Consider the following 60,948-nt stretch of genomic DNA (forward strand, 5'->3'; position numbering starts at 1 on the left):
ATGTTCACATTATATGGAATCAATAAGAGAGACGTACATGTTTATATCTAAAAAAAAGTATATGTTAAATCAATGGGATGGATACTCCCTTGTCATTTATTTGTGAATAACTATAGTGGAAGAAAGTTGCTTTTGTTATAAATATTACAATGTCATATCTCACCCCTTTTTCCTTCGTCTATATCATATATCTTGAATATATCAATTATTACTAGTTATGTAATCCACTACATGCTTACTAAATTGTTTACAAATTGTGACATTTTGTAGGTTTTTGTAAGACATAAGTATTGGTGAAATTTTCAAATAAATTGAAAAAAGTGTAGTTTATTTTATCTTAATTTATTATTTAGTTTAATATTATATTTTCTCAATTTTCGATCGAGTTTTTGTTGTGTTTTGTTTTTACAATAACTTTTCTTTTCATTATTACATTTTAATGATAACGATATGGATAATAGTACCAAGTTGATCCTATATTGTAAAAGAACTTCAACTAATATATATATATAGAGAGAGCGCGCGCTAGTGATTTGGTTTAATTTGGTGAGACTTAAGAGTATTGAATTGTAATTGATCTTATCGATTATATGTAAGAAATAAATAAAAATCGAAACATAATTACTCGAACCAATTTTCGTTTTAGTCCAAGCAAACTTTGAAATCAATTGACAGAATTCGTTTTCGTCGTTTTAAAATGGAAAAATCGAACGGACAAACATTTGGTTATTTGAGCCTTTCTAACCCTTTTTGTTTTCGTTTGCACCATAATATATATACGATATTTGTTAAGGGACTTTATATAGTATCATATGTGTACGTATTTCTTTCATTCAACATTTGACAATTCATTAAATGATACTTAATAACAAACAACGAATAAAATCATAGTGTTAAAAAAAGTTTTTTTTTTTTTTAAATTTAGTTTTATCAAACATTCGACATGTTATTAAATAATATATTGTTTTTATTTATAAAGCTCTATCGTATCTTTAAATTTTCCTTTCAACACAAATAATGAACGAAGAATTCTTCTAAATACAACACACTCAGTTTTGTTCTTTCAATTATTCGTGTGATCAAAAGCATCGATAATATCAATACCTATAGTTCAATTGGCATAAATCTTTTAAAAAAGAAAAAATGCTATAAACCTAACCTAAAAATAGCATTCTAAGCGTGAAGGATTAATCTACTTCTCCCTTTTCTAACTTATCCATTTTTTCCTTTTGGTGTCCACAACTTTTTAGGGTCTTTTTGCTAAGCAATGTGGTTTTACTTTAATTTGTAACAATAATAACGATTGATAACGTATTTGAGTAAAACTTTCGAGATTTTAGATGAACAAGTTGTAAAGTTAGGTTCTAGTTTTATTTTAAAATGGTTTGATGTGATTACAGGGTTTAGGGTTATAAATAACTAATATTTTGTATTTTTTTTTTTTTTTGTGATTTTTGATTTATTGGAAGCATTACATTTAAGAGATAAATTATTCTATAAACAATACATATCTCAAGAAGAAAAAGCTTGAGCTAAAAAGTTTAGAAAGAGATACATAAATGAATAAATATAACATAAATGGTTCATTGGATCTGTAGCAAAGAAACATGACAAGATGAAAAAAGACCCGAATAAAATGTGGTCGAATCTGAAGTGTTTTTTTTATTGTTAAACAAACTCGTCCAATCACAATTGGTCAACTGACTTACAATCTTTTTCATAAACATTCTTGAGTCTAGAAGTGTAAATGGGTTGGGTTGGTAACCCGAATTAACGTTATTTTACATATAAATAAATATATATATATATATAATATGTTGAGTTGACCCACATTTTTCAAGCCTCCAACACGAGACCCAACCCTACATGAAACAAATCAAAACCTTTGACTCAACCCAATCCATATTATGTTCGAGTTATTTAGGTCGGGTCGGGTTATTCTTACACTCCTACTTGAATATATATATATATATATATATTTGGTATATACCAATTTTAGTTTATGGCCCGCATGCAAACATACTGATCTACAACAAAGATATTCACTCTAAACTTCAATTAAAGTTTGCGAATTTAATTAAAATATGTTATATGGATGGTCTAAACATAAAGTTTAGAATGTACGAATCTATTATAATTTATATCTTTAATTATATTGTAAATATAATGATATATTATAAATGTAGATATCTATAACCTACATAGATTACAATTTTCATATAACTCTCATTCAATTCAACATTGTAACATTCATCCCATTAAATTTCATAATGTAATTTATACCATGATATGTTCTATAAATAAAGGAGTGTGGTGCATTTGTAAGACACACCACAATTGAGTTCAATTATCTTCTTTGTTGAAGTGTAGTTTGTAAAAAAGAATATCTTTTAAATTAAAAGAGAAGATATATTTGAGAGAAGATAATCAATGAATATTTGATTCTCCAAGAATATAATAAAGTTCCTATTATTTAGGGATCTCATTAAAGATACAAGGCATATACATAGCTGGAGATATATGTATATATAGGCGTCTTAAAGATCGGTTGACATATGCAGAAAAATAGAGAGAAAGGTTTTTGTTGCTGATACGAAGAAGTAACTTCCGATTTATCATTGAAGCGCCCTCTACAAAAGGTAGTTTGACCTTATGACTTCGGAAGCAACATGATTATCTAAAGTAGAGGTTTGCAGATGAGTAATATACAGAATGAGACTATGGTTAGTCTGATTAATGATTGAATCACGCATACATTCAGGGGGAGCCTGACCATCAGACTCTGACAACGGGAGTCTTCTTTATTCCAGGGGAAGCTTGGAGTCTGATGTTAATTCACAAGTCATATAGTTTTAGTATTGAGATGTATACATAAGCTATATAGATGTTTTGATGTTTATGGTGACTATTAATAAAATTACTCATCTGAGTTGTGCGCAGCTCCCCAGACGTAGGCGATATTGGTCGAACTGGGTTACCAAAGTCTCATATGTTATTCTCTTCTGCTGTCTCACTAGTTATTACTTATATTATTAGCTGCAGTCGTAACTGAAGGGTCCTTGATTATCTTTTACTGTTTTTCATTCTTTTCTCTATTCTTCTTTTGCGTTCTTACATTGTTCTTATTTAGTTTTTGGTTCTTTATTTTATAACACGTTATCAGTACGACACTCTACAATTTTATCACTTGCAAAAGAGTTATGGACATTTCTCATATTTTGGCTGACTCAAAGATGAATAATGAAGACTTATGTTTGGCAGATAGTGAAACTACGCACACAATACTTAAAAGTAAAAAATATTTTTCTACATTGACAATGCTTGAAGCAAATGTCAATACGATATCAGGTTCTACAAACTTGATTGAAGGTTTTGGTAGAGAAAACCTTATTTTGCCTAGAAGAACAAAATTCACAATTAGTAATGCTTTGTTCTTTAGTAAGTCAAAAAGAAATTTATTGAGTTTCAAAGATATACGTCAAAATGGTTATCATGTCGAAACTAACAATAAAAATAATATAGAATATCTTTATATTACATTTATTGTTTACATGAGAATCGTATATTGAAAACACTACCTGCCTTTTCTTCTGGATTATATTATACTCATATACGAGTAATTGAAACATATACAACTATGAACCCGAAATTCATGAATTTAAATATGTTTACTGTTTGGCATGATTGATTGGGTCATCTTGGGTCAATAATGATGAGAAGAATTATTGAAAATTCTCATGGACATCCACTAAAGAACCACAAGATTCTTCAATCCAATGAATTATCATGTATTGCTTGCTCTCAAGGAAAATTAATTATTAGGTCATCACCAGCCAAAGTGAGAGTTGAGTCACCTACATTTTCGGAACGCATTCATGGTGACATATGTGGACCCATCAATCTACCAAGTGGACTATTTAGATATTTCATGGTTTTAATTGACGCATCAAGTAGATGGTCACATATGTGTTTATTATCAAATCAAAACTTTGTATTTGCAAGATTACTTGCTCAAATAATCAAATTAAAAGCACAATTTTTTTATTATACAATAAAAACACATTCGACTTGATAATGTGAGTGAATTTACATCCCAAACATTTAATAATTATTGCATGTCAATTGAGATGAATATTGAACATCCTGTAGCTCATGTTCATACACAAAATGGTTTGGCAAAATCAGCACTGCTCCAAAAGCGTAGTAGACCGATGGGTTCAAAGGTTAAAAATCCTCGAAATAGAAAAGTGATCAATAGTTGAAATGACTTAATTGACAATAGAAACATTCAAGAAAAAGTCCTAGACACGACTAATAGTAAAATTGTTGAAGAGACTCAAGTATATGAAGATAACAATGAGATCTCGATAAATTATATAATGACAGGAAAAAGATGGAATAGAACTAATGTAGTTGTGGACAACATTTTTGCGTATAATATTGCACATAATATCATTCATGAAAATGAGGATTATGAACCTAAATCTGTTGACGAATGTCGTAATACAAAGGATTGGCCCAAGTGGAAAGAAGTCATCCAAGCATAATTAAACTCACTCACGAAACGTGAAGTTTTTGGACCTATAGTTCATACACCTAAAGGTGTAAAACCTATGGAATTTAAATGGATATTTGTACGTAAACGAAATGAAAATGATGAGGTCACTAGATATAAAGCACAACTTGTTGTACAAGAATTTTCTCAAAGATCAGACATTGATTATGAGGAAACATATTCTTTTATGGTGGATGCTATTACATTAAGATATTTAATTAGTCTGACTATATGTGAAAATCTTGATATGCATCTTATGGATGTAGTTACAGCATACTTGTATGGATCTTTAGAAAATGAAATCTATATGAAAATCCTTGAAAGATTTAAGATACATGAATCATATAGTTCAAACTCTAGAGAATTATGTTAAATCAAATTACAAAGATCATTACGAGATTGAAACAATCAAGACGAATGTGGTACAATCGCTTAAGTGAATATTTATTGAAAGAAGGTTATCAAAATAATCCAATTTGTCCATGTGTTTTTATTAAGAAATCATAGTGATTTACGATTATAGCTGTATATATTGATGATTTAAATATAATTGGAACTCCTGAAGAGCTTTCAAAGGCAATAGAATATCTAAAAAAGAAATTTGAAATGAAAGATCTTGGTAAGACAAAATTTTGCCTTGGCTTGCAAATCGAGCATTTAGCCGATGAAATTTGTATTCATCAATCGACATATACAGAAAAGATTTTAAAAAGATTCTACATGGACAAAGCACACCCATTGAACATTCCAATGGTGGTTCGATCACTAGATGTAAAAAAGTATATTTTTCGACCTCGAGAAGATAATGAAAAATTACTTGGTCCTGAAGTACCATACCTTAATACAATAGGTGCACTAATGTATCTTACTAATAACACAAGACTAAATATAGCATTTTCAATAAATTTATTAGTAAGATATAGTTATTCTCCAACAAAAAGACATTGGAATAGAGTTAAGCATGTACTTCGTTATCTTTGAAGGACAATTGATATGAGTTTGTTTTATTCAAATAAATCAAACTTTAATCTAGTTGGTTATGCGGATGATGAATATTTATCTGACCCACACAAAGTAAGATCTCAAATAGGTTATATGTTTACATGTAGAGGAATTGTTATATCTTGGCGGTCTGTAAAGCAAACCATTACGGGCACTTCATCGAATCATGCAGAAATTCTTGCAATTCATGAAGCTAGTAGAGAATGTGTATGGTTGAGGTCAATAATTCATCATATTCAAGAAACATGTGGTTTGTATTTGAGTAAAAATTTACCAACAATATTATTTAAATATAATATTGCATGTATAGCACAAACCAAAAAAGGTATATAAAAGGAGATAGAACAAAGCATATCTCATCAAAACTCTTCTATACACTTGACCTTTAAGAAAATAGCGACATCAGTGTTCAACAAATTTCTTCAAAATACAACTTGGCAGATTTATTCCCAAAAGCATTACCTACATTAACATTTGAAAAGTTGGTGCACAACATTGAGATACGACGACTTAGAGAACTCAAGTGATGTATCCATAAGGAGAATAGAAATATTGCCCTTAAGGAATAGAAATACTGCGCTCTTTTTCCCTTAACTATGATTTTCTCATTGAGTTTTCCTAGCAAGGTTTTTCATGAGGCAGTTATTAATGTATAAAAATGATGTATTCCTTTTCCTTCACTAGAATTTCCTATCGGGTTTTTTTCTAGTAAGGTTTTAACGAGACATTTATTTTTATATAATATGGATATCTAACGGGAAGTATTGTAAATATAATGATATATTATAAATGTAGATATCCATAACCTACATAGGTTACAATTTTCATATAACTCTCATTCAATTCAATTCTATAATATAACATATACCATGATATATTCTATAAATAAAAGAGTGTGGTGCCTTTGTAAGACACACCACAATTGAGTTCAATTGTCTTCTCTTCTTCCTCTCTTTTCTATTCTTGTCTTGTGTTCTTAGTATTATTCTTATTTAGTTTTTGCTTCTTTGAATTAAACCTTTTATAAAGTTCTAAATATCTAAAAGAAATTTAAATAATTTAAGTTCAAAATAATTTAGAGACCGCCGAAACGGAAGAAAAAGAAATATTGTATTGGGCCGTCATCGTATTTTGTTGGGCGAAAGTTTGGGCCTTCATCGTCCGGCACTGACAAGGGAGATTCCGACCACCGTACTTCACCGCTTGCCGGCCGATCATTTGGCTAATCAATAAGCTTCCGGGGTTGAGGTTTAGTTCTGCTTCCATCTAGCTCGGAGTCGGAAGTCTGTCCCGTGTTCCCTAACCCTACCTAGAATTGGGTTTTAGGCAAAGGGTCAAAAACCCTAACTTCACTCTCATTCCTCCACTGAGTTCTTCAGCCATGTATGGTGGTGGTGAGTATCCCGAATTTCCTGACTTCTAATATACGCATGGTCCCGCGTTTGTCCATGAATTAATTCTGCTTTAATTCTCATAAATTGTTTGTTCTTCTACAGACGAGGTATCTGCTATAGTTATTGACCTGGGTTCTCACACTTGCAAAGCTGGTTATGCTGGAGAGGATGCTCCCAAGGCTGTTTTCCCCTCTGTAAGTATTTCTTGCATTTGACATGTTCTGTGTATATTAACTAATGCTTATGGCGGTCTACATTCTGGTGGTCTCGATTTTGTCAACTATTTGAGTGCTCATTGTCGTATTAGGGCGAGATATAGTTGTTGAACTGCTCAGAACGATTAAGTTTTTGAGCTTTTGGATGTTTTTTTAGGATTTGTTGGCTGCATTGATTTGCCGCGCCCAGTTTATGTGTCAGAGTGAAAATGTGAAGTGCTTGCTACTTTCGAGTTCCAATATCATTTTTGTGGTCATTCCTGAAGTCTTGTAGGTTCTGTAAATAAATGTTGAAAGTTCTAGAAACCAGTCCTTCATCTCCAATTTTGTTAACTAAGAGTTTGATTAAGCAATTTGAAATTTGGTTTCTTATGAGTTGAAAATTCCATCTTTTTTTTAGAGTCTTGTGTTGGGATATTTCTTTGTTTGGGATAAGACCTGATAGCTATGCAATCCAATTCTTGGTGTAACAATGATAAGTTATTATTAGGAGGATCTGAGATATGTGTCTGGTATAATTGTGATTTCTGTTCTTGGTTGTGGTAGTAGAGTTCATGATTTTTGTTTTTCTACTTTTAATTGACATAAACTGAACTGAACTTGAGAGGGAGTGTTGTAGAATGATTCCATGGGAAAGAAAATGAGATATGACAAATGGTTCTTGCCCATATAAGGACCATGTAGGAGATGGTGTGCACAACAGCCATATTTCTACGTACATTTCAATATATGATTAGTTTATGATGCCTGTGGTAGCTGATAGGTCTGTTATTGCTTCTGTAATGATATAAGGCATATAGCTGTATCTGTCTCAACCCTTTACCTTTGTTTGATAAGGTTGTTGGATGTACTGATGAAATGGATGTTGATGACACTACAAGTACCGAAAAGAACTCTGGATCTGCTGGAGAAGCTAAGAGTAATGCTAAGACTCTTGACTCTGATAAAGGCAAGGGAAAACGCAAACTATATGTTGGTTCTCAAGCTTTAGGGTTCCGCCGTGATAATATGGAGGTACGTATGTTTTCTGTCATTGATAGTTATTTGGAATTTAGTGGTTGTATTCTATATTCTAAGAAAATGTTATATCAATCGTGCTATTCATTAGGTACTTTCGCCTATTAAGGATGGAGTTGTTGTTGATTGGGATATGGTCGATAGCATATGGGACCATGCTTTCAGGTAATTATTAGAATCATTGTAATGGAAGTTCTGTTATCTTGGTCATGTTTTTTTTGTTTCTTTTTCCTTCCTATATTTGAGTTTGTCGATGTGCTTATTTGATCAAGGCAATAACATGGATTAACTGGGGCATACTCTATTGTGTTTTATCTTCTTTTATTTATTTATTTTTTTAATATATAAAAGATACCAATAATTTGTTAATGGATAGCATCAATTTTATTACATCATGTCTCACTGACTTGATTTCTTTTGGAATTCTTGTCATGCTCCTCTTTGTCCATTTCAATTTTTTTTCTTCATGGTTGGAAGAGTTTTCGTCATATGTTATGTTTACGGATATCAGTCACATTGTCTCAAGAGTTTTGGAATAATTTCATTTTGTGGCCACCCATGAAATATAGATACTACAAATTGTGCATAGAATTGATATTAGATACACATGAGACTAATACGTCCAGATATGTGATTTTTTGCATCAGGTTTTTTTTAAAAAAAAAATTCTGAAACCAACAGAAAAGTTAGTACGCCCAATCTTACACATAGATCACTGGAAGGGAATCTCACTCGTTCTTCACTGCTTTTAGAAAAACTATTTAGAGATGATAGAAGTAGACTGAGAATAAGGAGGTCTTAGATGGTGAAAGAGAGAAGCAAACAGAGAAAATTGCTCATTGAGACACTTTTGCTTATGATTAATCCTTTGTATTATTTCTTGTTACAAATACGTGGAGAAAATTTGGGACATTTTCTAGATCTAGTGCAAGCAGTTAGAAACTACTTACTTCAACGGTTTTTCTTATTTATTCTACAACTTTTAGAATTTACTTGGATTTCATAATAACTTTTATGATTTTTTTGTATCCTTTCAGGGAATGTCTACTTATTGATCCCCAAGAACATCCCATGCTACTTGCCGAACCATCTTCTAACTCACAACAACAGAGAGAAAGGTCATCAGTCACTGATAAGCTCCTTTTTCTGTTCCTTATGGGATTTACACTGAGTTGAATTATTTAATAAGACTTTTTCTGACAGGACGGCTGAGATTATGTTTGAGAAGTACAAAGTTCCTGCATTGTTTTTGGCAAAAAATGCTGTATGTTTTCCCTATTTACTCCGTTTTCAGATGCTTCCCCTCAAATCATTTTTTTTCTATTGCTTTTTTGATGTCCTCATTGATTGATCATGCTCTGTTCTTTTAAACTCATTCAATGAAATTTGGATTCTAGGTTCTCACGTCTTTTGCATCAGGTCGTGCTACATCACTCGTTGTTGACAGGTATCAGCTGATCCTATACTAGATATACTTATTGTGTGGCCATTGCATATTGTCTCTTTGAAGCTTGGTGGACCAAGGCTTTAAGAATATCATTTTATTGCTTAATAATGAATTCATTGATCTGATTTCATCAGAATTTATTGTTATTATCTTAATATTACCGAATAGATAGTGTTTTTGAGTCGCGTCTTATCAGTTTCTAGTTATTTTATTCTTAGTAGTTCTTGAATATCTTTTCTTGACTCAGTTATTTGCTGATCATTTTGATAGTTCACCCCTCAAATCTTGAAAAAAATTGGTTCATTGTATGGTCAAGTTATATGTCAAAATCTGGATTCTGGAATTTTTCTTAGTTTTTAAAACAAATAGTTAAAGACAGACAACCTTCATGAGTTGACCTAGTGGTAAAATAGAGACAGAGTCTTAATAACTAACTAAGAGGTCGTAGGTTCAATCCATATTGGCCACCTAGGTATCTAGGAGTTATTTTCCTATGAGTTTCCTGGACACCCAAATGTTGTAGGGTCAGGCGGGTTGTCTCGTTAAATTAGTCGAGGTGCGCAGAAGTTAGCTCAGACACTCACATGTATAAAAAAAAATGTTAAAGAGACACTTTAGGGTTTATTATTATTATATTGATTCAGTTGTCGAGGTTTGGAGACTAATGGCATGTTTATAACTTCTTAGTAGAAGTTAAGTTGAATTGTAATTGTACATCCAAACATCCATTCCATGGAGAATGAGTTATTCTATACGATAATGTTAGTGTGCGAATGTTTTCTGGCTGTAAGCAACTTTTGTAAGCAATTGGGTTTTAAATGATTGATACATGCAGTGGTGGTGGATCAACAACTGTCGCTCCAGTACATGATGGCTATGTTCTACAAAAGGTATTTTGAAGTGGATATAATGACTTGTGTAATCTTGGCTACATTTTATTTTTCTACTTATCTGCCTTATGCTCTAGTTATGTAAATATGGAATAATCAAAGAATTAATGTTCAGGCTGTTGTATCTTCTCCTGTTGGTGGAGAATTTCTTACTGATTGTTTGTTAAAAAGTTTGGAGAGCAAAGGTATCAAGGTACTATTGACAATAACTCTTATTCTTTATCTCTAACTTTTTGTACATGGTCATCCTTTTTGTAATTCATTTTCAATGTAAATTCATCAATGAAATTATCAAGTTCTCTCACGAAAAAATATGTTCCTATTTTATTGTGTAAGTGTGCAACTGCTGAAACATACCTTTTGATTATGCTTGCAGATAATGCCAAGATACTCCTTCAAGAGAAAGGAAATACGACCCGGAGAATTTCAGGCATCTTTTGAACTATTAATTTTGTAAAATAATAGAAAAATCTTTGGATTGTGGTACTTGTAGTTGTAGTATATCACAAATTCAAAGTAGTATACTCCTTCAAGTTATCATTAACTGTTAATTGTGGTTGGTCATTAGCTCTTTGACATTTCATTTATCTCTGTTGTAGATAGTGGAACTTGATTTCCCAAACACAACTGAAAGTTACAAACTGTACTCACAGGTATTTTGTTGATCATAAATAATTCCAGTTATCATTCTTGCTAGCTCAATTTTTGAGTAAAATACTCTATGTCGACAGAGGGTAATTGCCAGTGATATAAAAGAATGTGTATGCCGAGCACCAGATACTCCTTATGATGGTTTGCCCTTCCTTACTTTCTTTAGTTGCTAGAATTCATTGAGTTAGTTCATTAATTTATCTTTGACGTGAAGAATGAGCGTGGCATGTCTTTTTATTGTTCTGCATCTCATACATAGGCTTTCATACGTTGTTAGTTTTCTTTCACTTTAAAAGAATATTCTAAATGCTTCTGAGCATGAGAGGATATGTTATATTAAGTTTCACCTTTGACCCTACGATTCTTGCATCCTATTTATTTCATAGGATCCTGCATGTTGCATGCTAATTAGTGTGGTATTATATTTCTATCTATGCAGAAAGTGCATATTCAAATATCCCAATGACGCCATATGAACTTCCTGATGGCCAGTAAGTCGTTCAAAAGAGTTTTGGATGATTACATTTTCAAGCATGGATTGATACTTTTTGTCTCAACCTATGTTTTCCCCTTTTCCTGTATTGCAAACTTTTGGTTATTAGCCATGCAACTTCTCCTAGTCTCAGTACCTTTTTTTTTCCTCCTCTTTTTCTTCTTTAAATCATCTTTTTTACTTTTGTTCTCCTTCATGCTTGGAACAGGACTATTGAGATTGGGGCCGATAGATTCAAGATTCCTGATGTTCTATTTAACCCGTCCCTAGTGCAGGTGAGTGACTTAATTTCCATATCTTGAATTGAGAAATATTGATTGAGTGGTGTGCATAATGACTTAGCTAATTAATGATGATCCTATTGCGCTGCTTCCGTCTTTCACTTCAAGTTCAAATAAAACAACGGCTGTATTAGTTTCTATCATATTTGGATGAATAGAAAATGATTCTCTTTTTATCTTTGCATTTTTATTTCATCTTTTTCTTTATTCTTTCACTACTTAATTTGATAAATCTCGTCTCATAATTGCCTATGCATGTAGAATTGACATATAGCTTATAAACTATCCTATTTACGTTATTTGTACCAAGGCCTTCGTTGAGTCATCAGTCATCTCGATCCTTATATTAATGAGTAGCTATTTGATATTGTTGCTTCTCTTGCTCTCTCACCCTCTCTTATGTTATTATTACTAGACTATACCTGGGATGGAGAGTTTCACTGAAACAGCTCGCTCGGTTCAGGGATTGCCGCATATGGTATGTTGTGCTTTTATTACCATAATCTCATTTTTGATAACCACCTTTATATTTTGCTCCTCTGTTTCAGTTTCTAAAACATCGATTTTGTCCTACCACAAGAACAAATTGAGTTGAGTCTTAGAGGTATATTTGCGTAGGTTGGTTTAATTTTAATATATACGGAGTTGTGGACTAGGTATCACTGAAAACCAGTTTAATTCAATCAACCGGTTTGGTTCTCCCAATTCTGGGTTCATTGGGTTAGTTTTCCATTGCCTATTTTGAGTTTAAATTTCTAATAAGCATCCAAGTTTTAAGGGATTTTGAACCAAATAAATGGTTATTTTCTTTTCTTTTTCAACAAGATGTTCGGGTTTTTTTTTTCTTTAAGCAACCTAAATCTTAACCACATAGAATTTCCAACATTTTGAACAAAATACTTCCGCTATTGAGGCCATTTGTAAAAAATTAAAAAAAAATCAATGTTATTGGTATGATTCATTATAAGCCGTAAACCATACTAGATCTTCATTTCTTAATTCTTGCAGTCTTTACTTTTGGAAATTGAAGAATCATATGGTACAAAAGTTGGATCAAACCAGTTTCATTGGTTTGGTTCTTCAGTTTTCTTGATTTTAGGCACACCTGTGTGTACTTCCATAATCTCACCCAATTTGATAAATGTTTCCACCTGATCCTTTTAATTTTTTGGTTCTGTTCATAATTCTGTTGAGCATTTTTATAATTAAATAAAATCATGTATTTTTAGTTGAAAAGACAACATTAACTATGCTTTTTATTTGTGCAGGTAATCGAGAGTATAAATAAATGTGATGTGGATATTCGCAGGGAACTATTTAGCAGTATACTGGTATAGTTCAGTGCTCGAGTATTATTTCTCTTATTTTACATTTATTTTTTAAAAAACAATAATTTCTTGTGATATATGGTTGGTGAAAATGCTACAATTTTTTAGTGTCTCTCTCTGTTTGTTTTCCAATTTAGATGCTAGGAATAAGTATAAAATGAGATCGTCTCCGGTCCAGCATATGGCTCATTAAACATGCCAATGCGGCAAACAAGGCTGTTCATTTTCGGCTGCCTTCCTCTGATGTTTCAACTTATGTTTGTTTTCTTTTTGGCATATTTGTCATCATAATCAGTGTGTTTATTGGAAACACTCGTGAACTTGATCTCTTTTTCTACCTCTTCCAGCTTGCTGGTGGAACAGCTTCAATGCAACAGCTCAAAGAACGTCTTGAGAAAGATTTGTTAGAGGTATATCTACTAATAATTAGAAATCTGTGCACTTGAATGGAAGGGAAGAGGATAGATCTAAGACAAAATCACTAAGTTTGTCCTGAACTTGTAGGAGTCTCCTCAAGCTGCTAGGGTAAAAGTATTGGCGAGCGGTAATGCAACAGAACGAAGATTCAGGTATGAGCACGCTCTTCTCATTTCTTATATATTCTATGTACCACGTTTACTGTTTACCTGTCTATTGAGGCAGCTACATGGGAAAATAATCTAATTCTATGCTTGATGTTTTCTATGCCCTCTGTCGGGTACATTTGAAACTACTCTATGCTTTTCTTCATGTGCGGTTGGCACCACGATATTGTGTCCCATAATATTTATGCGTATTTTACTTTCCTCCTATGTTATTTGTCTAAGTTCTGGTGAAAAAATTTAATGCAGTGTCTGGATCGGAGGGAGTATATTGGCCTCTCTTGGTTCATTTCAGCAAATGTGGTTCTCCAAATCCGAGTAAGGCTCAAGTATTTGCCTCAGCAAATATTGAGGTTTCACTTCGAAGTAGTTAAGAATCATATTAAATTTGTCCTTGTTACCATAACAGTCACTCCATTTGTTTGCATCTAACAGGTACGAAGAACATGGGGCTTCCTATATTCAAAGAAAATGCCCGTAGACAGTAGACATCTTTCTTTGAAATGATAAACTACAAAAGGTTTATTTCCTGTTCCATGGAATAATGATAGTTTCTTTCTTCTTTTTTACTTCAAAGTTTCAAACTTGGGTTTCATTTTATCCAATAACCTGATGTTTCTTTATGCTTCCAGGTTTTTGGATGCTCGATCTAGATGTAAGCTTTGTCCTCAGGACAACAGGTTGTTAACTTTTAGTTTCCGTAGGCAACTCCAGAAATTCTGTTTAGCTTCTCTTAGCATCTGCGAAGCTAGAATACCATCAATTCCCTGATATACTAGTAGAGAAAGGTTTAAATTAACTTCCATCATTTTCATTATATGTGAATGTATTGCCCCCATTAATTTGCTGTTTTATTTGTATATTTTAATTTATGGCCTTGAAGGCAGCCACTAGTACTACATGGTAGTGCTACAACATTGCCTTCGACTATGGGACACAAGGCATTCTCCCTAGGAAATGGTAAAAATGATGTGAATGAGAATGTTAGTGGTAAAAATTATTTGATATTATGTTGCTTGGTGAGTTAAGAAGTTCACTTCCATTTCGTATTTCTCTCAACTGAGAATGTTTGCTCTAAAAAACGTAAACTTGAGTAATATCGATATGGAATGACTAAGGGGTTATGTTATTTCCTTCATCAGTACAACTTCAATGGAGTGTGTGAGAGCTCTTTAAAAGTTGCTTAAAAACCGATTTGCAGTACTACAACGTTGGTTAAAGGTCATTTTTTAGCATGTCGTATGGCTTTTTGTACAGAATAATACTGTATTTTATAGCTTAAATACGTTAAGCTTATGACCTTGATCACGAGATCTGAAATATGAATCTTTTGATTGAATAGTACGAAACACAATTGAAATAAAAAAAAAAAAAAAAGAACAATAAATCTTCAAATTTTGTTGCTTCATTTTTATAATTGACTTTAAAACTATTTCACCAAGATAAAGTAAACGGTATATTAAGTTTAGTACTTGCAAATAGATAATTCATTGGTCTTGTTGCAATTTGTTGCATCTAATCGTTACTAGTTTTAAGCCATCACGTTTTTAGTTAAACGAAAGTTGAACTAAAAAATGTTTAAGTGAAGTTGATTATGCACAATGATAAGTTTATAGAACTATTAAAAATGTTTTAGTAAAAATATACCTGAATATGGAGACATATTTATGTTTATATGCAGGTAATGCATAGCGACAACATGATGTATGATATATCTTTGAAGAGATTATTTATTTAGTATTTTTTTCAAGTAATACTTTGGGTGCATTATAAGATGTACTTACTCGTGTATCTCTTGTCATTACTCACATAAGAAAATAGTAAAATATTTCGCAAGATTAAAAAAAGAGAAAGACAAGTTAAATGCTCCCCTAATACACCTATGTGTATATACTAGTTTGAAACACGTGTAATGCACACAAGTCTTATCGTGTTAGAAAATGAGAAAATAAAAATAATTTTTATAGACATTTTTGTTTGTTAACGTTACTAAATAACCAAATTAATTATAGGAAGTCTAAAAAAAACGCAATAAAAATGTATAGTCCAATCAAATCAAATAATTTTTTTTTAGTATAATAGTTTAAAAGCTTGTGGATCAAACTCACTCATTTGAAAAAAGGGCGTACGTAATGAAAAAAATTGCATGATATGAAATAGTGATTTTAACCTCGAAAATTTTCATAAGTTTGTATAAAAAATCCTATTAGCATTTAAGAACATATTGAATTTAATAAATAAGAGTTCATCAAAATAACGAAATTGTTACCAAAGTAACAACGTAAAAGTTTACATTGAAAAGAACAAAATTGACATAAAATATTTCTCCAAATCGAATCTTTTATATATACTATAGATAGTGAGAGTTAAGAAAGTGTTATAAAAACTTTTGAACTTTCAAATCTTTAAATTTGTATTGTTAATTAGAATTAATGTAAAATATTTAATTTTTAATTAATTTCTAAAATATAAATAAGAAATCATTTAACTTCAACTTTTCACTTCTTGTATACTTTAGTTACTTTAATTCAACTAAATTAAGTATAAAAAAAAAAAAACCATTTACTTTCCAATTTTGTACGTATTACATATTTTAGTTACTTTAATTCCACTAAACTTAAATATAATAATTAGTTCAAAAAATAGTGGAAGAGAGTCTGTAATAAATTAAAAGTAAATTTGAGAATTAGAAAACAAAACTAAGAATCATTTTTTTTAATAATGCATTTTAAAAAAGTAATGTCAAAAATAGGGTAGGAGGCAAACTATTGACAAAAATAGAGTGATTTTGTGGAAGTCGTGTACGGTACACGACTTTGCTACGAAATCGTAGACGGGGTCCACGATTTCAATGCGTGGACCCCACTCCTTTCTTTTTTAATTCAAAGATATTCAATATATATATTTATTTATTTAGTATTTAATACGTGGGTCCCACACATATTAAATATATATATTTATATATTTATCTATTTATTATTTAATATGTGGGCCCCACAAGTTATTTATTTTTAAATTTAAATATATTATATATTTATGTAACATTTAATATATATATATATATATATATATATATGTATTATTTTGGATTTTTAATAAATGCATTAATTTTCTTAAAACGAAATTAAACAAACTCAATCTTTTGGATTTCTATTCTACCAAATTTCGTTATTCGGACTAAGCTAAGTAGATAAAAGATGAAAATTAAGTAAAAACGAGCTTAAAAAAATTAAGACAATAGTATTCTATATATACATCAAATTTATATCAATAAAATCCAACAAAATTTAGGAATATTTTTTTTAATAATACATCTATTTTTGTCAATAGTTTGCCTCGTACCCTATTTTTGATATTATTTTTTTAAAATGCATTATTAAAAAAAATATTTCCAAATTTTTTTACATATTTTTCATCTTTTATCTGTTTAGCTTAGTCCGAATAACGAAATTTGGTAGAATAGAAATCCAAAAGATTGAGTTTGTTTAATTTTGTTTTAAGAAGTTTAATGCATTCATTAAAAACCCAAAATATAATATATATATTAAATGTTACAATAAATATATAAATATATAATATATTTAAATTTAAAAATAAATAACTTGTGGGGCCCACGTATTAAATAATAAATAGATAAATATATAAATATATATTTAATATTTGTGGGACCCACGTATTAAATACTAAATAAATAAATATATATATTGAATATCTTTGAATTAAAAAAAGGAGGGAGTGGGGTCCACGCATGGAAGTCGTGGACCCCGTCTACGATTTCGTAGCAAACTCGTGTACATGGTACACGACTTCCACAAAATCACTCTATTTTTGTCAATAGTTTGCCTCCCACCCTATTTTTGACATTACTTTTTTAAAATGCATTATTGAAAAAAAAGATCCCAAAACTAAAAGCAAAGGCATAAGGATGATAAAAAAGTTCCTTTCGCTTTTAGGCTTTTATATATACTATAGATATACATGTACATATATACATATTTACACACATACATATATATACATAACACATACATACATATATATTTTGGAGCGTTATTGTCATTTTTTTAGACTAATTGCAAAAACAAGTGCTACAAACAACTATAAGAAAGAGTTATCCATCCAAATATTGGGTCGTTGAGGCTGTGGCGCGCAACCATGGCCACTACCTTCCTCAGCTGCGGTCCGTTTTTGCGCCAACACTCTCATTTCTCCAAATTCTTCTTTTCCAGCTCCAAAGATGCCGCCGATGCTTCTTCCACATCGTCATTACCAAAATCAACTACTACCTCTTACACCCGTCGATGGTACAACCCCTCCAGCCGAAGACAATTGAACGAAGAAGGTGTTCAAATTCTACGCCACTGGATTGAGGCGGATCAACCTTCCGCTTCTGAAGGTATAGCTATTCAACTCTTCAAATTCTTTAAACGGGATTCTGTTTCGTATTACGATCGCGAGTTATTCGCAGGGCGGGATTGATACTAGTGAAGTTACGACCAGCATCACCGTTATGCTAATCGCTGCTGTTAACTCAAAAATCATTGAAAATACAAACGTAGATTTTCCGGGACTCTGTTATAAGTACAAGATGTTCCTAAAACTTGGGTTGTATCCGTATTTATCCAATTTACTGCTATTAGAGCTGTTATTTTCTAGAGTAAAAATAAATATTGCAATGGAAAATTGAAGACAAATTCATTTCAATTACATTCAAAGAAAAATACAGTATTTAAAGTCTTAAAAATAACTACCCACTAACATCATGACCCTAAACTTTCTCCACTAACATCATGACCCTAAACTTTCTCCACTAATCAACATGACCCTAGACTTTCTCCATGATTACAAATCATGAATGACTAATTCCTAAGAAATAGGAACAAACTTGGACTAAATTAACTTAACAAAGATAAACACACATGAGCATGTTTCAATCATAAAGCACTTTCTTAACACTCCTCCTTGCTTTAGGAGTTGCAAACACCAAGTTTTGACCTTAGAAACTCGAACTTGCAAGTAGGCAACGGTTTAGTTAATATGTCTGCAACTTGATCTTCTGTTTTGCAGTAGACAAGAATCACCTCTCCACTTTTCTGCACTTCCCTTAAAAAAAATAACTTGATGTTAAAATGTTTAGTCTTCTTATAAAACACAGGATTATGAGAAATAGCAATAGCCGCTTTGTTATCAACAAGAATCTCCGTGCTTTTCTTCTGCTCCAGATCAAGGTCAAGTAAAATTTTCCTCAGCCATAAAGCTTGATTGGCAGTAGCTGTTGCAGCAATAAATTCTGCTTCAGCAGTGGATTGGGCTACAATCTCTTGCTTTTTCGAGCTCCAAGAGAAAACACCAGAGCTAAGAGTAAAACAGTAACCTAAAGTGCTTCTCATATCATCAATGGAACCTCCCCAATCACTATCAGAAAAACCAATCAGTTTGAACTCCTTGCCCCTAGTGAACTTAACACCAAAATCACTTGTGCCTTTGACATATCGTATCACTCTTTTTGCTGCCTTAAGATGTAATTCACTTGCACAATGCATGAAACGAGACAAAATACTCACAGCATTCAAAATATCAGGTCTTGTTGCTGTGAGATACATCAAGCAACCAATTAAACTCCTAAAATATCCTTCATCAACTTTGTCAGCACCATCTTCTTTGCACAACTTCTCTTTTTGATTCATTGGAGTGCTTACAGCCTTACACTCATCCATCTTAAACTTCTTTAGTATTTCCTTTGCATATTTTTTCTGGCAAATGAAAACTTCACCTTGCCCTTGCTTGATCTCTATGCCAAGGAAGTAGGACATGAGCCCGAGATCTGTCATTTCAAACATCTTCATCATCTCCCATTTGAAATTTTGAATATGATCTGCATTGTTTCCTGTAACCAGTAGGTCATCAACATACAGTGAAACAATAAGAATGTTAGTACCATTGTGCTTAACATATAAGGTTGATTCTGATAGACTTTTCAAAAATCCCAAGCTCAGTAAATGTTCATCAATTTTGCTATACCAAGCTCTTGGAGCTTGTTTTAAACCATAAAGAGCCTTCTTGAGAAGATAGACTTTATTTCTTTCACCTTGCTTCTCACATCCTTCGGGCTGCTCAACATAAATTTCTTCTTGTAAGACACCATTCAAAAAAGCTGATTTGACATCCAACTGATACAATTTCCACCCCTTTTGTGCAGCTATTGCAAATAGTAACCTGATTGTGTCCATTCTAGCAACAGGAGCAAAAGTATCAGAGTAATCAACACCAAAGATTTGAGCATACCCTTTAACCACAAGCCTGGCTTTGTGCTTGTTAATCGAGCCATCAGCATTAAGCTTGGTTCTAAACACCCATTTAACTCCAATTACCTTCCTATCTTGAGGTCTGTCAACAAGGATCCAAGTTTTGTTCTTCTCTATCATTGACAACTCCTCCTCCATTGCAGCTATCCACCTTTGATCTTTCTTTGCTTCTGCATAGTTTGCAGGTTCACACACAGCAACATTGCACCTTTCATAAATATCAGAAAGCAACCTTGTTCCTCTCACGGAAGCATCATCTACTATTTCATTCTGCCTGTCATCTTCCTCTTCAATGCTTGAATCAAAAAACTTGAATTTCATCTTTTCCAAGGTCTGACCTTTCTTCTCTGCATCATCAAAGTTCCACTCTTCATCTTCCTCGAAGTGAACATCCCTGCTCACGACAATCTTTCCAGTTTGTGGTTGGAAAATTTTATAGGCTTTGCTGATAGAACTATAGCCTATAAAGACACCCGGTGAAGCTCTCCTATCAAGTTTGTCACGCTTGCTCTGTGGAACATGAGTGAAACACAAACAACCAAATACTTTGAGAAGTTTCAATGATGGTTTGTACCCATACCATGCCTCAAATGGTGTCTTTTCCTTCAATGCTTTTGTGGGAAGCCTATTTTGAAGAAATACAGCTGTATTTGCTGCCTCTGCCCAAAACTTCTTTGGCAAACTCTTTTCATGCAGCATGCATCTTGTCATCTCCATGATGTATCTATTTCTCCTCTCACTAACTCCATTTTGTTGAGGAGTGTAAGGAGCTGTAAGTTGATGTTTTATGCCTGAATCTTCACAAAACTTGTCAAATTCTGCCGAAACATACTCCTTCCCATTGTCAGACCTTACCATTTGAATTTTGCAACCACTTTCATTTTCAACTCTTGCCTTGAACTTCCAAAAGACATGAGCAACCTCTGATTTAAACTTCAAGAAAAAAATCCAGCACATTCTGGTGAAGTCATCAATAAAAGCAATATAATAGAGACTACCTTTTAAAGAAGGTGTTCTCTGAGGACCTGCAACATCTGTGTGAATGAGCTGCAATTTTTTAGTGGCTCTCCAAGATGACTTGGGAAATGACTTCCTATTTTGCTTTCCAAAATGACACGCTTTGCAGCTTGAGATTTCTTCACTAAGCTTGGGAAAATCAAGTGCCAACTCCGTTAGTTGTAGCAGCCCTTGATGATGATAGTGACCGACTCTTTTGTGCCAAAGCTGTGTTTCATCTTCTTTGAGAGCAAAAACAGATTGCTTCTCCTCTAAAGGATTAAGTGAAAAACTTTTTCCTTTCATTTTTACTTTGAAAATATCTTGATTTGCTGCATCCTTAATCAAGCAATATTCATTTTCAAAAGTAACTTTAAAACCTTTTTCAATAAGTTGACCCACACTCAACAAATTTTGGTTAATGTCAGGTACAAAAAGAACATCTTGTATATGCTTTGTACCTTTACAACTGGCAATCGCAATAGTCCCCTTTCCTTTGACTGAGATGTAGTCTCCATTGCCAATTCTGACTTTGGTGATATTTGTTGGCTTCAGATCTTTAAACAACTCCTTGTCATGAGTCATATGGTTGGTACATCCACTGTCAATCAGCCAGCTTTCATTTGACTCACCACCCACGAAGCATGTTGCCACAAACAATTGATCCTCCTCCTCCTCCTCCTGATAAGCAATTTTGGCCTCTACACCTTGTTGTTGATTATTGTTCCTGCAAATTACAGCTTCATGCCCCATTTGGTTACATTTGGTGCACTTGGCGTTTGGTCTCCTCCAGCATTTAAAAGGAGGATGACCCTGTTTATTGCAATGTGAACAGGGAGGATAGGATCCCTTCTTGACTCCTGCTTTGTTGTAAGTTGAAGATTCTCTAGTAGAAATTTGATTCTTCTTGAAAAACTTCTTCTTCTTATTGTTCCTAACGTTCTCATGATGCTTCGCTGGCAAGGCTCCTTCAACAGCACCTTTTTGCCTCATGGCTCTTCTTTGTTCCTGCGCTTGCAAAGCATTGAGTATCTCTGCAAGAGTGATTTGAGTCAAATCTTTGGTATTTTCTAAGGCAGAAATAGATGCCTCAAATTTTTCAGGCACTGATACAAGAATTTTTTCTACAATTCTTGAGTCCTTGAACACAGAACCAAGTAATCTGATTTGGTTTGCAATGTCCAATAACCTAACAGAATACTCTTTAATTGATTCTGTTTCCTTCATCTTCTGCAACTCGAATTCTCGAATCAAGTTTAGCACACGCATTCCTTTGATTCTTTCATCTCCCTCATATTCTGACTTGAGATAATTCCATATCTCATATGCTGATCTCAGAGTCATAATTCTAGTGAAGATAGTAGATGAGACTGCAGCAAACAGACATGCCTTTGCCTTGGATTTCTTTGTCTTCTTCTCCTTTTGCGCTTTGATTTGTGCCATGGTAGGATTGTCTGGAAGAGCAGGAATTTCATAATCCTCTTCCACTGCTTCCCAAATGTCCAAAGCTTCCATATAAGCTTCCATACGAACTGCCCAAACTTGGTAGTTGTCTCCATCAAATATCAATGGAGAAATTGAAGTGAAACTAGAACTTGTTATGGCGTCCATGACACAACAACTCACACTCACAGATCCCTTAAGAAGAGAGCTCTGATACCAATTGTTATTTTCTAGAGTAAAAATAAATATTGCAATGGAAAATTGAAGACAAATTCATTTCAATTACATTCAAAGAAAAATACAGTATTTAAAGTCTTAAAAATAACTACCCACTAACATCATGACCCTAAACTTTCTCCACTAACATCATGACCCTAAACTTTCTCCACTAATCAACATGACCCTAGACTTTCTCCATGATTACAAATCATGAATGACTAATTCCTAAGAAATAGGAACAAACTTGGACTAAATTAACTTAACAAAGATAAACACACATGAGCATGTTTCAATCATAAAGCACTTTCTTAACAAGAGCCTCCGAGTTTGTGATATGATATGTTTTTCTCTAACGATAAACTGCTCTTTTCCTGTCCCTGGACGTAACTAACACAAAAACCACTTAAATTTCTATGTCAATTTTCTACCGTTTACGTTTTTTTTTTTTTCGTTTATCCTTTATCGTCTATTTCTTAACATTGTTAATGTGTGATTAAAGTAATATCAGAAGAAAAGTTAGTGAAGGAATAGAAGTTAAAAGATTTAGAAGGATGGAGAAGTAAGTTTAGAGGGATTGGATTGGATTGAAATGCAGTAACATGAAAGCAGTATAGGGGTCATCCTTTGTCAATTATACTATATAGATTCTGTAAATTCATTACGGTAGAACCACAAATAGGCTATAGCTTTTCATGGAACTGGCACCTGATCAAATGTGTTATGGAGTGCTATTTATATGAAAAGAGATTATATTTCAAATGTTGCCTGCAAACAATAAGTTTGATGAAATTTGATGTTCCAGAAAAGTTTAGTGTGGTGTCATACAACATATTGGCGGAAAGGAATACATGGAAACACAGAGGTTTGTATCCCAACGTTCCTTCACCGTACCTGAAATGGAACCATCGTAAGAGAGTTATATGTGAGGAACTTCTTATGTGGAACCCTGATATAATCTGCTTGCAGGTGAGCTTGATCTTCTCTCTGTCTTTTGTCTCTACACGCTCTTACTCATTACTGTAATGAAAGGTGAAAAGCGTTGTTGTTTGTCAATTGCTGATAGGAAGTGGATAAGTATTTTGATGTTTCAGAAATCATGGAGAAAGCAGGTTACGTTGGGTCATACACGGTGAGTGTTCATTTTCTGAATTTGATGTGTTCCATCCACTAGAATTAGAAAGTAATGTGTGAACTTATGACTTACAAACACAACTTGTACATTAAATATTTATTGAATTGGATTTCATCAGCCAAAATAGGGGGAAAAAACCTTCACTCAAGAGTTCTTGATTGTTGTGTTCAGTTTAGTTATTTATTCTTTTACTATTAGTGGGTTTATACTTTTGCAGCTTATTGTATATGATGCTAAAGAATAATTTGAAATGGCAGAGACGAACTGGAGACGCTATTGATGGATGTGCTATATTCTGGAAAGCTGACAAGTGAGGATATGGCTTTTTGTGATAATGTGTAACACCTTGTTATGCTTAAGTAAATGATCTAACATCTATTATTCACTTGGTAAGGTTTCGACTGATAGATGAAGAGAGCATCAAATTCAAGATGTTCAATCTTCGTGATAATGTTGCTCAACTTTCTGTGCTGGAGGTAGACATTTATTATCATTCAGTCATATGCTTGAGCTGTTGTAATGATGTCATTGGTGATAATTTTGAAGTTATCCTCGTTCCAAGTATCAGTTTGTCAATAAATGTTATTGATTGATAAAAGTTTTGTTCTAATTGTTTATACGGGTTCCATCTTTAAACTAATTGGCGAGAAAAGAGTAGCTCATGAATACCTCCCATCTTTCCAACGTGGGATCCTCAACAGTTGAAGTAGCATGTATTAGCATATATTCAAATTTTCTTATGATATTCACCTGAAATTCTGAGATTTAATTTATTTGAGACCAACTTCCAAACATAACATTTCTATATGCAGGCAGATGTTCAAAGCTAATTCAAGAAGATTACTAATTGGTAACATCCATGTGCTTTACAACCCAAGCAGGGGGGACGTCAAATTAGGTCAAGTAAGTTCCATGGAAAACAAAAACTATATCTACATTATTCATATGTGAGTATTCATTCAAATTTTTCTGGACATGTTAAATACATGCGTTCAAGCTAAGATCGTTTGTTCAAGTGTGTCAACACTTTCTTTTTGTGATTTCAAATTGTATGTCTTTCTAAAGAAAAAAGGAAAAAAAACTGTCACATGGAACTTGGAATATGAAGGACAAACCTCGAAAAAAACAAAGAAGTTCATGTATTAATAGAAGTTATGAAAAAGAATCTTGCTTTGACGGTTTTGCCTGTTATGTCAATTTTGAATCGTATCAAGTTTTTAGATGTTTTTTGATGATGGATAGCAAATGAAATTTTATCTTATTCTTCTTTGTTTTAAAACTAAATTGCAGATACGTTATCTGTTGTCAAGGGCAGAGATTCTTTCTAAGAAATGGAGCAATCTTCCTTTTGTTCTTGCTGGTGATTTCAATAGTACTCCTGAGGTTTCATATCGAAATTTTATCTATATTTAGATACCATTAAGTTTCCCAAATTTTCATATGTAACACGAAGGTCTAACCCTTTACTGCTTGTTGACAGAGCGCAATATACAAGTTCTTATCATCATCGGAGGTACACTTATTAGTCCATGATTACTTAAAATTAATGTATTATGTCTAGAAATCATATGATCTAGTAGTGTTCGATCCAGTAGTTTGATTTATCATGCCATTCACAGCTAAATTTCATGTCCTATGACCGAAGAGAACTGTCTGGACAATCGGGATGTCATCCCGCTAAAGTTTTGGGTGTAAAGAAAGAAGTGTGCACACCTTTTTTCTGTTTGGGAAGGTAATAATATTCAGGATAATATGTTGGATTTATATGGCTTCATTCTCACTTTTCTAATTATGTTCTCGTATGCAGCTGACAAGCCTATAAGATTTGTTAGTTTCACTAAAGTCTATTTAGTTAACTTCTATGTTTTGACTTTCTTTTTTAGTCAAACAAAAGGTCTCTGGACTGAAGAAGAGGTGAAAGTTGCTACTGGCAGTGCCGACTGCAAAGTGGTGACGAATCCCTTTAGGCTTACCAGCTCCTATGCTACAATAAAGGTATGAAGTTTTTGTACCTCCAGAGTTAGTTTCTATGTATCTCCGACTACCCCTTTTAGTTACTATTTTTTATTTGTTATTCGTTAATCGTTTTATTCAGTTTTCTTGTAACAAATATTGAAATTATGACCTCCTTTTTTATTAAAAAAGAAAATCATATCTACATCATTCAGGGTCCTACTACAACACGGGGATCCACTGATGAACCATTGGCTACTTCCTACCACTCCAAGTTTCTTGGAACTGTCGATTATATTTGGTAAGCTGCTGTGATTAGTAGTTGAAAAGATTATAGTAGTAGCTTTAACTTGTAATGTTGGTGCTGCTGTTCATGTGATAATCTTTATTGCCTTTAATTTAGGTACTCTGATGATCTTATTCCTATAAGGGTTGTTGATACTGTTCCAATTGATATTCTTCTGAAAACAGGCGGCCTTCCATGCGAGGTAGTTGAAAGTTAATAGTCCTATTTCACTTTATGTTTTATATTTTTACAATGCTCAAAAGTATCTTTTGCAATTTAGTCCAACTATTTGGAAAACAACATTTTAAAAACAAAATGGCGATGGAACAAGTCTTAATCATTGCGTTTTTTTTTTTTTTTTTTTGACATGGCTTCGTATATTTTTTACCTTTCTACACATTACCAGTCTTGACAGCAATCTAACAAAATTTGATCCCCCTTTTACAGAAGGTGGGCAGCGATCATTTACCCTTGGTTTCTGAGATTGCCTTCATAAGAACATCAGAAGAAAGCAATAGCCAATAACTACATCTAAGTAATGATTTCAGACTTTCAGCAAAATTGCTATCAAAGTAAGCACAATAATTAGCGGTCTACCTTAAAACATTATGAACACTGCTTGAATGAAACTAAAAGTGGACTCTAGTTTTCTTTTCCCTTTTTTTTTTTTCTTTTGGTATTTAGATAAAGAATTTGAAATACGTGTAGAGGTATTCTTTGTGAACTATAGGTGAATCAGATATAGATCATAATATTAAAAGCTAGGTTATGTTGTGTTGTTATTTTCCATTTGTTTGTTACAGTAAAAGTATTGTCGGTGATTTGAACCTCCAACATTGAGAAAATAAATAGATGTTAATTACTACTAAGGTATACTTTTGTTAGCACATTTTCCACTTTGCTTATTATTTTTACTCTCTATAGTCAAGTTACTTATCTATAAATCACAACAAGTTTGACCACTTAACTTTGAACATATCAATTTTCTAGTTCAAGCTAGATAATGCATTAAAACGGCAAATCTAGATTCTTTTCCCTTTGGGTGACAAGTTTATCATTTTTATTCTCAAAGATGTGCTGGAAAAGGAGTCCATACATTTAAATGATCTTTTGACTTAAGGCTTAAATACATTGAAGTGTCTTACTAGAGATCAACAAAATTAATTAGTAGTGTGATGTATTTTGCTTTTATTTATTTTATTTTCTTTGAGTTCAAGTAATATATATATGGTGTTAGTTTCGAACCTAGCTCCAAGTTAAATTGACTTGTTACATCTTGGTTGGGGTAGATTCTTGATGTCTATTGAGTTGTACTCGGTGTAATAGACATTTAATTTGTTTATGATTTTGGGGAAGTAGCAACTCTTCAAGCTTACTATTTTTGGAACCACAACTTTTAGGATTGTTGACAGTAAAGCAACAAATTACCCCATGAAATGGTGTGTTGGTAGTTGAAGAGAAAACAATTTGTGATTCCCTCCAAAGATAATGGCTTTAAATGACAAAATTAGTAAAACTATTTCCAATATAGTAAGATACCACAGGTCTTAAGATGATAAAACATTTATAGTCTACCACAAAGTTTAATGTTGATATATTTTGCAAACAAAGGTTTGACCCAATTGGCATCAACGTATGCTGAAAATTAAGAGGTCCTTAATTTAAATTTTCTTACGTCTAATTTGTACTAACAAAAGTTGATACATTTTTAATCTTAAATGTTGGGATTCTTCTTTTTTAGTGGCATGTTTAGTTTTATCATTTTTGTCTTCAAAGATTCGAGAAAATAGATTATGTATATTTAAATGATCGTTTGACTTTGCTTTATTTATATACAACTTAAAGGTTGGGATATCGAGTTGTTATACAACTTACCCTTTTGGAGCTATAACTTTTAGCATTGTCAATAGCAAAGCAATAAATTACCCCACGAAGTGGCGAATAAGCATCGATGATAAACAATTTGTGATTCTCCAAAATTTAAGATTTTTTATATGATAACAAATACGATTTTTTTTATTTAAAAAAAAGGGCTCTATTTGATTTCGTTTTTTTTAAGGTGAATTAATTAAAATGATAAAATTTCTTAAGTATAGAAAAATGGTAACATGTCAAAATGTATATATATAAATTGATATCTTTGCTATATACGTAAAGAATCATAATTTTAAATTAGATTTATATTCTGAAAATAGGTTAGGATTTATCACTATCATGATATAGATCGATACAAATGGGATAATATTTTGGTTCGTTATAAATGGGATAATATTTTGGTTCGTCACAGAGAATTTGAAAATAGCCCTTTGTTTCCTTCCAATTTCTTGATAATTTTATTTTTCTTTTTGTTTTCAATTTAGCTAATTAAATAATATATTTCTTAGAGAAAGTTGTAATTGAATAAAACATATGAAATTGAAAATATATAAATAAAGTTGTTTTGTTGCTATTCACTATTCAGCATTCATTCAGAAGGTGAGAAGTTGGATTTCCTCACACGTAGAAAACAAAATAAACAAATAAACAAACCATTTAACGAGGCGGAGTCGGGTTGGCGGACCATGCCCATTACCCATATCCATACCCATCCCCAGGTTTCTTCAGCGAAGCAATTCCATTTCAAAAGGAATTGGAGCTGTGAATTTGGGAAAATGGTCGGCAGTTCTCGTAAATGGGCTTATACGCGGATCATCGCCGGCACCATTGTCGGCGGCGTTCTTGGCTTCTATGTAATGCACCGCGTTGAAGTTGGCTATAAGGTAACCCCACTTCTCTTCAATTTCAGCTTTCTAATCATCTCTACGCGAATCAATTTTGTAGGTTATGTATGGTATGATTGTGGGTTCTTTTTTTTATTCTTTTTTTTCTTTTCTTCTATTTGCTTTTTTGGGGCTGATGCAGGAGAAGATGAAAGAGAGGTTAAAACAATACGAGAACGAACTGAAGAAGAAAGAGAAAATGAAAGAACTTGAAGACTCGCTATAGTGTGAGTGTCGTACACTTTTCCTATTTGGGTGTTCTGATTATACAGAGCCGAAGTTGAAGTTCGAGAGTTTTTTGCATTGGCTTTAGAAATTGAGCTCATAAGAACACTCCAATCATTCCATATCAATTAGGGCGCTGGAGTATAGAACTGGATTTGGGAATAAAGTAATGTGGGCTGAAAAGAAAAGAACTGGGTTGCAATTTTGTTTCTCTTTTCTACAATTTATCACTGATTAACAGCATGTGTGTTTTGTTGTGTGATTGGTTTATGATTTATTCCTTTGATTAATGGCAAGCCCTTTAAGTTAACTGTCTTTGTGCTTATGTGATTTTCGATTTTGTACATTGATGTGAACTCCGATTCTTGAATGAGCACTATGATTAGGATGATTTATTCGGTGGGAGATTCAACACAATATGGCTAACAAATTTTCACCGTTGAATGTGGAGAGGAAGAATTGAGAAGTGCTTTATATTTATATTTGGTGGTTATTCGATAGCATGCGTATTATTGGATAATTTCTCTTTGACTGGCACTAGTATGGTTAGATTTCATCACAGGTTTTGGCTTATAGAACCTAAGGATAGGCTTTTGAGAAAGAAGTCTATGCTAGCTAACTGGGCCTTTTTGTGTATGCTTTGTCGAAAGGTCGAAGACCTGAATCACCTTTTCTAGTGTTAGTTTGTGAAACCCGTGTGGAAATATTTATTTCCAGAGTCCAATCTCGAGTTAGCTCACTGAGGAATGTTTCCAAGACAATCGAAGAGTTTCTTTTTCGTCCACCTTTCAAAGAGAGACTGCTTTTTATGGTTTGTTGTGGTGTGTACTTTATTGTGGGATACGTATGAGAAGAGGAACAACCAAGTGTTTAGAGGTTGGAGAGGGACTCAGGTTGGTCCTTGGTGAGGTTCCATGTTTCTTTTTGGGTTTCAGTTTTGAAGATGTTTTGTAATTCTTCTATAGTTAGCATCTTACTTAGCTGGAAACCATTTCTTTAAATGAGTTTTTGTAGGCTTGGTTTTTTTCTTTTGGTATGCCTTTGAATTCTTTCATTTTTTTCTCTATGAAAGCTGGAAGGAGAAAACGAGGTAGATGACCCAACAAGCCATGGTCATGAATGTGATGGCTTTATCTCCTTTCAGGAAAGGATTATCTATGTATAAAGGAACAGATTTGGCCGTTGATAGTTCATGAAATTCTTCAGTTCTTCTCAAGGAAAAGATGGTGTTCCTATGGTTCTGATTTGTTCCTCATCATCTTAATCAATGATTAAGATTGTTCTTCTACTTATTATTTAATTTTTGTGTGAGAAGCAGAGATCTATACACTTCAACAGATCCACCTTCATCTCCTATGTTCAAGTGGGTTTGGTGCGCCAGTGTGGAGTTTCAAACTTCACAGTTATGTTGCAATTTCTTTAAACGTGGTTGGCCAAAAGTTTGGATTTGTAAAGGCATTTAAATTTTGTAAAAGAATAGAGTAAATGACTCCTAGATTAATGTAGTGTATGTTTGTATGATGAGTAGTTCTTGCAGACAAGTGTTTGAAATTTCACCTTTTTTTGGTTTAGTAATCAAAAACAAGATTTAAGTGTTCTAAACAAAGTCAAGGCAGGAAAATTGTGTTAAATTATTCGAAATACTATCAAATATGAATTTAAAATTATTTCATTATATCCCTTGAACTTTGATATTGTTTTCAAAATTACTCTCAGTAGTAAGAATTAATAAACATAAACGTTGTTTACAACTCAATTTCAACTATAATTGTTATTATTTATACTCTTTTTCCTAATTTAAAAGACGAGAGGAGATGAATCTGAATTTTCGTTTAAAATAGGGAAATTATATTAGATGACAAAAAAAACAGTCTATAGCACCTTTTTTTTTTCATATTACGAATATAATAAGTAGTTAATGAATATTAGACGGTTATCAGAAGATTTTCAATTTTAAATGTGTTGCTACTTTTGCAATTTATAGAATGTAGTTATATGGATTCTATTATTATAATTTTTCTTTTTTTTCCTAATTTTTGTAATTTATAAAATGCAGTGATATGAATTCTATTATCATAATATTTCTTTTGCTATTTTTGCAAGTGCTCCTTTAAAATAAATTTGATCTAAAATAATTATCTTAAGAGGAGAATGATTAATACGAAATTTAAAGAGACGTCTTCAAAAGTAGTAAAATATTGAAACTATTTACAAAATGTTATATTTTATATTTTTTTTCTGTCCATAACAATTCTCTAAATTTGAAATTAATATGTGCTAATTTAAGTAAAAAAAATATATACATAGGATTAAAGAGCATAAATATCAGTCACTTCAATGAAAAATATTTTAGATTCTTTCTATAAGATATTTTTATTCAAAATGGACAGTTGTTCAATAACAATTGATTTAAAATTTATTCTTAAAACTTTGGGTTTAGAGGGGCTGAAAACTAATTTATCAATCGGTCAACTAATAGAATTGATAAAAATATTGGTTTTATATATTAAACAACGCAGTAGAATCATTACTGACAGTTTTTGCCGTTGGCACCGGCCGCCACCGGCACTCTCCTGTTCCCTCATTCAGCTGCCACTGTTGTGAACTGTGTCATTCAACCTCACGTTTAAGGGAAAACGATATCAGCGGTTTAGTGGGTTCCTAAAGGGGTTTGTAAGCCTCCCACCAAGGACTCTATTGATGAATTCCTCAAAAGAGTAAAAATGCCTTGAAGGATTGCAGGTACCCTTAAATTTTGATTCCTTCTTCTACCTTTTCCTCTATATTCTCTTCACTGATCACTGACCTTTAACCTCTCTTGGGTCAAATTTAATTTTGTTTTTGGAGCAAAAAAGTTCTATCCTTTTCTCTTGTCTTATATTCTTTCGTTATATCAATGTTAACTTGGAAGAGATTCATCAAAAGTATTTAAGCACATAAAGGGACTCCAAGCAATATATGTGTATACTAATATAGACTAACATCTGCTACTTTTCAAGCTGTAGCCAAATATGATGTTTTGTTTACTATATTTACTTACCAGGTTCAAGCTGTAGCGTGTACCGTTTAACCCCACTTATTAGTTTTATAATTTCTCATCACAGCTCGAATTTTTTGGTTTTATGTTTTTATGTAATTCAGATAGATGCAAGAAACCCTTCCCGTTCAGGTTACAAGTGGCTAGTTAAAGCAGATGTGGAGAGATTGATATGAGATCCACAAAGAGAGCACATGTTTGTGGTGTGTGTTCCTGCTTCTTGCACAGATCTGATTTTGAAGATTCTTTGTCCCGACTTCACAATTCACTTAATATTGTTCAGGTGAGCCTAGAGGATGGTACAGTGAAAGGTTTTCACATCCGGAATCCCACCACAGAGACTAGTTCTGAATCAAAAGCAAGTTCTACTCTCCATGCCATGCGCATCAGAAAGCTGTGTGCTTCATCTCTTACAATCCCTTGGCACCAAGCGTACATGCTTTTCTTTTCTTCTGTTTCCTCTCCTCCTCCTTATATGTTGCCAACTTATTCTGATTTCTAATTTCTGTTTGTCTGTACTCTTCTCCAGCTACTTGCAACTGGATCTACTGACATAATCCTTTCATATTGCTTATAAATGCTTTTAATATTTAAAGAAATGTATTTGTTTTTTTTTTTTTATTATCGACTCAAAGTGTATTGTGCAGGTTAAATTGTGGGACTTGTCCAATAATGAACCTTCGATGTGGCATCCACCAATCTTAAAGTAGTAAGTATACGATTTCTGTGGTTAAAGTTATGCACATAGCATGTTGGAAACGTCTTAACAATCCTTTTGTTATATGTCTAATTGTTTCAAGTAGCTATGCTTTTGGTTTCCTTCTCCGAAGATTGTCCCCTTTTGCTGGCTATTGGAGCTCAAAAGGAAAACGGAAGGTGGGTGTATAATGTTGGACCCATATTTATTTTCATTGAAGTAGTTTCTAAATAACTTTTTTATTCATGTAAATTATACTTGTTTGTCCCAAGTTTTTTTAGGTAAGTTTCTCCCTCCTTTAAGTCAACTTTAAAAGAAAATTGATGTTCTTAAAAAATACTCTTTTCTTTCTCGTTTTCAAAAATTGCCTTAAAAATTGGTAATAAAGCAAGAAAGTAGAAGTAGAATTGGACACTATAAGCTTGGTTTTGAGAAAGAGAACACAAGATCATGGTTATGGAACAGGAGTGTTGGTAACTTGTAAATGGCTATTGATAAATAAGTGTTTTTGCAGGTGTGGGATACATTATCTGATGCTGCATCTCTCGAAAGTCGCGAAGCTGCAGGAAGTTGATATCTTAAATAGTGAATTGACTGAGTTATATCAAATATATTTGGGAAACATTTGGTTATGTTTGTGTACTTAGTTTTGGGATCTTTTCTTTGACAATTGGGCTATGTCCTTACAATTTTGAAGCTTGAGTTTGTCAATATTCAATTCCCCTGTATTTTCTTGTGGCAAGCCATTTGAAAATTTACTGAGTACAACCCCCCTCCAAATTAATGGATCCTTGGCACTCTCGACTGATGCTCGTATCTTATTGCAGGTAGTTATACTATCAAAAAAACATTGGTGAAAATGAAAATTGGATTCCATGTTCATAAGTCATCCTTAGAAGGCTGAAAAAGGGTGACTTATAGGATCTCTCTATATTGGTATATTCTCGTCATAACATGATTGGAGAATCACAGGTGAATGGAAAAGTTGAAAAGTGAACTTTACCCTTTGCTCTTCTTTGTTATGCCTCAAACTTCTTATTATGATTCACGAATCCAAAAATCTGTCTAGGAAGGGGAGAAGAAAGAAGAAGAAAAAATAATTGTCATTGGTGCATTGGTGGAGGTGCCATTGGATAAGCAACTGGCATAACATATGGAGGATGGGGATGGATTCCTTGAGGAAGCATCACTGGAGTGCCAACCGCTGATGCTATGTGCCCTGGAGGAGCTGCCACTGGTTGCCCAACAGGTGCTCCGTACATGCCTATTCCGGGCAGATGCTGTTGAGGCCGGTGCTTCCCTGGCGGTCCCAAAGCCGGCGGATTACTCTGGTTCGTGCCGTTTGTCTGGTGGCCAGTGATCGGAGCTTGATGGGACATGACATCGCCACCACCGCCATTATTAACTGAGGTTATGTCATGAATACTTGATCGTCTTCTATCTCTGTTCATTGAGTTCAATCGTATGAAGTACTTCTGTGCATGACTGGCCACTTGAGTCGGTGTTCGGGATATAACGAAGTTTCTTGAAATGCTTCTCCAATCCCCTTTCCCAAACTTATCTAGACCCAGTAGAAATAACCTGAAAATAGCAATACTTAAGAATCTCTCTCATTCTACACTGCATAATGAATCTATGTCCATATCACATAGAAAACAAAAACAAGTCTTTTCTTTTCTTAATATCTAAATTGATTGATAAATTATATAGCTTTCTATGAAATGACCCAGTATTTGAAGTTGTTGAAAATACACGAACCTGTGTTCTTCCTCTGTCCATGGGATTCCTTTCCTTCTTTCTTGCTCAGACCTGGATCCACCCTTTGTGGCGTGGGCAGACGAGTCGTGGGAGAGCCCAGAAAACCCACTTCCAAAACCAGAATTTGGTCTTTTATTACTATCAGAAGCTCCGTGAGGATGAAGATGATGATCCTTCTCCTTAGTGGAAGCAGTTTCTTCTCCAACAGAAGAAGCATAGTTAGGAATAGGAATTTGGCCTGCCTCAATAGCACCAACATCGTCCACCAGCATTTGATAGTGCTGCTTCAAGTCTTCCATGTTCTTACTTGGAACCATGGAAGCAATCTTTTCCCACATCTCTTCTGACCCCTTACTCCCTTCCAATTCTTCACCCCAATGCGTGGCTATAGCATTTTCAAATGCTTTATCTTCTTCTTTGGTCCAAACAGCTGATCCCGTCGACATAGTTGCCCAATGATGTTATTCAAAACCAGAGTGGAAATGTTTGGGGAATAATGAATTAAATCATTACTGAATTGTTCTAATTTTCTGGGGGGCAAGAGACTGGTTTGGAGCAAAAGATAAAAAGGAGAGAGAAGAGCAGAATGTGGTGTAGGGCAAGGGAAAGAGGTGAGTGGTGAAACTATCAATTAAGAGAGGACCACTTTTTGGGAGTTGAAGTGACATGTTCTTTGTCATCTTCATACCCCCATCAACAATCATACTAGCAGAAACTTTAGAGAGAGAGAAAAAGAGAGACTTTTTGGCCAGACATCACCAATCATAGAGTAGGTAGTGAGAATCTTAAAAGAAAAACACATATTGAACAGTAAAACTTTTGTAACTCAAGAAGCTCTCTCTTGATCAGGAACACCCATGTAGTAACTAAAGCACTGATGTCCTAATCAATGAAGGAGGCCTGGGGAAAGGGGTGAAGGTTAAGGTTTTAATTGCCTCATCATAATATACATGATGAACAAGCAATTGCTAATGAGAAAGGGATGAAACTGAAAGTCAATCTCTTGGGAAGTGGATTTTTTGTTATTCCAATTTCTTTGTAGACATATGTGTTTCTGATTAACATGAATAATGCTGATGAATAAGGTTTTTTCTGTTTTCTGTCTCTAATCAGATGGTTTTGTCAGCCACCGTTTTGTAAATTAAGAGGTCAGTCAGGAGGAAGGTTGAAGTTGAAATGTTTTGTCTATGCCATACGTGGTCTATTCTCCACTTCAAGTTTTTGACCCCAAACTTTACCACACAAAATATTCAAGGATCACGTCCACCTCTTTGATATTGACAGAAAGAGAGAGGAGTAATAGGCCTACTTCTTCTTCTTCCTTTTTTTCTAATTTATATTTAACTTTTGGAATCTTACCCAATGAGATTTGTATTCTCTTACCTCAATTTTAACAATCGTGTAAGTTTGAGAGTTTAACTTTTACCGTTAAAAGTTCAGGGTGTAGCCAAAACGAGCTTAGTTCAGCTATAATTGGCATGGTCTTTCATCCCTCAACCTTCAATTGTTGATACTAGGAAAAAAAAAGTTAATTACAACAAACACCTGCATATTTAATTTTGACCAAATTGTCAAAATTACCATTGAAGTACAGTAAAAGTTTCGATGATGATGATTGAACTCTCAAACTTATATATATCATTGTTAAAATTAGAGTCTGAAACTTAAAATAGTTGTAGAAATTGGACTTCCAAATGATAAAAATTGAACCTAAAACTTATTTAAATGTTACCATTTCTACAATAATATAAGTTCGAGATACAAATTTTAACACTTCTTTAAGTTTGAGGATTCAATTTCTGCCATTTAAAATTTGAGAAAGAAATGTTTTAAAGAATCCTCTCCAATCTAGATTATGTATGTCGTTTTTCTCTTCAAATCGAAATATTCTATAGGCGATAGTAGCAATGAAACAAGCATATTACTCTTCGTATCACAAATTTTGATTCTTACCAAAGAAGGTCGCATAAGGTAAAATTTTCATAATGAGTAGGTCCTCTATTTTGTTAATAAATTTGAAAGTGGGTAGTACTTTCGAAAGAATAATGATCTAAATGTAATAATTGATTTACAATTTGGTTATATGTTTCAAAAAGAGGCTTCATAATTACTATAAAACTTATTGGTTGCAACTTTTAAAATACATGTGAATAAAAATGTAGATTTACTAAGAATGTGAGAATACATTATACTTCTCATTAATTAGTTCATCAAATGTGGACAAGATTTACTCCTATTGCCATTCATAAGAGGTTACTGTTATTTTACGTAAAAATAAATAAATAAATAAACAAACAAACAAACAACTATTCCTCCGATTCTCATTTTATTAGGAATTCAACTGTCTCATCTTTTCCAATTAAAGAATGTCTATGAGCGAATACTAAAGTTGCAAAATTGTGAGTAGTTATATCTTTTCTTGGAAGGTGAGTAACAATGTTAATATAGCCTTTTACAAAAAGAATGTCCTCAATAAGTATCTCAAATTCAACAACAAAAAAATTCTCCTTGTTGAAGAGCTTAACAACCTTCAAAACGTCTAGTCAAGAGCTCCTTTTGGCCATGGAAAATCCTCTTCTAAAGAAGCCATAACTGTATTTGAAGACGAAAGAATCCTCACATTCCTCAAATTAGCCTCAAGCTTAGTATTTCCTTCTTATGTTAAAGTTCCAAAACACATCATTTTGAATTTTTTTCTCGTTTTTAAGGATCTTAAGAATATCATTTGCACTTTGGGAGAGAAAAAAACTCTATGATAAAGGAATTATTCCACAATCTTTCTCACTAAGTAAAAAATGTCACTCTTTTATCCATACAATTTTGAGATGGAAACTAAAATAAAAGACTAAACGATATTAAATTACAAGTTTTATAGTTATGCCTAGTAGATCTACAGGATTCCAAATGAGTATATAATAGAAAAATTATTTTAATTGTCAAAACTACTAAAAATATTTACAAATATAACAAAAATATTATCGCGTATATGTGATAAATTTACTATCTAACTATAATAAATTGTTAACTTTCCTAGATAGACCGTAATATTTTTCTATATCTGTAAATATTCTTGTTCATTTTACTATTTACAAAAATACATTAGTATAATACTCTAATAATTTATGTTTGTATCACATTTTTTAAACCTAAAACTCAATAGAAATTAAACAAAATTAAAATAAGTTTATAAAAATAGGAGAATTTTTTTATATATAATAATTTTAATGTAATTTAGAGATTGATTGATTTTTTTCTTTCAAATTTCAAACGTGTGAGACTTAGGGGTATATTCGTCTTCTTCACACACAATCAGAAACCCTAGGTTTTAAGTATTTAGTCCTCTCCATTTGCATTTATCAAATTATCGGGCGCCGTCTCTACAAATTCCACTGATCGATTTCTCTCCGGCCTTTCTCTCGCGTTTGAGGTCAGTATTCACTCTCTTCTTCTATACTTGTTCATCTCTTTTCGCTCATCCTTCTGTTTCGAATCCATATCATTGGCAGCAGCTGGTGTCTCCGAGATAGTTAGTGAACAAGCATTTATTTTTCGATTTTGTGTTTGTTTTCCTCTAGCGATTAGTGTGTTCGTTTGCTGGAGTGAATCTTTGGGTCTGTTGGTTGTGTGATTTTGTTACCACGATTGAGTTCCTGCTCTGAGGAAAAATTTCGAGTGATTGATTAAATGGAGAACCATAGTAATGTTTGCTTAATGTTTCATGATACACAATTCATTGAAGTGATTAGAATTGGAACTCGCATATGTTTTCTGAAAGTTGATTTCTTTTACACATATCCTGCACCGATATCCATTAGTTTTTCTTGTTCCTAAAACTTAAAATTAGGCTGTTCGAATTAAGAAAGGTAACTATGTAACTAATTGTTGTCCGGTGGTAGATTGTTTAGCAAATATCTACTTAGAACTTAGAAGGGGTAATTATAAATGAAAAAGATTCTTGGATTGTGTAAGATTTAAGTTATTGGTGGGTTTGTGCAGGAATGGAATCCCAAATCAAGCATGCTGTTGTGGTCAAAGTAATGGGTAGAACTGGATCTAGAGGGCAAGTGACTCAAGTGAGAGTTAAGTTTCTTGATGATCAAAATCGTTACATTATGAGGAATGTCAAGGGACCAGTGAGGGAAGGTGACATTCTTACCCTGTTGGAGTCTGAGAGGGAAGCTAGAAGATTGCGTTAGATCAAACCCACACTTCACCAATTTGCAGTTGCTGAATTTTATGTTTTAACTTCAAAATAGAATGGCTCTTATCATTTTTTCCTCTTTTATGTGTGGTTTTAGTGACATTTTGGTTCTAAGCCAGAATACGAGTACTTTAATTGAGTTTTGAAACCATTTATTTCAAAATTTAGTGGCTATTTGCCAACTGCTCAATATTGTTGGTGTTTTTTTGGAATTCTTGTGCTTATTTGTATGCTAACTTTCTTGGGGGTAGCAGATTCTTGAGACCAGTGGTTTTGAGGTGGTTAAAATAACTTTTGTTAGGTTTAGAAATCACTTCAAATTATTTCTACTCATTTGAAGGCAGATGGTATGATTTTGAATTGTACCTACATTAGAATGATTTTGAATGATGGAAATATGTTTTGCAGAGATTTTAAATACAACAAAATTAGACCCTAATGAAGTAATGAAGATTATGGTTTCAGGAATTTACAAGTTAAGGATATAGGATTTATGTATTTCAGTTTTTGTACTGTTATGTTCTGCTGGATTGAAATGGATTTCTTTATATATATAAATAATTCTCTTAAGATGGTAATGGTTGTTCAATTGTGGAGCGACTAATCATGATAATATCTATTATCTTCCCATTAGGATCAAGGAAGAGAATCCAAGGGGAATCTTCTAAAGCCAGTACCTAGAAAACTCATTATCCACAATCCAATGTCTCCATTTTCTAAGCCAACCATGATTCAATTACCGTATGTAGAAAGTCTCAACTTCTGTAAATAAGCTTACATAGAACAACCAACAGTCCAACACAGTCATTCAAACATGTAGTTCTCTAGAGCTCCCAATAATTCGACAGGGGATCATCAACCTTTGCTTGAGCCGAACAAAGCAACATAAGAAGGTAGAAAAACTTATCATGCTTCCCTTGAAATTTTGCGTTGATTTGTAGTCTCTTTGACAAGGGACTCATTTCAATAACCTTACTCAAAAAACCACTTGAAATCTTTAGCCTAATCTTGAGCCCAACTCGGTTTGAAGCCGTCTTCTTTCGGAATCCACGGTTTCTTTTTCAATTGAAATGCTTCTACCATTTCCTACTCTTCACCAAAAGCCATGAGCAAACATAATCTACCCACATGATACTCTTTTTGGTATATGGAGGACTATAGCTAAGCTTTGCCTTCAAGAATACTTCGTTTGGAAATTATCTTTTCCTTCAAAATTCTTGTAAGAAAGACTCCTTGTTTGTACTCATTTTTCACTTCCTCTCCTCAAAAGAACCCCACTAAAGTCGAATATGCATTCTTTTCAAATTTTTCCTAAAGCTATTAGGAAGCTCTTGAAACAACTTATAGTATAATTTAGATCATTAGGACATTGCTTTGATCAAAACTTTCCACCCGTAAATAGCAGATTCCTTTTCGATTCTTTAACTTTTTGCTTCACCTTATTGTAAAGTTGACTTTTATCCCTTGTAACTTTACGAACACCAACTACTTCTAATCACATTGACCAAAAATATATTTTGTTGATATTAAATTGTACTTCCTACAATTTTATATTTATATTTAATAGATTCGCAAACTTTCAAATGTAGGTAATAAATACAATGATTATTAAAGTTTTAATAAACTCGTAAATTTGCATTTTGTGTTTAATAAAATCTTTTGCTTCTATGGTTTTTAAAACAAATGAAAATATAGAATTGATTCTGTCTAAAAAAAATCATTAAACATACAACATTAAAATTATAAATACATATTTAGGAACTTTCTAAAATTTTTCTCCGTAAGATTACATTTTCTTTCTTTCTAACATTTTTGGACTGAGGTATTCAAATTTTCTATATATTCATAATACTTAACAATTTATCTTTATTTAACATTTTAAAACCTAAGAACTAAATTGAAACCAAATTCATAACTTAGACCATGTTTATACAGAAAATGAAGAACGGTTTAATTTAAGTTGATTTCAGCTGAACAAATAAGCATCAATTATAATAGTAATTAAATTGCTTGATTTAATTACCATTGTTCGTGTTTACCTACGGCGTAAACTTAATAATTTTTTATTATTTTTCATCAATGCCTTTATTTATCGGTATCGTAGTCCAACAAACAACCTTCTAAACATTGAATTTCTTTTATGAAATTTTTGATTTTTTTATCTTTTATTGATACAGATAAATAATATACATTTCACAATTTGGATTTTTTATAATTTTTTTTACCAATGAACATATAACATTCCAAATTTTTAGACTTTTTTATATTGACGGCCACATAGCATTTTCAAATTTGGATTCTTTTTTATTTATGGGATAAATTTCAAAATTTGTTGGTTAAAGGCCATTTTTTATTATTTCGAGATCAAATAACATCTAGTAACAATATATTGGTAAGTTATAATCTCAATATCTAGCTAAGAGGGTCATGAGTTCAATTCATGGATTTCACTTACTTAAGAATTAAGGTAGGTCGTTCTGTGAGATTAGTCGATATGTACGTTAAAAAAAAAAAAGGTAATTGATTCTATCATTTTATTTTTGGGTTGAAGTTACCCTAACAAATAAAATCTCAAAATTTTAAGAATCAAGACATCTCCTAGATTTCTTACTAAGTAGGGTTATAGATAAATCATGTTAGCATTACAACATTAAACATAATCAAATGAGATGCATTTTTCTTTGTATTATGAGGAATTAGGTGACATAAAATGTAAAATTTTAGTTGTTTAAATATAATAATAATAATAATTTGCCTTCAGGGGTTTCAAAAAATTAATAATATTAAATTACCAAGACACCCTTGCAACTGAGTCATCTATAGAGGGGTATATTCGTCTTCATCCACAATCAGAAACCCTAGTTATTGTGCCAAAGTATTTTCTTTCCTTCCCTTCTTCCATTTGTGTGGCCGGCGCCGTGTCTACAAATTCTACAGAGTTCTCCCCGGGCTCATTTTCTCTCCCCCGTTTAAGGTTAGTATCGACGTGCTTCTTCGATCCATGGATTCATGGTGATTTCCTTTGTTCCTTGTTCTGTTCCTTATCCATAGCATTGGCAGCACTTCCTTTTTGCATTCTCTGCGACAAAGCTGACAGATGATTGCATTTATTTTTCAGTTTTGTTTTTTGTTTGCCTTCGGTGGTTAGTGTTCTTGTATTTAGATTTTGTTTTCACGATTGAACTCTTACGGAAGAAAATTTTCTGAGTGATTATTACATGGAGAACTCTTGTTTCATGATAGACAGATGATTATTGAGATTGAGATTCTAGATTCGAGATATTTTTTTATTTTGCAGTTTTTTGTATTGTTTATTAGTTGGAAACCTTGAGATGTTATGCAGACATTGTCGTTCTCCCTCTCTCACTTGGTTCAAAATATTGAAGTAATTAGAATTGTAACTCGTATATGCTTTCTGAAAGTTGGTTTCTTTAACACATCTATAGTTTCATAGAATATTCTGCTCTGATATACATAAGGTCTTCTGTTTCCCACTAGTTGTCCTTGAACTTAATATTATGTTGTTCGAACTATGTTGTTCGAATTATGTTGTTCAAAGATTCTTGGATTGTATAAGGTTTAAGTTATTGGTGGGTTTGTGCAGGAATGGAATCCCAAATCAAGCATGCTGTTGTGGTCAAAGTAATGGGTAGAACTGGATCAAGAGGGCAAGTGACTCAAGTGAGAGTTAAGTTTCTTGATGATCAAAATCGTTACATTATGAGGAATGTCAAGGGACCAGTGAGGGAAGGTGACATTCTTACCCTGTTGGAGTCTGAGAGGGAAGCTAGAAGATTGCGTTAGATCAAACCCCCACTTCACCAATTTGCAGTTGCTGAATGTTATGTTTATCCCCGTTTTGGTTTTATCTTCAAAATAGAATGGCTCTTATCATTTTTTCCTCTTTTATGTGTGGTTTCAGTGGCATTTTGGTTCTAAGCCAGAATACCTTAACTGGACGAGTACTTTAATTGAGTTTTGAAACCATCTATTTCAAAGTTTTGTGGCTGTTTGCTAACTCTCAATATTTCTTTTGGAATTCTTAGCATTTAGTGTATGCTTGCTTTCTTGTTTCGTAGTGGTTAGAATTGTTGTTTGTCATGTTTTAATTTGAAAACAATTAGATGTGTAAAACCAGACATTAACAAGATTTTGAATGACGGTGTGTTTTGAAGTGATTTTAAATAGGATTTATTTATTCGAATATTTGTACTAGGTTGCAATTGATTTTTTCATTTTGATATTTGTTTTGAGATAAAGAAATTTTCTGAAGCTCAGTTGTGGAGTGATTTATTGTTTTGTCATAATCACCAAGTCTTCACATTATGATCAAGGAAGAGAATCCAAGGGTAATCTTGTAAAGCCAGTAGCAACAAACTTCATTATCCACAATCCATTATCTGTATTTCCTAATCCAACCAAAATTCAATTTTATCCAGTGGTTAATGATCTTTCATATGTAGAAAAGTTTGAATTCTTATACATATACTGAGCCATTATGGAAAGTTTATAAAATTGTGAATTGTGAACTTTTGGATATCCACGACGTAAGATGTTTTTTTAGTAAACGTGGGAGTTGGGTGATTTGAACAGTGGGCTTTTTGGTTCTTAGCACATTCAGTTCAGGTAAACTTTTACTGGCTATAACGATTCTTATTATCATACTATTTAACAACTCCCCTGACCAAACATACAAGTGATTTAGTTGATGTATTTTCAAAACCTTTATTTTAATTGCTTATTTTTAAAATTTTGTTTATTTAGATCGATGTATTTCTAAAATGTGTTTTTGATTCATAAAAAGAATTTTGTGAAATTAAAATGTTGGTTTCAGTCATATCATTTTTAACTTCGATTCTTTTGAACTTTTAAGAGTGACAATTAAATTCCTTAAAAATGATCATAATGGTCCATTTTTAGAAATAAAAGAATCAAAATAAACATTTTTAACATATAGCTTATTTTAAAAATATAGAGACTAAAATAGACAATTAAAGAGAAAGTAAAAAGTACTAATATGAAAACGAATGTATTACAAGTTCTAGACCAAAGTAGTATATATTATTCAATCCTTGATTAAAAAAATACCAAAGGAGGTTATTCCTCCTAACCCATTAAAAGAAGAAAAATTAGAAGAAAGAAGAGTGCAAAATAATAATTTAACTGCTTTGTTTGATGTAAAACCAGTAATTTAGGGCAATTTGAAAATAATTGCCACAATTAGATAATTCCTTCCACTGATATAATAAAATTCAAAACGCTTAAAAACCCAGCGATGTATAACATCTCTTGCAACAGTCTCAGAGTTTTGAAGCTGAAACCATTTGCTTTAACTTTACATCTACACAATAAAAGCTGGATCTGACTCAGTACAAAAATATAAGTTACATATTACAAGTTGACATTACCCTCTCCTTGAAGTGATGAAGACAATACAAAATGAGAAATTCTAGTAAAAGATAAGGCTGACTATCATCTCCTGAAAGAATTTTTGATGATCCATAAGTTCACAGTAGGTTGTAGATGTCAAATTGGATGACTGAAAAGTAACACAACCACCATATCCACCATCCTTGGCCATCTGTTTATTTGTAGAAATATAAACATGTTTTTAAAAACATGATATACCATATAATTCATCTTAATACTTTATCAGATTGAACCTTAAGTATGAAGATTAGGAGAGGTCTAAAACGGTACCTACTAAAACATTTGCAGCAGCCAGTGGGGGGGAAATCTCCCCATCAAGTGTCGTATGTGAACAAACCAATGAGGGGTGGCTCTAAAAATCAGAAGAAAACCAATTTTTTGCCTGAAGCTACTTACTCATAACATGTATTCAGTACTATCTTGGTGATACAACACCAACTTGTACAAGCGGACGCCCTGGAAGTTTTGTTGGTTCGGGACTTCCGCGGAGAAGAGATGCCCTTTGTGGATTAAGAAGCAAGAGTTGTTGCATGTCTTTAGGAAGCACATTGAAAACAGTCAGCAGATCCCCTTTCAGTTTCTGACAAGTTGCCACTGAGTCTACAAAAGCTCTCCTGGATTCCTGCAGCTGAAGATGGGGTTTGAAACATAAATATATAGTGCAGAACCTCTTATGAACAAGAAACAGAGAGAGAAATTTGCAGTGTGGATGCATCGTATATTGCTTTTAGTGACAAACAGGAAGACTTGTTGGTTGTAGGGCTGTTTTGTACTCAAACGCTTCATAACTTGTCTTCTTTGGAAAGTGCAAATTATAGGTCCCCTTCAACAACTATAGTTTAAATGATCCATGAACAAATTGGAAGAGTTTTTGGTTTTTTTTTTTTCCATTGGCTGGGACTTAGCTTTCCTCCCCCTTTTCTTTCAACATTTCATCATTCCCAAATTCTCATATAAAAATAATCAATGGTCTCACGAACTCCTAAAAAACGTCACTTGTTATGTCATCGGACATGCATATTCAATCAGTCATCTTTATTTGTCTCAAGTAAACTAATTTCTATCATTGCCAAATTTGTATGAAATTGAGGCCTGGACCCAGCTGAAAAGACTTGCATATATCTACGAATAGTAGAACAGTCGAACAAGTAGAAACATTATCCTATATATTGTAGGCAACTGAAGAAGGTGCAATTAAGGTACAATAGCGGGTAAATAATTTCAAAATATTATACATATTGAATCTAATACAATTTACACTGTTAATATGGGGATTTTGTTTTTATTTTGGGGGATCTGTTTTTATTTTATTTTCTTGAATTTCTAGGACATCTAAAGAAGTAAATACTACGGAATATGAACCTCCCCAATTCGAGTATTCATCCTGACACCAAACAATTTTTAAGTGCAAGTGTTGAAGAAAAGGAAACATTGACATTTTGATCTGCCAACTATTCTACTTTCAAATATATAGGCACAACAAAATAAAATATACATTGAGAAAACACGTTAAAGTTGAAAATGATTGACCTTTCTGGTCATTTATAAGCGTGTTTCCAATAGTTATGTTTGTAAGTTTTTTATGTTATTTTTATTTTCATCTTTTTTTATTAATAATATTACTATTACTATTATTTTGTAAGAAATGTATAATTTCCTCAATTTTTTTGTGATCGCTTCATATTTTCTCTTTATTTCTAACATATTCTTGATGAAAATAGCATAACTGAAACATTTTGAATATATATCATAAACCACAATGAACATATTTGAGCAGCATAGCTGTCTTGCTATAGTGCATCTTAGTCTATAAGTTTGTCATATAAAAAGCAATAAAGAGTGGAAGTTCACCATTACTCTGGAGAGAACTAATGGAGGGTAATTCTAGTAGAATAGCAGTGGGGGAATGTGGACTTGATATAAATAAGGGTTGTTTGGGATTTTAGAGGTGGGAGATCATTTTGGTGAGGGGATTGTCCATTGTGGAACCTTGGGAGAGAGAACCCTCTTGAACGGCTATTGGTCTATTAGGTATTGCAATATATCGTTGACATTGCAATATATCGTTGTTTAGTGTTTCATTTGCTTTCTTTGAGTTTTCTGTGTTTGGGTATCTAACATACTTAAAAGCTGTTATTTGGTGCTTAAACCAGATATCTTCAAAATTAGATTCCCTATTTTACACAAATAAATGTATTGAGAGATTTTAAGTCCATACAGAAGTATAACAATGCCACATTCTGTTCACTAATTGCGGAATAGAATACATACACAAATTAAGGTAGATCATGAAACAAACCCCATACCATTCGTGGGTCTTGCAAACTTAAAAAAAATCAGGGAAGAGACTAATAAAGAAAGAAGATAAAAGAAAAGGAGGGGGAACAAGAGTAAGAAAAAAGAAAGAGCAAACATTCTTCTTCCTTCCAATGCTAATATCTGATTTTACTCCAATGTACATGCATATAAGAAAAGGAATAGAATTTTTTTCATAACGCCATGGTTCTTTAATTTTATTTTTCATAAGCCTTTGTGATCAGAGGACCAACTACTGCTCTGGATTATTGCTCCGCAAGTTGATTCTATATGTTGAAACGAATGAAGTGTTGCTCAACCATTCGCCCATTATCCGTCAGTTTGCTTCCAATGGTAGAAATTTCATTTGCCAATGTTTGAATTAGTTTAACGTCCTCCCAAGTCTATTGAGGATATTTTCCAGAGTTGCTTTCAGGGTGACGGTTTAAAGACAGCAAGAGAGTTACAGTCAACTAGGACTAAAGGACTTTTGTTCGATTCCTCCTCATAGACATGCCACATGGGTATGTTTGTGGCCCATGGAATTGTTTTTATTAGCCGAAGAATAGGACCAAAAGAGAGACATGGTGAGGTTTTTCTAATATTTTCCCTTTTTATTTTGATAAGCGGAATGGTTGACAACGGTTCCCCTGGCCTGAGATTCCAACCTTCTATAATTTTTCTTCTTCATTAATATACACATGCTTCTTATGAATATGGTTTTCTTTTATTTTTTATTTTTTATTTTTTTCTTTTTTTCAATATCCATGAGTGTCCGGCTCATCTCACGACAATCCACTCGACCCTATGACATTTTGGTGTCAAGAAAACTCCTAAGAAATTAATTCTTAGGTAGGTTGGTCACCATGGATTGAACCCATAACCTCTTAGTTAGATATTGAGACTATGTCTCTTATGAATATGGTTTTCAATAAGGTTAAATCCAATTCCTACCGGTTATTCAATAATATCAACAATCTTTGCCTTCACTGCCATCTATGATCATCAAGCCTAAAATAGTCTTTAAAATCACATTTAAAACTTCATGCAGTGTAATAATATTATTCAGAGGGATCTTCCACACACAAAAATAAATAAATAAAAGAAAAGAAAAGAATCTAGCCTACTCAAAAGCATTCAGATACCTTTCGAAAGAACGTATTCAAAGGAAAAAAGGAACTTCCAACAGAACTAAAAAACTAAAATTGGAAACTAATCAGAATTTATTTGGAATTAAAATAGTAGAAAAGGGACTGTTGGGAAAAATACCTCCATTTCTCTAAGAAGATGTCTTTCAATCGCATTAAATAAATCAACAACTTCCAACTCAGGCATTTTAGACATAAGCCGTGGTACATCGGAATTCATTCTCGCTTGCCGCCATAGTCTATGCTGTTCTTGTTCTGCAACAGCACACCTTCTTTGAAACCAAGGCATGAAGTTTGGTCCTTTGAGAAACCGCCTGGAAGGAATAGTTTGACAGGTCAATTGATATTAAGAAAACAAAATTCAATAAAACTATTCTTAAAGGGTGATGAATACTTCCTATGAAATAGAAAATAAAAATACAATAGAAGCGCTAGTGAATGTAACACCCAAAATACCTGTACAAATCCAGCCAGTTAGATCTCATTCGCTTGGCCAAAAATTTTCCTGGACCTCTCGTTGATAGATTGGCAAGAAACTCATCAGCACTAAATTGGGGACGAGAAGGCTCATCAAATGGAGAACATCCTTCTGAAGGGGTGGTGGTTCGGAAGTAGGGCCCAAAAGGAGCCAAAAAGTTGGTAGTAAGTTCCAGGAAGTGCCGACGCAGTATTTCATTGTTGACAACAGACATGGACTCCTCAACCCTTGGTGATAAGCCAGCATCAATAAGTCGATTCAAGATCGACGTGTCTGGCTTCATTGCTGCAGGGTATGTGCTCCAGATGGCTTCCTTATGTTCCGTCATGAGGCATAGTGGACCATCTCTCCTCAACTTGACAGCATTGAGCAAGTTTGACGGAGAGAATTTTTTCAGGGACAGCTGTCGAAATCCAAACCCTTCAGGTGCGCCAGGAACACTACCAGAAGAGGACCTGGATGTCTGGGCAAGCCGATTAACAGCGGGGTTTCCAACTGAGACAATATGAGGAATATTACGAAGAGCTTTAAGGAAGAAGAGATTCGTCACCCCTAAAACCATTGGTGGGAAAGTAGCTCCATCTTGAAGTGCGTTTAAGCGTGAAAACTCAGGATCATGAATGGTGAAATAAGGTCTAAAATCAACACTACAAAGAAGAGGAGCAACCAAGCTAACAAGACCAGCAACAGCTTCACAACACTGGGGAGGCGTTGGTGCAATGATAAGGATGGGTTCACCAATAAGCTGCAACTCCCACAACAGCCAGAGCTGCAAAAGAAGACCCCGGAATGTACCAAAGAGATCAGAATCATGGAAAAGACCCTGAGGAACTGACTGATTATTGGGAAGAAAAGGAGCCATAGAGGATGTAGACTCTTCGGAAAACGTCTCACCATCCATTGGCAGACTATGAACAGGTGGCAAGTGTGCTTTAAGCAAGGCATTTCCAATAGGAAGCTCCATTTGTTTACCGGGTACTGGAGCAGGCCACATTGAAACATAAGCAGCAATATGCTCGAGAGCCCTCCTCCCGATATCAAAATATAGTGGACCCATGATTTGCAACAAAGGTTTGAAGACAGTAGAATAAGGACTATGAGACAGAATTACCACAGACTTCTGCTCTCCACCTCTTCTTAGCCTCTCATCGTGTCTCTGCCTATTAAAAACAAAACCATACATGTACATGGGCTTGGTACCAAGGCTGCTCTTTGATCTTGGAAGTTTAGAGTCATTGGTATTCTGTGATAACTCATCCACTTCAGTTATCTCAGAAGAAGATACATTTCTTGGTTGAGAAATTCCCTTCCTTCGAAGCCGGAAAAAGAAGATACAATCATGAATGCTTGAACGGTTCTGGTGCTGCGAAATTGAATCGGGAAAAGAACTAAACGCAACTTCAAGTTCTTCATCTTGAGTAAGACAGTCTGGAGGGTAGCACTCCTCAATGAGTTGACCCTGTTCAAGATCAAACCTAATAATGCAAAAGGCCACAACCCATTTTTGAAGAGATTCTGGATCCAACTTCACATTAACTTCTGATTTCACAGAAAATGAAGGGGACCTGCTCATTTTGTTGCATCAGTTCCAGGACCATACCCCCTAATGTTTCGTCATCACTATCCACTTCCCTCACAAAATATCCGAGCCTTTAACCGATAATCAAGAACAAGGCCAAACAGCTAACCTAATAATTAACGTGTTTTCTCCCACTTATCACTGGCACCAAATACAATCAACACGAGGGGAAACAATGGACTGGAAAACCTGCATTACATGCCGATTAAAGGATGCTCGAGTAAAAGTATACCTCTTAACAACACTGAAAAGTAGCACGAAGAAAAAAAGGAAAAATAAACCGATTCTAAAAACCCAAATGATCTTCAAAAGTAAATGAAAAACTCACGAGCGTGAACAACTATTCTACTTACATTACTACTCCTCGTAGGAGATTTCCGCAAACAACAGAAACGAGAAGAAAATAAAGCGACAAAAACGACAAGAAGACACTAAGAACAACCACAACGATAGTATAACAAAGATCCACAAGTGGGTCACGATTTACCTAAACTGACGACCCCAGTGACAATACAATTCCAGCCTGAACCAATCTGGATCAACAAGAAACAATTACTGAAGAAAAAAAAACCAAATGGGTCATGACAAAACCCGAAAAATAGAAAATGTAACACAAGATTACAGTGGGAAGAGGTCCAAAAGCAAGCAAAAATGATTAAAAATGCATGAGAATAAGGAGGACTCTGCAATTGGTTGAAAAAAGAAACATAAATCCAAGAGAAATTATTGCGTACCGTTTCCGGATTGGACTTCAAAAGGGGGAAATGGGGAAAGGAATTGAATTGAATCACCTAATTTCCTTCCTTCCTTCCTTCCTTCCTCCCTCTCCACTCCGTCAAAGAACTGTTGAATTTACTGAGAAATTCCAAGAAGCTGATGTTCGTGATTTAACATCTAAAATTGATTGCCTGAGGCTGAGATTATTGTCTCTCCGGCTGTTCGTGATTTAACATCTAATCGGGCCTTTTCAATCTTTCACCAAAGTTACCGAAATCAGTCTGCCAACACGAAGAAAAAAAATTCATATTTCTTACTTTTATAGATTTGATTAATAATATTCCTTTTTTCTTTTTGGAAAAGAAAGAAAGGAAGATATTTTATTATAATTCTTCTCAACGTATCTATTTATTATCAATTTTCGATTCCTCAAATTTTAATTAAAACTAGGGATTAAGGTGCCTTGAATTCTGCAAAAAATACCAACAATATCACTAAATGACACCCAAAAGATGAATAGATAAAAATTTAAAATAAGGTGTATAATACAATAATATAACTCAAAGAAGTATATATAAAAGAATGAAAATTTTAACTATAACTTGAAGCAAAAAAAAAAAAAAAAAAGAAATCTATGTTTACCTTTGAAATCGAGGATTCTTATTACGAAATGCAATCTTAAAATAGAAGCATCGATTTGATAAATATAATGATATAGAAAAGATGTTACTCTTCGATATGTGTATATAGACAGTAGGCGATTACACATCAAGTTTATGTAACTTAAATGAATAATTATTATTGAATATTTATTGCTTTTATTTAACAGAAAATAACAATACAATATAATGATTTTTGAAATTCACATAGTGAGTTAGTAAATACATTCTTGCATTTAAACTGCATTGTAAAATTTACTACATAACTTAGGTTATGAACTTGTAAAAATTTTGAATACTATAGTTCGAACATCCAACACTCTAAAGAATTTCTAAAATGATATTGTAATTTTTATTTAAAGTATAGTACATTTCTTAAACCCTTTACTAATAGTAAATCAGACTAGAAAATGTAAATCATACTATTTTCGTACCAATTAATTTTGTATCAATGAGGTTAACACAAAATGGTTTCTAATTAGCCATTGCCAACCAATCTCATTTTGGCAAACATAAGGACAGCAATTAACCATTTCAAAAACAATTAGATTTAGTCATCAATATCAAAAGAACTTTCAGCATTTGCTGTATGCCCTATAAATCCAAGGGAGGATGAGCAAGAAACTTGGATTATAATTGGAGTTAAAAAAAAAAAAAAAAAAAAGTTATTCTATACAGAGAGAATTATGTGAAAAAGAAAACCTGAATTATACAATAACAATATCAACTGACTTGTATTCTACTGTCATTGTTAACTACCCTCACAGAAACCCACTTCTTTACATTTGAAAAATGAGAGGAGTTCAAGCAAGGTTTAGAGTTCAGTATTGCAACTGCATTTTCTATACCGAAGTATCTTTCCTTGAATCAGTATTTATAATGAACCAACCACCAACACTTCCAATTCTTTCACTATAACCGAAACTCTTGTCAATTTCCCACCATCAATATGCACTTGATTCTTCCTTTAGATTGGTTAAAGATCTATACATCATATACTGGCAAGCGTTCTTCGATAACTACGCGACATATTGGGCACTTTTTACACTTCTCAGAGCAGGAACTGCAATAATATTCACAAGTGTTGGTGAAAGCTGGAAGAGGGTAATATATATATGCTTCTTTAGCCTAATTTCATGATATCACTAGTTGAATAGTATAGGATAAGGTGAGGTATTTCATACCTGCATAGTACGCGATGCCTACACGGAAGAAGAACCACGCTAATTTCTCCCTCAAAACAAACCCGACATAACACCTTTTCCTGTTCAAAGCCCCAGGTTTACCAATGAAGTCAACATAATAATAGAAAGAGACCACAAGAATTAACCATTGACAATGAAATTCTGAACATTATAGCCAAGACACATCATATTACCAGAAAAAACAAGATATATTGAAGCCAATAAAGAAGATCGATAACCAAAAAGCAAAAGTTTAGACAGATGGAAAAACAATCATACTAAAATCAAATAGTATCAGATCAAGCAAGCCTAGCAAATTTGGTAGAAACATGTCAGACATATGGTTTAACTGATTCAGGGATTTATCCAGGATTGTTTAAATCTGTAAAGAAAATAAGGAGAATTTACATTTTGAAGTCTTTCATATTCCTGCTGACTGTATTTGGTGATTTCTGTCTGCTCTCCAAGTGCAGCTTGAAGGCGCCACACCTGCATGGCTTAGAACATCAAACACAGGCCAAATAAAAGTAGTAGCAGAGCATCGACAAGGTCAATGCAACAACTCATCATATATTGACATAATGCTAACTACATATCACCTCCTCTGCAAGATCTTTCTTGGGCATCTTCTTCACAACCTCAGGAGGATATCCACTAAAAGTATTGTACCTGCATTGTTCATCATAGCCAAGGTACCAATGAGCTTCTCCCTTGCTTTTTGACATTCTAAAAGAAAATATTTTTTAAATGCATTTTTTCTATTAACCACTGATCTAGAGGATCATTAGAATTTTCAATTCATCAAAACATTGTTCTGATGTACTGAACTAAATGTAATTTGAATAATCGAAGCCCATAGTATAACATTTTTGTTTGTTAGTTTATGTTTTACGTTCAAGAACTGTCTTGATTTGATCCAGACTTCTAGAACCATTTATATGATAAAGCTAAACTCCAAATATCCTTCTGGAGAATTCCATACAACAGAATGATTGTAGTCCAATGTCGAACAAAGGACAAAATGAAAAATATTTGTATAAGCTTGACATAGACAAGTAAAAACTAATGCAATCAGAATAAACACAGTTCTTACTTGGTTTGACTGTTCAAAAAAATCTATAAATACCTGTGATTTAATTATTTTTCCCAGAATTTACCCTTAAAATTTCAAAATTTGTTAAAACCGAAGGAAGGTAAAAATTAGAAGTATGAACTCTTTGAAGCTTCAATGAATGGCCATCTAAAAACAAAAGAAATGAAAGAAGTTCCTCCCAAAGTCTTAACAAGGGAAGAAATTGCATTGAAAGAGGTTTGAAAGCTAAAGACAAGCAATACAAAATACTGAAATCCACATATGGTAGCTTAAGGAACAAAAAAAGGTGATCTAGAATGCCAGACAGTTTTGAGGAACAAAAAAGGTGATCTAGAATGCCGACAGTTTTGAGGTATGTGTGGCATAGAGAAGCAAAATCTCAAACTTTAGCTGGGGGAATGAAATACAAACACAACGTACTGATGATATGACAGATAAGAAAATGGATGGCTTCATCGGAATTACAATTTGTTCAACAAAAGTCCCACTGATGATGACTTCATTTTTTGTTTCCTATTTTTTGAAACATGGTTATTTCCTCCAATTTCTTTAGAATAGTTTTCCTCCCAAAGACAACAAGATTTTGAAAGCTAATTTTTAAGTAATTTTGATTTTTTTTTTTTTTTTTTTTTTGGGAAAAATTCTGGATTGAATTAATCTCAGCCGGAGGGTAAAAAACCCTTGAAGATCACAAATATTAAGGGGAGAAAAGAATGGCATGCTCTTTCTAACATATTTCCATTCCATAGTAGGCCATACACCCAATTGGAATAGAGTCTAGCATCTAGTATGATTTGTCAATAATCATAAATGGATGGACCAGCCTAGTATATATACCACCCGGGTCTGAACTTAAATCTCGTAGACTAGATTGGAAAACTTGAGGTTGCCAAAAATTTAGTGATTTGGAACCATCAATGGTCTGTAATGATTTAGTAGAGTGCTGCTTGTGCACAAAGACGAGCATTTTCTTCATTCATGCAGAATTCTAGGTTTCCTAAAATCCATTGAGGGGAACTCCAAAAGCATAATGAAACTGGCTCCAGTAAGATGGTTAAGTATCTCGACTCCAGACAACTTTTACAGAAAACCAAAAAACTTTTCTTAATAAATAATCACATACAAGCGAAAGAAATAAGGCACCAAAGTAGCAATGAAAAATGTGCATGCATGCCAACCAACCAGTCACACAAGTTTTCTTATTATTGTTATTATATGCGTTCAGTTTTGTAGTGTATCCATGTAGTAGTGTTCTCACAAAACTATTTCAAGGGAAAAAAATACTGACCCAGATGCACCCTCGTGGTACAATCGTGCCTGCTCCTCTTGACTGCTTTCATCAATTGACCACCATCCCAATAGCCTGTCTTCGTCATATCAAGTAAGTTCATATTTCATGAGCATATTGCAAGCTTCAAGTACACAATACAAACTTAATAACATTGTCTTTGTTAAAGTGCTAAAACCTCAGAAGAAGTGAAGGAAGTAGAAAGGATAGAACTCTAATAAGGGTATCACCTTGAACCATGATGAAAGAACTCCAAACAGGCATGAGCCCTAATTGAAAAACTGAAATACAATGCTGTGCCAGATCCGCCTCTTAAGAGAAGTACTGCTTTCTCTAACAATCTAGATGCAGCGTAAATAACAGCAGCACCTTGCAATATAAAAAGAGGCGAGAAAAGGATGGGAAGTGGCATACTTTTAGCAGCTGCAGGCGTTCCCTGAAATGTGGATACGACTAGATTAAATATCAGAACATATTATTCACATGTTTTGAACACAGGACTGAATCAACTGATGCTCGTACTTCCCCTGGTTGAAAAGATATTCCAAAACATGCAAATTTCATGAGTATTTGGGTCATAAATCTTTGCTAATTGTACGATCAGGATGTGAACAAACGGAAGTTGAAAATGAACGTGCATAAAAGATCTGAATTAAACGTGCAACATACCTCTAAATACATGCAGAGTAAAATTTGAAAAACAATTATGGGAATTTTCATAATATGTCCTCCAATGTCTTGAAGGCCACAAATTCTGTTCTGATGCTGATCCTGCTCTGGATAAACTATTAGACCACTGTTCCAATCTAGATATCTAACTACTGATGATGATGAACAACGTTCTCTTGTTTGAATATTTCTATGAATTGCTGGATTAGACCACTTTGTACATACAAGAAATGCAAAGCACTCGGCAATGCTGCAACCAGAGTATTCAAGGAAAAAATAAATATTGAATTAATTGGGATGGAAAACAAGTTAAGCATCCTCACAATATTGATTAAAAAATGGTAAATGTAAGCATAATGTACAAATGGGACATTCTAACACAAGAAGGTGCGTGAATGTTACCCAAAATTTATAAACAGGTCCCACCAGCCAAGGGCACCAACGTTCCCTACAAAGGTTAACATGATCAGAACATTGATAAGGTAAGGTCAATGCTTTCAGTATTTCAGTCATATGCATCATAGTTAAAAAAAATAAAGATCTCTAGCACTCATATTTTCCTACTAGCCACATTAATGTTAACCCTTAAGAAGATGAAAATTTTGTTGTTCACAACATGTAGACATACGGTCAGAACAAAAACGATGATCTTACAAACTTGAATACTAACAATTAAACATATCCATGCTGTCAACAATCCAATATAACCATCCACTATTTCCAAAAAAAAAAAAAAACAATATACATAAGCATCCACACAGCTCCACGTTATTTAAAATCAAACTAAAAACACTATGCAATCTAAATGTGGGAAATTAAAAATTACCACAAAGTTTCAGTAGAGTAAATACTGTAGCAGCAACAAAGAAGACCATTGAAATGGCAACCCAAAAGTGCTGCAGAAATAGAGAAGAAAATCAACTTTTATCGAACAAGAAACAAATCGTCACAGTAAGAAAATCTACGTCAGGTGGTGAAGGTGACAATAAGATGTTTCCAAACCACCCAATAGTCGAACCCAAGTATCCTAGGGACCAACTCAATCAATAGTATTACTGAAAAAACTGGTTAGCAAATAATCCAACATTTCTTTTTTTTTTTTTTTCTCTTATTGACGTTGTTTTTATCTCATAAGTTAGGGTTAATAATTGCCAATCCAGGCTCACGCTCATCTATGTCCTCTACCAATACTAGAGCCAGTTACTTTTTTCTCTATTGAAAACTAGAGCCACTTTACTGTTTTCTCTCTCCAAAACTAGAGCCAGCTAACTGATTTCCTTCTTCACATAGTCAAATTATAGCAAATGATCAAAATATTAATAAAAAAATTAATGTCGAAACAAACCATAAAATAACGAGTTTGGGAGATCGATTTTAATCATAAACACTATGAGACATCAAATACTAGCAGCCAGAAGATTCTTGCTCTCCGCTCAAAAACGTAGGAATGCTAAGTTTTTTTCGAGGGATCATATAACTCAGAAAACTTCAATAGGTCAGGCATTTTGGCATCCTCAAAAAATTAATTTAAGAAAAGGAATGGTCACACAGAATAATTTACTGATCAAAAATTTAATGACTTACAGGCAGTGTCTCCCATATTGCTTCATCACTCATGCTTTCATCATCACCAGGCATCAGTGACCTACACATTCTTAAGTGATAGGAAAGGCAAATCAGATCAGCGTACAACAACTTGGTTGATATCCAAACACACTTCTTAAAGGCAAATCGGAAAAGTGGAAAAGCTCCTTGAGAAGGATAATTTGAGATGCCAATTGCATACAATTCATGCATAAAACCTATTTTTCTTGTGTGGACCAACTTGATCCACCAGACAACTATCCAATCCAATAATACTTCTGAGAAACTGACAATATCTTGGTAAGAAAAGAGTTTCCAATTTTAGAAAAGAACATTGTCAGACCAAAAACAGAATGCAAAACTGAGAAGGAAGTTGAAGTTATGGGTTGTAAACATAACTATTATATTTATGTTTGGTAACAAACCAAGCTCTCCACTGAGAAAAAATTAGAAATTACAAGATAACTGATAAATTCAATATTCTATAAAGATAGACTGTTAATTAAAATAATAGGTTCAAATTCAGAAACCTGGGTCTAAGATGAAGTGAATTTTGTCAAAATGGTCACAAGTATCAACAATAGTTTGCTAAGGGTCAAATGTGATCCAGCACAATAGCAGACATGCCAATCATTCTATTGGGACATATTGGGGGAAAGAGTTGATAAGTTAAAAGCCAAATCCACAAAAGAAAGTTTAGATCAGGTAATCATAACCCTAACAAGTACAAAGGTCAACACGGATTCAAACCACAAAGAGAATCAATAAAAGACTGCCGCATCGGACAACAAAAGATACACAGTAATAGTACAAAATATCTCAATATATCCAACATTTAATTCAGTGAAAACTATGATGAGCAAGTACCTGAAATTATCGATTAAAATAATGATCTCAAATGCCAGCAACGGTAGAAAGACAATCTTCAAGTTCACAGCAGCGAAACCATAAACTGCCAGAAATGGTATTGCCTCAATAAACATACACAACAATGCCCATTGAATAGTGAAAATTCGGGAACAACAAGTGTTGCACTGGAAATAAGGCATCAACATTCTTAAACAATTACAAATCATTTGAAGGTGCCATAATTCAAACCAAAAGCATAAAGAAAATAAAAAAATTTACACTACACACATGAAAACGCATCCACAATAATGGCATACCAGATAAGCTCTCGAGGTATACACAAAGAAGTAATTCAAATGATATAAGCAAAGGTGTCGCAACAACAGCATGGCATGGTGCCCACTGTTCAACAGAAATACATTACAGAATTACAAATTATGTCATATAAAAGAAACCGTCAAATAAAAAACACAAAATAGAGCCAATCTCAACAAAAATTCATTTACCATTAGTAACTTACATGGCGATTGTGAGGAAGAGATGGGGCAGGTAGTGAGAACCTTCCTCGAGCAACAACCACATGAAACACCCAAAGTGGAAAAAATACAACCCTGTATATCAAAATTTGAAAGAGTTCAAAGGAAAGAGAAAGGGAAATATGGTTTCTCATAAAACCACTACTCAACAGTCTACAATATTTAAACGTATCAATTTTAAAAAGAAAGAATTGCAGCCTACAGCCACTACCAAGACGTCGAAGAAAACTACTCTAAAGAAATCACGCGAACAGGTTAAATGGGAATGGGAATGGGACAGAGGGCCTGTATGTGGCTGTAGCCTCCACTGCAGCGAAAGGGAAGGAGCCTCAATTGACCTCCTTTCTTTCTTTCTAGTGAAAAAAGAAAGAGTAAAAAGCCAAGACTGAACTCTCGGATGAGAATGAGGAGCCATTTCAAAACAATCACAAGACATGGTACTACATTCTGGACTCAATTTCAGTTTGGTCCTCACTTCAAGAGAAAAGAAACACAAACCCACCGCCAACCTTTGAACTCAATAGCCAAACCTCCACAAATTTTCAAAATTCTTTCGGCCAAGTTCAACGATCATCCTCAGTCTCTAAAATCCAAATATTCGATTAGCAATTCATCTTCCTATTGATAACTACCAGCGTTGTAGATAAACAACCCATAGTTAACACAACCCATCAACCTGAAAAACACATTAACCCTCCCCAACTTCACATTATTTTAATTTAAAATTGAGGGAATAGAAAGGGGAGAAAATAAAAAACCAAAATCAAATGAACCGCAATGAAACCTGAAAAATATAAAGACACAGGGAAAAAACAAAATATAATCATCAGAGAGATCGAAGAAAAGGAAAGAAAACAAAATAAGTAAATAAAGTACCACCAACTGTGGGAGACGAAATGATCGAGCTTGAGAACGAGCAAGAGCGTGAAACAGAAGAGTGAACCGTGGGCCAAAAGTGCCTGCACGGACTTCAACACTCTTCTCCAAGTCATTCCTCCTCCACCCCAACTTCCTTTACCTCAAAATCCCACCACCCCTCTTCAACAGAAAAGTTCTTCAAAACCCAAAAACCCAAAAACCCGTCATGCAAACCATCGAAAAGGACAGACCCAGAAAGGAAAAAAAGAAGAAAAATAAAAAAAAATAAAAAAAAATAAAAATAGAAACTGGGTGGAATCGGAAACAATGAAGAAGAAGAAGAAGAAGAAGAAAAAGAACCGGAAGCTCTGTTTCAACCCCCCAATGAGCAATTAGTTGGTGAAAGTAAGAAAAAGAATGAATTAAAGAAAAGGAAAAAAAAGAAAGGAAGATTATGGGTTTGTTTCCACCGTCGACAAAGGAAAAGGAAACAGGCCCTCTTTCTCTTTTTTTAGTCTTTTCTGTGTTTGTTACAGAAACCCAAATATATTATAATGGAAGCTGTGCGTTGTGTTCTGGCGAGTGTAAATGCTTTAGCTTGACGGCAAAACACAAAGCAGAGCCCAAGTTTGAAATATCCAACCAAGTGGAATTGGATGGATGGAGGCAAATGGTAAAGCGATGGGCGCTCGTAGTAGAGAGTTATTGGGGCCTGGGGGATGGAGTGGGGTGGGGGGATTTTCTAATCTCACCCGCGTTTCTCAACCACCATTTCTTGGTGCCTTACTCCACGTGTGTATGGTGAATTCTTGAATACGACAATCAATCTGAACACAAGAAGACTCGAAATCTAAACAATTCCTCTGGGCTAAGGTTAAGGTTTTCTGGATCAAATAACTTACAAATTTCAATCAAAATTTAACAAAAATATCACAACAAAATATTGTTGTATTTGTAAATATCTTAACTTAAATATTTTATATGGATAGACAATATCAAAATGTATATATATTTCTAAAATCTACAAGATGAAAAATTGAGATATGCAAAGGATTGTTATTTCTTTTCTCAAGGTAAAGTAAATTAGGGGTTGCGGTTTTATATTCTTTTCTTTTGGTTACTTCGTCCATTCATTTTGAGTCACGAGATTTTTGGCAGTTTCATTTGGAATAATAATTAGTAACAATTCCATCTTAAATAATAATAATTTCCAACCTTTAAAGGACTAAACTTTAATGTCTTTTTCTCTCTCTCTCTCTCTCAATAGTACTTTTCATATGTAAAATTCGAAAAAAAAAAAGTAACAATTTAGTTTATGAAATTTGGTAATTTAGTCTTTGTATCAATGTCGTCTCTAAATTTTTGTGCATGACAAAATTAAGGGAATTGTTTGGAGAATGAGTGATTTATGATAAGGTTAGAGTTATGATAATCCTAGTATTATAATAGTTATAATGTTATGATAATATGCATTTGGGGAAGGATTATGATAGCTTGGAGAATGAGTAATAAGGATTGAGAAATGAGTGGAATAGTAAAAAAAGAAAGAAAAGGAGGATTATGGAAAATCTAAACGTGGAGTGGGTTTTTCATAATTGTTTTCCCAAACGTGAAGTGGGTAAACATAACTCACTTTTCTACCCGTTGTCCTGGGGTCAAACACCCCTAAAGAGTTTAGTAACTAAATCGCTAAAAAACTAAAATTTTATTTTTATA

At 33.4% G+C, this 60,948-nt stretch overlaps 8 protein-coding genes and 1 long non-coding RNA gene across 23 annotated transcripts; 6 read left to right on the forward strand and 3 right to left on the reverse strand.

The window, feature by feature from the left end:
* The first annotated feature begins 6,624 nt into the window (after window positions 1-6,624).
* Window positions 6,625-14,864, forward strand: LOC103494115 (actin-related protein 4). The gene is made up of 21 exons (XM_008455160.3): window positions 6,625-6,951; window positions 7,054-7,145; window positions 8,004-8,180; window positions 8,275-8,348; window positions 9,221-9,301; window positions 9,387-9,447; window positions 9,581-9,630; window positions 10,466-10,520; window positions 10,636-10,713; window positions 10,897-10,950; window positions 11,120-11,173; window positions 11,252-11,312; window positions 11,611-11,662; window positions 11,873-11,939; window positions 12,361-12,423; window positions 13,214-13,276; window positions 13,621-13,683; window positions 13,778-13,842; window positions 14,104-14,172; window positions 14,290-14,374; window positions 14,487-14,864. Exons 1-20 carry the CDS (start codon window positions 6,939-6,941, stop codon window positions 14,333-14,335), a joined length of 1,338 nt encoding a protein of 445 aa, XP_008453382.1. The 5' UTR covers window positions 6,625-6,938; the 3' UTR covers window positions 14,336-14,374; window positions 14,487-14,864.
* Window positions 14,865-17,993: 3,129 nt separating this feature from the next.
* Window positions 17,994-27,057, forward strand: LOC103494114 (carbon catabolite repressor protein 4 homolog 3). Its single transcript, XM_017045947.2, has 13 exons — window positions 17,994-18,250; window positions 23,620-23,783; window positions 23,881-23,946; window positions 24,207-24,259; window positions 24,344-24,425; window positions 24,766-24,852; window positions 25,240-25,332; window positions 25,430-25,462; window positions 25,569-25,681; window positions 25,833-25,944; window positions 26,118-26,203; window positions 26,306-26,390; window positions 26,636-27,057. Exons 1-13 carry the CDS (start codon window positions 18,010-18,012, stop codon window positions 26,711-26,713), a joined length of 1,293 nt encoding a protein of 430 aa, XP_016901436.1. The 5' UTR covers window positions 17,994-18,009; the 3' UTR covers window positions 26,714-27,057.
* A 1,679-nt stretch (window positions 27,058-28,736) lies between these two features.
* On the forward strand, window positions 28,737-30,693 carry LOC103494113 (uncharacterized). Of its 2 annotated transcripts, none has more exons than XM_008455154.3 (3): window positions 28,737-28,947; window positions 29,090-29,174; window positions 30,317-30,693. In XM_008455154.3, the coding sequence occupies exons 1-2, from the start codon at window positions 28,750-28,752 to the stop codon at window positions 29,171-29,173; spliced, it is 282 nt and encodes a 93-aa protein (XP_008453376.1). In that variant the 5' UTR covers window positions 28,737-28,749; the 3' UTR covers window position 29,174; window positions 30,317-30,693. The 2 variants fall into 2 exon arrangements, with proteins under 2 accessions (XP_008453376.1, XP_008453375.1); XM_008455153.3 differs by having other exon boundaries at window positions 28,739-28,947; window positions 30,245-30,693.
* Window positions 30,694-31,629: 936 nt separating this feature from the next.
* Window positions 31,630-35,644, forward strand: LOC107991235 (uncharacterized). Of its 6 annotated transcripts, none has more exons than XR_007818791.1 (6): window positions 31,630-31,914; window positions 32,314-32,412; window positions 32,493-32,641; window positions 32,857-32,918; window positions 33,010-33,878; window positions 33,976-34,437. It is a non-coding gene; the product is annotated as an uncharacterized LOC107991235 (long non-coding RNA). The 6 variants fall into 6 exon arrangements; XR_007818794.1 differs by lacking the exon at window positions 31,630-31,914 and adding an exon at window positions 35,514-35,644 and having other exon boundaries at window positions 32,005-32,412; window positions 33,976-34,316; XR_001763194.2 differs by lacking the exon at window positions 31,630-31,914 and having other exon boundaries at window positions 32,005-32,412; window positions 33,010-33,085; window positions 33,421-33,878.
* On the reverse strand, window positions 33,892-35,550 carry LOC103494109 (transcription factor MYBS1). The gene is made up of 2 exons (XM_008455150.3): window positions 34,665-35,550; window positions 33,892-34,487 (listed from the first exon to the last, which is right to left on the reverse strand). The coding sequence occupies exons 1-2, from the start codon at window positions 35,108-35,110 to the stop codon at window positions 34,010-34,012; spliced, it is 924 nt and encodes a 307-aa protein (XP_008453372.1). The 5' UTR covers window positions 35,111-35,550; the 3' UTR covers window positions 33,892-34,009.
* A 2,297-nt stretch (window positions 35,645-37,941) lies between the features above and the next one.
* Window positions 37,942-39,055, forward strand: LOC103494110 (40S ribosomal protein S28-1). Of its 2 annotated transcripts, none has more exons than XM_017045946.2 (2): window positions 37,942-38,091; window positions 38,661-39,055. In XM_017045946.2, the coding sequence occupies exon 2, from the start codon at window positions 38,663-38,665 to the stop codon at window positions 38,858-38,860; it is 198 nt and encodes a 65-aa protein (XP_016901435.1). In that variant the 5' UTR covers window positions 37,942-38,091; window positions 38,661-38,662; the 3' UTR covers window positions 38,861-39,055. The 2 variants fall into 2 exon arrangements, with proteins under 2 accessions (XP_016901435.1, XP_050936989.1); XM_051081032.1 differs by having other exon boundaries at window positions 38,026-38,095.
* LOC103494112 (40S ribosomal protein S28-1) lies at window positions 38,037-42,883 on the forward strand. Of its 3 annotated transcripts, none has more exons than XM_051081030.1 (2): window positions 38,037-38,091; window positions 42,470-42,883. In XM_051081030.1, the coding sequence occupies exon 2, from the start codon at window positions 42,472-42,474 to the stop codon at window positions 42,667-42,669; it is 198 nt and encodes a 65-aa protein (XP_050936987.1). In that variant the 5' UTR covers window positions 38,037-38,091; window positions 42,470-42,471; the 3' UTR covers window positions 42,670-42,883. The 3 variants fall into 3 exon arrangements, with proteins under 3 accessions (XP_050936987.1, XP_008453374.1, XP_050936988.1); XM_008455152.3 differs by lacking the exon at window positions 38,037-38,091 and adding an exon at window positions 41,677-41,839; XM_051081031.1 differs by lacking the exon at window positions 38,037-38,091 and adding an exon at window positions 41,753-41,843.
* A 1,125-nt stretch (window positions 42,884-44,008) lies between these two features.
* On the reverse strand, window positions 44,009-50,871 carry LOC103494108 (uncharacterized). 4 transcript variants are annotated; one of them, XM_051081036.1, is made up of 6 exons: window positions 50,530-50,851; window positions 50,283-50,328; window positions 48,195-49,984; window positions 47,860-48,052; window positions 44,566-44,917; window positions 44,009-44,446 (listed from the first exon to the last, which is right to left on the reverse strand). In XM_051081036.1, exons 3-5 carry the CDS (start codon window positions 49,787-49,789, stop codon window positions 44,711-44,713), a joined length of 1,995 nt encoding a protein of 664 aa, XP_050936993.1. In that variant the 5' UTR covers window positions 49,790-49,984; window positions 50,283-50,328; window positions 50,530-50,851; the 3' UTR covers window positions 44,009-44,446; window positions 44,566-44,710. The 4 variants fall into 4 exon arrangements, with proteins under 4 accessions (XP_050936993.1, XP_050936990.1, XP_050936991.1 ...); XM_051081033.1 differs by having other exon boundaries at window positions 44,566-44,923; window positions 50,530-50,847; XM_051081034.1 differs by having other exon boundaries at window positions 44,566-44,923; window positions 50,283-50,350; window positions 50,530-50,847.
* Window positions 50,872-51,784: 913 nt separating this feature from the next.
* On the reverse strand, window positions 51,785-59,925 carry LOC103494107 (uncharacterized). 3 transcript variants are annotated; one of them, XM_051081038.1, is made up of 15 exons: window positions 59,251-59,887; window positions 58,884-59,158; window positions 58,359-58,449; window positions 58,156-58,240; window positions 57,857-58,023; window positions 56,990-57,059; window positions 56,232-56,301; window positions 55,808-55,853; window positions 55,406-55,655; window positions 54,967-55,172; window positions 54,737-54,811; window positions 52,955-53,024; window positions 52,764-52,844; window positions 52,356-52,435; window positions 51,785-52,234 (listed from the first exon to the last, which is right to left on the reverse strand). In XM_051081038.1, the coding sequence occupies exons 3-15, from the start codon at window positions 58,418-58,420 to the stop codon at window positions 52,156-52,158; spliced, it is 1,341 nt and encodes a 446-aa protein (XP_050936995.1). In that variant the 5' UTR covers window positions 58,421-58,449; window positions 58,884-59,158; window positions 59,251-59,887; the 3' UTR covers window positions 51,785-52,155. The 3 variants fall into 3 exon arrangements, with proteins under 3 accessions (XP_050936995.1, XP_008453368.1, XP_050936994.1); XM_008455146.2 differs by lacking the exon at window positions 58,884-59,158 and having other exon boundaries at window positions 57,857-57,941; window positions 59,251-59,925; XM_051081037.1 differs by lacking the exon at window positions 58,884-59,158 and having other exon boundaries at window positions 59,251-59,886.
* Between the last annotated feature and the right edge of the window lie 1,023 nt (window positions 59,926-60,948).

This window comes from Cucumis melo, chromosome 2, assembly GCF_025177605.1.
Source record: "Cucumis melo cultivar AY chromosome 2, USDA_Cmelo_AY_1.0, whole genome shotgun sequence".
Lineage (NCBI taxonomy): Eukaryota > Viridiplantae > Streptophyta > Magnoliopsida > Cucurbitales > Cucurbitaceae > Cucumis > Cucumis melo.

What these genes read in the sequence shown, in the direction of transcription:
- LOC103494115 (XM_008455160.3), top strand. An exon ending in ACATCACTCGTTGTTGACAG is followed by an intron (nt 9,631 to 10,465) that starts GTATCAGCTGAT and finishes TGATACATGCAG; the next exon opens with TGGTGGTGGATCAACAACTG. An exon ending in ACCAGATACTCCTTATGATG is followed by an intron (nt 11,313 to 11,610) that starts GTTTGCCCTTCC and finishes CTATCTATGCAG; the next exon opens with AAAGTGCATATTCAAATATC.
- LOC103494114 (XM_017045947.2), top strand. Translation starts at nt 18,010, where the DNA reads ATGGCCACTACCTTCCTCAGCTGCGGTCCGTTTTTGCGCCAACACTCT. An exon ending in CCTTTTTTCTGTTTGGGAAG is followed by an intron (nt 25,682 to 25,832) that starts GTAATAATATTC and finishes TTTCTTTTTTAG; the next exon opens with TCAAACAAAAGGTCTCTGGA. An exon ending in CAGGCGGCCTTCCATGCGAG is followed by an intron (nt 26,391 to 26,635) that starts GTAGTTGAAAGT and finishes CCCCTTTTACAG; the next exon opens with AAGGTGGGCAGCGATCATTT.
- LOC103494113 (XM_008455154.3), top strand. Translation starts at nt 28,750, where the DNA reads ATGCCCATTACCCATATCCATACCCATCCCCAGGTTTCTTCAGCGAAG. An exon ending in GCGTTGAAGTTGGCTATAAG is followed by an intron (nt 28,948 to 29,089) that starts GTAACCCCACTT and finishes GGGCTGATGCAG; the next exon opens with GAGAAGATGAAAGAGAGGTT.
- LOC103494109 (XM_008455150.3), bottom strand. Translation starts at nt 35,110, where the DNA reads ATGTCGACGGGATCAGCTGTTTGGACCAAAGAAGAAGATAAAGCATTT. An exon ending in TGGACAGAGGAAGAACACAG is followed by an intron (nt 34,488 to 34,664) that starts GTTCGTGTATTT and finishes TGCTATTTTCAG; the next exon opens with GTTATTTCTACTGGGTCTAG.
- LOC103494110 (XM_017045946.2), top strand. Translation starts at nt 38,663, where the DNA reads ATGGAATCCCAAATCAAGCATGCTGTTGTGGTCAAAGTAATGGGTAGA.
- LOC103494112 (XM_051081030.1), top strand. Translation starts at nt 42,472, where the DNA reads ATGGAATCCCAAATCAAGCATGCTGTTGTGGTCAAAGTAATGGGTAGA.
- LOC103494108 (XM_051081035.1), bottom strand. Translation starts at nt 49,789, where the DNA reads ATGAGCAGGTCCCCTTCATTTTCTGTGAAATCAGAAGTTAATGTGAAG. An exon ending in AACTGGCTGGATTTGTACAG is followed by an intron (nt 48,053 to 48,194) that starts GTATTTTGGGTG and finishes TATTCCTTCCAG; the next exon opens with GCGGTTTCTCAAAGGACCAA. An exon ending in ATCTTCTTAGAGAAATGGAG is followed by an intron (nt 44,924 to 47,859) that starts GTATTTTTCCCA and finishes CCCCATCTTCAG; the next exon opens with CTGCAGGAATCCAGGAGAGC.
- LOC103494107 (XM_008455146.2), bottom strand. Translation starts at nt 59,366, where the DNA reads ATGACTTGGAGAAGAGTGTTGAAGTCCGTGCAGGCACTTTTGGCCCAC. An exon ending in TACTCTACTGAAACTTTGTG is followed by an intron (nt 55,854 to 56,231) that starts GTAATTTTTAAT and finishes TAACCTTTGTAG; the next exon opens with GGAACGTTGGTGCCCTTGGC. An exon ending in AATATGAAAGACTTCAAAAT is followed by an intron (nt 52,436 to 52,763) that starts GTAAATTCTCCT and finishes GGCTTTGAACAG; the next exon opens with GAAAAGGTGTTATGTCGGGT.